We start from the raw sequence: 72,089 nt of genomic DNA on the forward strand, positions 1-72,089 counted from the left end.
GTCAGCAGACGCCCCCTGGGAGGAGTAGAGGGGTGGAGCTGAGGGTATTGCAGGAAAGGGAGGGGGAGGGGGGAAGGTATCACGAGGAACAGGAGGAGAGGGGGATGGGGCTGAAGTTTCGGGATGCTTAAGGGGATTTTGGGAAGAAGAAGACCAGGTTTGGGAAGATGCCACGTGGCATCCACCATCTTGTGGACCCCCTAGGGGCTGGGGGCCATTTTGGGCATCACTGCTCTCCGGAAAGCTGACACGTGCTGTGGGTTTCTGAGGATGGGACACAGGGGATTGGGAAAGGTTCCACGCAGCCTGGCCAGGGCCTTGTGGATAGGGCAACTCAGGCATTTCAACAGACTTTGGGCGTCGACTTCCCAATGAGTTTGATCTGTTTAAAATACTAAGTTTTGGGGAAAGAGGTTTAGGGGTTTTAGAATTAGGAGAGGGAGAAACAGGGAGAGCAGAGGTACATGGCTTTACATTTGGCTTTTTCTCCATTTCCTTTTGTTTGAGCAATGCTGTACGAATTTGTAAACTCCAAAACACAAATTTAGCTGAGGGTGCATTGCCAGATTGTCCTAAGGTTATCAATTCATTTCCAACTTTATCCCAGAATTGAATATTGTGGATTTCTTCAGGGGAGATTTGTGGGAAGTGGAGGAAAAGCCATCTTATAAACTGTTTCAATTTTCCTTTAGAGAACTTAACATTACCACTGTCCAAAATGCTTACAATATTATAATACACTCCTTTTTGTACAATGCTGAGTTTCAGACCCATGTTAGATGTAAAAAGCAAAGTACTAAATCCCGCCTGACCAAAAACAAAGCCAAAATCAGCTACCGATTTCTAAAAAAAAAAACACAGATAGGAAAGCGATAACGAGCCGACAAAAGCTTCACAATGCAGCTGTATATACTGCTTTTAAAATTCCCGGGCAGCAGCAGCAGGGCACGCCCTGCCGAGCAGAGGCAGAAACAAAGACTCCCCCGCTGTGGAATGCACCCCCCCTCGGAGCAGAGAGAGCAGCCACGCCACGTGGCAAGCCGAAACCGGGGCCCCCCGCGCCGCGTGTGCAGAGAACCCCCCCTTCCCCCACAGAGAGAGAGAGAGAGAGGGATCCCCCGCGGCAAGAGAGCCGAGAACCCCCCCTCCCCCGCACAGAGAGAGAGAGAAAGATCTCTCGGCCACGCGGAGAGAGCCGAGCTTGCAGAGCCAAGAGGAAGGGCAAAGATCTCCCGCGCAAATTCCAAAAGACAGCAAAACACGCGGCAGAAAGCTAATAGCTAGAAATCAATGAATTCCCGTCTGTGGGGCTGCGCAGCCAAAAATGCAAATGCAAAAAGGAACAGAACTCACGGCAGAGTCTGTTTTTGAGCTCCTGCCCTACCGAGAGCAGAGATACTCACCCGAAATGGCAGCTGTAGCTGGCTGGGTACAGGCAGGTCTCTTCACCGGAACAGGACCTCTCTTGGGCGAGAGAGGCTACCCTGTCCTCCGTCTGGAAAATCTGCTCACCAGAAAGGAGCTGGGCTTTCCAGAGGCGCCGAACAGTCCACGAAACTTCTTCTGGGAATATTCCCAAAGTCTCTAGCCGAGGGACTTGCAACCAAAGCCCCTTTCAGCTGGATGCACAGCTGCCAGAAGCTTCTCCAAGGTACTACAGGTCTGTCTCGGGCTGCAGAGTCGATTTGCCCACCCAGGGACGCCAAATATTGGAAAAAAAAGCTCCCAATATTACCAGTTAGATTGTGCCTGGGCCAGTCTGACCCTCGCTGCTGGGCCAAAGGCAGCAACTGCGGTGTATCACCGCAGAGATACCTCGGCTTGCTGGTGGTTGCAGCTGGGCACTGAACAAGTCCAGGCTTGTAAGGGACCCCGTTACCTCAGGAGGATAGCTTCAGGCGATGGTGAAGAGAAAAAGGAGAGGATTCTGCTGGAGGGTTTAATGTCCAGAGGTTTATTCCATGGTTACAGAGGTCTGAACGTGAGGAGCTGCTCCAACAGAACCATGACCGCATGGTCTGATCACCTTTTTAAGCTCAGGGACAGGGGGAGGGGAGGTACAGGTGAGCCACCAACCAGGTGAGAGGGGCAGGGTCTCAGGGGAAGATGACACCCAGAAAGGCCAATGACCTCTGGGCATAGGGGCATCCTTTAAACTTGACCAACCACACGACGCCTTGCTGGAACGTTTAGCCTGATTGACAGGACTCACTCAGCATGGGGGCAAGGGGGAAGGGATAGACGTATAGGCACACCTGGGAAAGTGACCTGGAAGGCCAAAATGGGACATCACAGCACACCACAACATTAACCCTCCAGCAGAATCCGTCTCCTTCCTCCTCATCACAGCCTGAAGCCTTCTCTCCTGAGGTAAACGGAGTTCCTTCAAGCCTGGACTTGTTCAGCTGCCCAGCTGCAACCTCCAGCAAGCTAAAGATGTCACTGGGGTGATACACCACAGTTGTTGCCTTTGGCCCAGCAGCAAGGGTTAGACTGGCCCAGGCACAATCTACCTGGTAATAAGGTACCATCACTTGCTGCCCATACAAATTGTCGTGGACCTCGGATTGTAATCCTGGTACACCCTATAATTACTGTATAATTCACTCTGCCTTGTTTATGTTTAATCCCTCTGCAAGCAGAACCAATTTGTAGGGATATTGCCCAGGGGTGGCATCTGTTTTATCTCTTCATCATCTAAAGTGCAGTCCTAAGTTTTATTACACGCCCACCAACTTACTTTGTCTGCCCTCGTTCTGCTGCTAGTGTCAGTGTTTGTTATTGCTGGATCTGTTTCATTCTCAGGGCCTTCCCACTTAATACACCAAGGGGTGTTTGCCATATATTGGAATCTGAAGAATACTCACAGACCACGCACTGTCCCAAGGTTCTATCTGATCTTTCTTATCCGTGGCCTCACATTTCCATACCACAGTGGTTTCTGTAACTTGCCTCGATTCGGGTACCTGTTTACATGTAATTGTTTTGTTCTTCTGTATTTCAGGTACTTTTGATGTTATAATTCCCCAATTTACTGGGTCTCCTGCTGCCTTTGGTATTGGCAGACAGGCAGTTATTCGACTGGTGTTTTGCATTTTGGCAAAATCTTTGACTAATCCAATCATTACATTCTCAGCACGAACTGCATTAGAAACCTTTATCACCTGTGTTTCCATTTGTACCTCTCTCTTCATTCTAGAAGAATGCATTCCACATCCCAAAGATATTAATAACCATAACGTCAGCACAATTACTGATAGCATTCTGAAAGCAATTAAACACGTCTTATGTGTCGCCTTTGTTCATTCCAGAGTTTATACAGTCTGTGATCCAGGATGAACTTTCTTCACTCAGGTAGAGTGAATCCAGGGGTCCACGCCGGCTACTTTGACTGCTGTAAAGGTGGTCAGTAATACCTGATGGGGTCCACTACACTTTTCTTTCAGCTGTTTTGCAGAGAAAAGAAGAAACCTCACAACTTTGTAAAAGTTGTAAAGCCCGGTATGCTTTTATTACGACGCGCGCCGGACGCAAGCCTCCCCAAAAAGACAAGCGTACCTCTGAAGACCTCAGGTCTTCTTTTATCCCCCTTCCAAATGCATATGCATACAGTTTCACAATAAGTTCATACATATTCATTCCACGTGACATTTAGCACCAGTTCTTCTTTATCAAAGGAATTTCTAAGTCGGGGGCAAATCGACCTTGTGGTCTTTTCTGTTTTTCTTTCTCTGCCTCCTTGCTGTCTCGGCATGCAAGTTTTCCTTCAGCTTTGGCCTCACAGACTTTTCACCTTTCTTAGACACTTCACCTAATTCAGAATGGATCTTTACTCTGTCTCATTCCCCCCTTTCCTAGGAAATAAGTAAATTCTTTTACTTAGGGAAAACCTCCACGACAATAAGTGTCTTTTAACGCTTCACCATGTACATTTGACAAAGAGGTTAGTACAGCTATTTGTTGTAGCATTCTACAGTTCCAAATTAACAATGTAATAGATAATCCTAAACTTATCCCAACTAATATTAGTAAAACTACAATGGGGTGGCACAACTTATTAAAGATTCCATTTGCAGTTGGTGACCACCCAAAGATCACATCTCACCAGTGATGATCCATATTTTGTTTTATTCTTTGTAGAACCCTGGTTATCTCCTTTGTATCGTGTTGGACAGTAATTAAGGTTTTCTTTCCACTTTCTTGGATTTCCTTCGGGATTTGCAATAGGTCTTGGTGCTCAATTAATTGTTTCACTAATGTAAGGTTCATCCCAATAGGGGTAGGTGGTAGTCTGTGATACATCGTGTAATTAGCTTTAATCAGCTGGTGGGATGTCACTGGGGCCAAGTACAAAAAATCACACCCGATAATCTTAACAAAATTACAAATACAGAAGTTAGAATGATTTCTACTAGACAGAATAACATCATTGCTATCAATTTTTACTGCAGCACAGGCAGTCCTCAGACACACACACCCTTTTCCAGTATATACGAGCACAGTTTTCTGGTCAGTGACTGGATGAACTTCAAAGTGACAAATACTCTGTTCAGTGTCCAAACACACATCCTGAGCATTAATAGTATTGCCTTCACAAATGAATCCCATCTGTTCTCTAGTAATGCAGGATACTAAGTTTACTGTCTGCCACTTTCCATTCATCTTTTGTGCCCACACTCTATGTTCTGAAGGATAGAGTATTGTTTTTTCATGGTTTAATCCTAGGGCAATGATGGGATGGATAACATAAACAGTGGAATTACGTATGGTAAGCACAAAGGCAGTTGCTACATTAGAAACAGGATCATAGGTGAAATTCACCATAGTCCATCAGGATTGAAATTTCCTTCCAAAATCAATTGCATTATCCCACACAATCTTCCAAATTTCAAAATTACCTTCACTCCCTTCCCGTATGATCAGAGCTGCTGTTGCCTGCACCCATAACTGTGCTTGTATACAACTGAAAGCTAAAGACACATTATCTTGAACTGTACTAAGTGCTTCTACTATCAGCTCGTGCTCTTGGTCCCCGGCCGTTTCCCACTTTGACAGAACCTTTGAAATCTGCCACTGGCTAGTTCCTAATGCCAACAGAGATCACTGTAAGGGTTGCTTCAATTTTGTTAGGCTACCTGCTGCGGTGGCCAGTTTATTCATCAATATTTCCGAATCAATTCCATTTAAAACTCCGAATCCTGTCCCTAATATGCCAGTTAGGTCCTTTCTTGTTCTGTTCCTGAGGTATTCCTGTTTTTGCAACCATGTTGTCCAGCCCTCAAAGGAAGTTTTTAGGAAGGAGGAGCAGGCTGGTTGGATTTTTGAGATGTTAATTTGCATTATCAACTCCACACGTTTGAGAGACCATTCTGGGTTGAATAATAGTTGTTGCTCACCCACATTCACAGCTTTCCTGGTGTTCATATGCACCAGGAGAGGTTGAGACACTAATTTCATTTGGTCTCTCATAAGCCGTCCCATTTATCATCTGGCACCCTACCTTGAGTTCTTCCCCTCTAATTCCCTTGAAGTGTCCACAGCTTCTGTTCCTTCCATTCCTGCTCCTCATATACCTGATCTCCATGAATTACCACAGTGGATAGATTTAAATCCTTTATCTCAGAAGGTTTTCCCATGGATCCAGTATACTGATTAAACGCCTGGGACCAAGGCCATTCAGCATTGCTCTGAATAAAGGTACTCTCAAGTTCTAAAACTTTAGTTATGATTACACACAAAACAATTCTACAAACTAAAATATGAGCTATTCCCGACCGCAATGTACTCATTTTGCCTGAGTAAGTTTTAATCTCAGTTCATTGTCTCCTGGCGTCACTCCTTAAGGGGTTTCTGGGCCTTCTTCACCCGAGAGTGATGAATCCAGGTATTCTGCTCCTTGATTCTGATTGCAGTGAAGGTGGTGAGAAGCACTTGGAACGGTCCCTCCCACTGTGGTTCCAAGGTCTTTTCTGCAAGAGACTTAACATATACATCATCCCCAGGCTATCTAACTCCCTGCTCCGAGTTCCAGCCACATGTACTCTGAGCTGGTTGCTTAATGCCACCATGTAGGTGGGCATTCTGGACATTCCCTTTGTATTCTATATGGTCTTCTATAAGGCATTCCAAAAGGACTCAGCATTCCTTTAGCTCAAGGTTTAGTTTGAATTTGCAATAGTGCTAGTGGAAGAGCTTGGGCTAGGGTAGATTAACTTCTTGCCCCAGTCTTATGATTTGCTGCTTAATCAAATGATTCATTCTCTCCACCTGGCCGCTTGATTGGGGGCGGTATGGGGTGTGAAGTTCCTAATCTATGCCCAGATGGCTACTAATCTGTTGCACTATTTTGGAAATGAAATGTGATTCTTTATCTGAGGATATCGTGGCTGGAACTCTGAAGCGTGGTATTATTTCTTGTAAAAATAATCTGGTCACCTCTTGAGCTTTGACAGTTCTGGTGGGGAATGTTTCTGGCCACCCTGAAAATGTATCTATTAATACCAGTAAATACTGATACCCCCCTTTCCTTGGGAGTTCTGAAAATTTGATTTGCCACTGCTGTACAGGCCCATGGCCTCTCCCAGTCTGACCGAGTTTTGGCCGGGGGGTATTTTGGGGTTAGTCGGGAGGCAAGGATCACACTGTCGGCTCACCTGAATGATAGTGGCATAAAAATTCCTGACAACGATACAATGATTCTTTCAATCAGATGTGTGTTCTAGAAAGCCTGTGGAAATTACTACTTCAAAGTCAACACTTCATTTCAATGCACTCTGTATCACTTGCAGCCTTGGCCATTTTGAGAAAGGAGCCACACTCTATAAAAGGCTTTTAAGTAGTTAGGCCCTAGTGTGTTTTCTAGTGCCCTTCCTTCACTAGTAACCACAAAAATGGGAAGGGATTGCTAGCTCTCTTTCAATGGTAGTCCAGCCCTTGCAGTTGTACGTCTCTTTTGATTAGTATTATTGTATTATGGCTTACCTTCAAGGAAAATCTGTACCTCACCCTTTGCTGCTTTCTTTGCCTCTCCATCCACCAGCTCATTTCTTTCCTCCAATTTTAAGCTCACTCTCTGGTGTGCCTTAATATGCTTTTTCAGGTAGCTGAACTGCTTCCAGCAGCTGGATTGTCTCTTCTTTCCCTGTGAGGTCAGCAGTCCCCTCTCCTTCCAGATGGCTTCATGTGCATGCTCAACTCTGAATGCCTTTTGCTGTTTCTAAGGCACGGGTCAATGCATTTATCTCAGCCTTCTGTGCAGAGGTACCTGTTGGTAAGGGTCCAGACTCTATTACCTCTCTGCAGGTAATCACTGTGAACTTTGCAATGTCTCTTTCCTGTCAGTGAACCAGGTCTCTGCATCATCCGGAGGAGTGTCCTTTAAGTCTGGGCCGCTGGAGTAGGTAGCTTCAATGGTCTCTAGGCAACTATGGTGTACTGCTTCTCCTTGATTCCACTGAGAAAAGAAGCTGGATTGACAATATTAGTCATCACTATCTCTACATCGTCTTGCTCTACCATGATGGCCTGGCATTTCAGAAACCTCTGTGGTGAAAGCCAGTGGCCACCCTTTACTTCCAGTACTGTGGACACTGTGTGGGACACTAGCACAGTCATTTTTGTCCCAGGGTAAACTTGCGTGCCTCATGAATATTCAGCACAACTGCTGCTACAGCTCTGAGGCAACTTGGCCAGCCCTTGGCTGTTGCATCTAGTTGCTTAGAGAAGTAAGCAACTGCCCTCTGGCATGGACCCAAGTCCTGAGCCAATATTCCCAGGGCAATTCCTTGCGTGGAAAAATAGAAAGAGTGCTTTACTTACATCTGGAAGTTTCAAAGCTGGAGCCGACATGAGGGCACTCTCTCTAGCTGACGAAAGGCCCTTGTGGCGTCTCTTGTCTACTGGAGATCTCAGTTTCCATTGGCAATAAGAGCATAGAGGGGTCTGGCGAACAGTCCATAATTATAAACCCACAGCGGGCACTACCCTGCCATGCCTAAGAAGGTTCGGAGTTCCTTCGTTCTCTGGGGTTTCAGGGTTTGGCATATGGCTTCCCTGCCTTAAAGTCTGCTGCTCTGCACTCACTTCTTACCCCAGGTAGATTACCTTCTGTTTCACTACCTGTGCCTTTTTCTTTGAGACTCTGCGTCCGTGGAGTCCTAGGAAATTCAAAAGGCTTACCGTCCAGGCTTCTCCTGCTTCCCTCATCCGAGTAGATACTAGAAGATTGTCCACGTACTGCAACAGCCTCCTTTCCTCTTGTGGAGCTTCCCGGGACTCTGGGTCTTTGCAAGCTGTTCTCCAATTGGAGTGGGGAATCTTGAAGCCTTCAGGCACACGGACTATGTGAGCTTGTGTTTGAATGCAAAAATTTTCTGGCTGGCTTCGTGGATAGGGAGGCAAAAGAAGGCATCTCTTAGGCCTAAAACAGTGAGCCAGGTTAGCTCAGGTGTTAAACAAGTTAGTAAGGTATATGGATTTGCTACCACAGGGTATAAATTCTGTGTTATCTTATTGACAGCCCTTAATCCAGTACTATCAGTTATTGGGCTGATTCCTTCCTTATCTTTCTTTTGAGGGTACTACTCAGTTCTCACTAGTTGTGTTCTTTCCTTAAGCTTGATGCTCATGGGGGAGCGTCTTTCACTCTCCCTGGTACAGCAGAGGCCCATACCCTTGAAAACACTTGTTTACTTATTCTAATATTTCCTTACTAATGTCTTTAATTTCAGTGTCTGTTAATGTTAAGCTTAACCTCTTTATATCATTTGCCTCCAGAGTAACCTTTCTCATTTGAGAATGTTTAGCAAATTGAGCGAATTGTACAAAAGCTTTTAGGTACACATAGTACACATGTTACTTTAAAGGTTTGCACAAGTATGCCTTCTCAGACTGGCCAGTTGTTCATTCCCCACACTACAACATAAACATTCTCCACAGGTACTAAAGCTTTATTAAAACTGAATATATGACCCTTGTGTCGACAAAAATTCTTCCCTTTTGGGGAGGTCATCTTTACCCTTCCTCCCTTACCTTGGGAGGAGCCTTTAGCAAATCATATGTACTCATTTTGCAAACTGTGATTGCTTTGCATTTCAGCACAATAATCCTTGCCTGATTTCATACATTGCTATCTTATGCTGCATGCTGAACAACAGCGTTTGATTTGCCCTCTCTTTGCCTTGTTATCTTTTTCAAGGGCCAAGACCAGTGGGTCTGAGGGTGATTTAATCCCACAGTCCTTTTGCCACTCTTGGTGATTTCTTAAAACAAAAAACATATCAGCATATGAGACCTCATCCCATTTACCTTCCTGTCTTAAAAACAACATTAACTGCAGTAAAGTATTATAGTCTAGGGTTCCAGTGGGTGGCCACCTTGCTCCGTCCTCTAACCTGTACAAGGGCCACCAGCGTGTGCAATACTGGATTAGATCCATTTTATTCTCAGAGCCCCCCCGGCTAGCGACTTCCTTCCAGTGGGCCAAGATGCACCCTAAGGGGCTGGCCCGTGGAACTTCCTTGCTCTGGTTAGTTCCCATTATTTCCTTCTTGCCCTATCTCGCTTCCACCCAAACCTCTTTTCACAGGACTTCACATTAGCTTCCCAGTCCTCTTCCCACACACTCCAAGTGGCAGGTATCAGATGCGATTTTCCACACAGAAGCTTTAAGATCTTAGACTCTGAATCAGCTTGATCAGAAACCTCTAATCTACACTTGGGGCACGTGCGCCGCCGCTTGCTAGAACAGCAATACCAGCGTTTCCCACAAACTATGCACTGTAATAATACCCACGCAGTGTGTCAGCCTCTTGATGCACCAAAGGCTACTCAAAATTGCCCGCAAAGGCAAGCTATTCTGTTTGTTACAGAGAACTTTAAATCCCTACAGATTGTTTCCAGTCCAGACTTACTGCAGTACCAGCTGAAGTCTCATAAATCTCATAAGTCTCATTAACTAATTCATCTCATTCATCTCTTCTATATAAACTCTGTTTTACAAAATATCAGTCTTTTCTAGTTCTCTTCTTGCACAATCTAATTAAGCACTGTGTCTACTTACACTTACTTTACTGCTTTGCAAAAAGGCTGTGCTAGTCACAGCCGAAACTCTGATATGCCCACAGACACAGACACATGCACCCACACCCCCCCTTTATCTCAAATTCGCTAGAGCCAAGGCTTGAATTGCTGTGAGGTGGAGAATTCTTGGAATTCCTTTAACTGGCTTTATCATAGTTAAGCATAAATCACCGTACTATAGTTCTCCCGTGTAAAATGCTACTCTTTTTGCAACAAAATCCTAAAATCTCCAGAAACACTACTACACAATCTGAGAATCAAATTACCACAATGCAGCAGAAGAAAATCACCACACAAAATCACTGGGAAAGGGCATATTTCTCAAAGTGCTCACTTTTCTCAACACAACACAGCATACCATAATTCGGCATTTACTCACATCAATTTTTCCTGGACACAATCAGAATAACAGCACACAGTCTAGAGAACAAGTCCAAACATCCAAGGCAAAGGAACTCTCTGAGCTCATACTCACGGTTAAAATGTACCAAATCTACACAAATCACTACATTTAAACACAATAAATACCATCACTGACATTCCTCCACTCGCTTCTCCACGGGGCACTTCTCTCCCTGCCCCCGCAGCCTGCTGCAGCCGGTGCCTCAGGCCTCACTCGGCTGCTTCAAACACGGGTAGTACTGACCCCCCCCCCCTGCACTGTAGGGCCCTGTAGATCTACTCTCTTTTATATACCGTACACTTATACACTTTCACGATTAGAAACACAGTGCACTGACCACACAATGCATTGACCATACAGCGACACAGTCTCCGGACATCACACACACGCACACACACAAACAAAACACGCACGGGCTCAGCAGCTCTGCTCTGTCAAAACAATGAACCCCCAATACACACATACACGGGTTCACCCGGCTCACCCCCAGAACTGCTTGCAGTCTGCTCTATCAGAACGATGAACCCCATCTCTAATACAGATGCTCTATCAGCTGAACCCAGACGTCTCTGGGTGGTTTACTCCCTTGCTCTCCTTTCCCTCCCCCAGGGGCTCCTCAGTACATACCGTATCTTCCTCCGCAGGCCAGCAGGTCCTTGTCTGTCCTCACAGGTGGCAAGTTGAGACAAGCAGAGCCCCACCAGGAAAAAAATCCTAGGGCGCGCCTTGAAGGTCCGTCTATCCCCCCCTGCCCCTGCGGGGACAGAGAACTCCTGGCTGGCTTGCCAAGAATGTTTTGCGGAGAAAAGAAGAAACCTCACAACTTTGTAAAAGTTGTAAAGCCCGGTATGCTTTTATTACGACGCGCGCCGGAGACGCAAGCCTCCCCAAAAAGACAAGCGTACCTCTGAAGACCTCAGGTCTTCTTTTATCCCCCTTCCAAATGCATATGCATACAGTTTCACAATAAGTTCATACATATTCATTCCGCGTGACATTTAGCACCAGTTCTTCTTTATCAAAGGAATTTCTAAGTCAGGGGCAAATCGACCTTGTGGTCTTTTCTGTTTTTCTTTCTCTGTCTCCTTGCTGTCTCAGCATGCGAGTTTTTTCTTCAGCTTTGGCCTCACAGACTTTTCACCTTTCTTAGACACTTCACCTAATTCAGAATGGATCTTTACTCTGTCTCACAGCGGTTCCTCGTTCCAGTTCTTGATGTACAACTTGTCTCCTGGATGTATGTTATGAACTGGGTTCTCGAGAGTCAGTGGTGTATTCCACACGAGGATACTCCGGAGCCCAGCTAAAGTTTTCCTAAGAGACAGAACATAATTATATACTTCCTGCTTTCCTGTGACGTGTACATTAGGGTTAGGCTCAGGAGACTCATATGGTTTCCCATACAATATCTCATAAGGACTGACTGACATCCCACTCCTAGGCTTTATCCGAATCCTCAACAGTGGTATTGGCAGAGCCTGGGGCCACTGCAATTTGACTTCTTGGCATATTTTACTGATTTGCCTTTTTAGTGTCTGATTCATCCTCTCTACCTGTCTACTTGACTGGGCTCTCCACGGTGTGTGGAGGTTCCAATTTATCCCCAGCAATCTACTTACCTCTCTTACTACTGTAGCTATGAAATGGGGTCCCCAATCTGATGATACCCCTAGGGGTACCCCGAATCTGGGAATAAACTCCTGTAGTAACCACTTAACTGTTTCCTTTGCTTGGTTCGTGTGACAGGGAAGGGCTTCTGGCCACCCAGAGAATGTGTCAACCCCCACTAACAGGTATTTGTATCCTCCAGTCCTTGGTAGTTCTACAAAATCTACCTGCCAATAGTCTCCTGGCTCTATTCCTATCCGAATTCTTCCTAACTGTGCCTGTCACCTGGCCATTGGGTTGTTTTTCAAGCAGATATCACATTTTGACATGACTGATTTTGCCATTGTTAACATCCGTACTGAAATTCAACTCTGCTTTAGTAATTTTACCAATGCCTCTGCTCCCCAGTGACATTCGTTATGTTTAATTTGTAGAACTTCTCTCATTATCAAGGGGGGTACCACTATTTGTCCTTGTGCGGTCACATACCATCCCTCTGAATTCTTTTGTGCATTTAGCAAACGTGCCAGTCTCTCATCTTCTACTGAATATTTTGGTTTTGGAGGCAAATTGAATTGGGATACATTAAGCTTCAAAGGTATCAACGCCATTGTTGTTTGTACCTCTCGAGCAACCTGTCGGGCTGCCCAGTCTGCCTTTCGATTTCCCTCACAGATTTTGGAGTTTCCTGATTGGTGTGCTTTGCAGTGTATGATTGCCACTTGTTCAGGTTTTTGTACTGCCTTTATCAATTGCAGGACTGCATCCTGATGTTTAATGTGCGTACCCTGAGAAGATAACAGTCCTCCTTCTTTCCACAGTGCTCCGTGTACATGCACCACTCCAAAGGCATATTTTAAGTCAGTCCAGATATTTACCCTTTTCCCTTCACTTAATTCTAGTGCCCTGGTTAAAGCAACCTGTTCTGCCTTCTGGGCAGATGTATTTGGTGGTAATGCCTTTGCCTCCACTACTGTATTGACTGTTGTTACCGCATATCCAGCGTATCTGGTTCCGTTTTCCATGAAGCTGCTCCCATCTGTAAACAGCTCCCACTCCGGCTGCTCTAGTGGGACGTCTTTCAGGTCTTCTCTTGCCAAATAGATGTACTCTATTACTTCTACACAGTTGTGTTCTAATGGGCCTTCTTCAGTTGTGGTACCTAGGAACAAAGCTGGATTCAAAAGGTTAGTTGTTTTTAATGTGACATCATCCTGCTCAGTCAGGACTACCTGGAATTTCATCATCCTGCTGGGAGATAGTCAATGGCTCCCCTTTTGTTCTAAGACAGTGGTTACCATGTGTGGTACATAGACATCTATGTGCCTTCCCATAGTAAGTTTCCTGGCTTCTTGTATCAGGGTCACAGTAGCTGCGACTGCCTGCAGACATGGGGACCAACCGGCACTTTTGTTGTCAAGTTGTTTGGAAAAGTAGCCCACTGGCCTTTTCCAGCTTCCCAGACGTTGAGTCAGGACTCCTAGTGCTAGGCGCAGCCTTTCATGCACAAACAGCTGAAAATCTTTAGACAGATCAGGTAACCCTAATGCTGGAGCAGTTGTCAGTGCTTCCTTTAATTTTAGGAAGGCTTCTTTCTGTGGTTTGCCCCAGGTGAATGGCTGCGTCTTCTGAGCTTCATACAGGGGTTTCACAATCAGTCCATAGTCCATGATCCACAAGCGACACCATCCTGCCATCCCGAAGAAGACTCGCAGCTCATGTAAATTCTGGGGCTCTGGAATAGCACAAATAGCTTGGATATGGTTAGTACCTAGTATACGTTGCCCTTGGGAAATTTCACATCCCAGGTAAATCCCAGTCTGTTGTGCGATTTGTGCCTTTCCTCTGGATACTTTATAGCCTCCCATTCCTAGTGAATTTAAAATCTCAATGGTTACCTTTATACAGGCTGCACTTTCTTCTGTAGCTATTAGAATATCATCAACATACTGCAACAATAAGTATTGGTCTCTTGGTACTTGCCCATTTTCCGTCCAAATCTCCAGTTCCTTTGCCAGTTGGTTTCCGAATAGGGTGGGACTGCTCTTGTAGCCTTGTGGGAGTTGTGTCCAGGTGAGCTGGGTCTTTCTTCCGTTCCCTGGGTTTTCCCACTCAAAGGCAAACAGTTTCCTACTTTCTTTGTCAAGGGGGATGCAGAAAAAGGCATCTTTTAAATCAATTACGGTAAACCATTATATATCTCCTTTACGGATGTTAGCAATGTATAAGGACTTGTTACCACTGGATAAATGTCCTTTGTTATTTTATTTATTGCTCTCAAATCCTGCACTAATCTACATTCACCATTTGGCTTCTTTACTGGAAATATTGGTGTATTAAATTCTGATTCACATTCTTCTAAAATTTGGTATTTCAAGAATTTCTCAATAATCTTTACTGTTCCTTGCCGTGCTTCTGGTTTTATGGGATATTGTTTGACTTGTACAGCCCTTGCCCCTTCTTTTAACTCTACATGCACTGGTTGTGCCAATTGAGATTTCCCTGGTATATCAGTCTCCCATACAGAGGGAATCACTGCATCTTCCACCTCCCTAGGGATAGAGGGAACAGGTTTTTCTTTGATCATTAATATCTGTCCCGTCTTTGATTCAGGTATTTTCATTATAAGCTCTCCATTTTCAAAGGTTATTACCGCATCAAGTTTTGCTAGCAAATCTCTCCCTAAAAGCGGAATTGGACACTCGGGTACATATAAAAATTCGTGTGTTATAACCTTGTTTCCAAAACACAAATCTAGGGGTTGCAGGAAAGGCCGTTTTTCCTCTTTCCCTGTAGCGCCGACTATTGTTGTTTCCTTGTCCCCAATTTGTCCTTGCAAATCATTCAATACAGAAAAAGTAGCTCCCGTATCTATTAGAAATCTGACCTCTTTATGCCCTAACTGTATGTTTACAACAGGTTCCTTAATTTGTTCTACCGGTCTAGTCAGCTGGTATACTCCCCCAGGACCATCTCCTTGTTAGCCTGCTGGAACTGATTGCCCTGGTCAAACTGGTTATTCAAACGTGGGCAATTTCACTTCTAATGTCCCACCCCCTTGCAATATGCACATTGATTCAGGCTTAACCCCTGGGTAACTGGTCTCCTATCCCGACCCTTCCTGTTATGCCCCCTGAAATTTGGGTTCCCTCTCCCCTGTATTACTGCCAAAAGATTCTGCTGCTGCCTTTTACTAGCTTCTTTTTCCCGATTGTTATATACCTTCCAAGCAACCTCAAGTAACTTATCCAAATTCCTTAATTCTTCCCCTTCTATTTTTGCAGTTTTCTACAAATGTCATCCTGTGATTGGCCCAAGAATATGAGAGCGAGCTGAACCTTTGCTTGCTCTGTATCCATATGGAGGTCTGTATATTTCCTTGCTACCTCCTTAAGCCTCTCCAAAAACGCAGTGGGAGATTCCTTCTTTTCCTGTTGAACTTCATATAGTTTGGTCCAATTTATAGTTTTGGGCACAGTGTTCTGAACTCCTATTTGGATTCACTCATGATATTTCCGTAATCTCCTCATATCGCACAATAAATTAGGGTCCCAATTTGGATCCTCAATTCACATCTAAATTCCCTGTTACCAGCCCATTTCTAATATATTCTCTTGCCCTCTCTTTGGCTGCCTTAAGTACCATTTCTTTTTCAGTAGAATACATCACAGTATCTAATATTACTTGTATGTCATCCCAGTCAGGATTTTGAGTTTCCATAACCATTTTTACTACGCGTGCCATTTTATCAGGATTTTCTCTTTAAGTTCCGGCTGACTGTTTCCAAATAACTAGGTCTGCCAGGGAAAAAGGCACTTTTACAAATACTGGCCCTTCCATTCCGACACCTTGTCACAAGGGGGCAATCACGGTCTGTTTTTGTTTCCTTATGCCTTTTCTATGCAAAACTGGAGCAAGCTTTGCCCAACTCCGGGTTCTATGGGCTATTGGGGTCACTGATTCATTACCATTGCTATCTTTTTCACTCACATACCTCTTTCTCCTTTCTATCACAATTAGGTTTTGCTCATCTTCCGAGGAAGAGGGATCAGGTGATGATGGGAGAGGACGATAAAGAGGGAAAGGTGTACTATACGAGACAGATTCAGGAGTAGGTGAGTTAGGAGCAGGTAGTGGGATAGGGACAGATGAAACAGGTGGAGAAGAGTTAGGTTCTCTTGTTCCTATTGGAGCTACTTGTAAATCAATATCTGTATAATTTTCTCTACTCAAGCTTTCTCTTAACGCCAAGTGTTCTAAACAACGTTCCTCACAAACCCCATACTTTGCAGATGTTTTAACCACTAATAATCCACATTCATCCTGCCATTCTGGCTTTCCCTGTAAGTAGAAAAACAGATCTACATATGGGACTTCATCCCATTTTCCTTCTTGTTTACAAAAGGACATTAACCGCAAAATAGTGTTATATTGCAGAGTACCGTATTTTGGCCATTTTTCGCCATTCTCTAAGGCATATTCTGGCCACCATGAATTACAATAATCAAGCAACTTAGTTTTACATAATTCTTCCCCAAAGTTACCTTGTTTCCAATGTGCTAATAAGCACCCCAAAGGAGAATTTTGTGGGATGGGGTGTTACTGCCCAAAATCCCTTTAAGTTTCCCCATTTCAAATACACCACAAATGCCGATCCCGCAACACTTCTGCGATTGTCTTACGGAACGGCGCCTAGGCTTGTACCAACAGGAATTCCTTTAGCCCAACCAAGTGTAGCTTTCGCTGCGTCTTATTTGGCAGGCATCCAAAACCAAACCAAAGTAAAAAGCACCTTACCTTTCTCCCGGGGACGTTGTGAGTGGCAGGAGCAGTCGCGGCCGATGGGCTCCCCGAGAATCCCTCGGTGCTGGCTGGAGCGTGATCGAGTCGTGAACTCGCTCAGCAGCACTCACAAGGGACCCATCTGGGTGGCCAAAATGTAGGCGTTCAAAAACACATAATCACGGGCGATTATAAGCGGTGCTTTTTATTAAGAGCTCTGGTAATCGGGGTATATTCAGCCCAAATCTGATTCCGACCATACATCCAAAATGATCATGTTTTATACTCTATCGCTACATAACTTTCACGTTAATTATTAAACTTATATTGTTCTATTGTATACATAAATTTAGCCCCTCTCTGAATTTCCAACATAGTTTCTCATTATTCTTCTTATGGTTATATAATAATTACATTTAATTATTAAACAATCATCACATCGAACAATTATATAATTTATCATACTGCTTACGCAGGTGCAATTGATCTGGGAAAGCACAAAGCCTAACATTTTAGATTCTATCTCTAAATTTTTCCAGGGCTCCACTATCACTGGCAGTCTGTGTATCATAACACATTCTAGAATTTATTTATTTACAAGAATCTATAATATATAATAATAGGTAGAATTTGATATATGCTATAATTTATTTATTTACAATAGAGATAAAAAATGGAAAAGAAGAAAAGAAAAATCTTAAAGAAACAGAAGATTCCACTGGCTCAGGTGGCCACAGCAGACAGAGCCTCTGGCATCAGCTCTCTGCACAGCTCTAGCAGCGCAGCCAGCTGAGCCCCCACACACGAGGCCGAGTCCTCCATGCCCTGTGCAGCTGATCTTGCAGCCTTTAAAAGGTGGAATATCGCCCATGCTGTATTGCTCAGGGGACATGCAGTGTTTCAAGTGCCAGCTGTGACACGTGTGAAATAGAAAGCTGTGTTTCCTGTCAGGTACAAACAGGCAATGTGTGTATTTGTGATTGCGATACGTGTGGAGACTGACAAGGGGAGGGTTGTGAATTCTAATAATAACAGAGGAAAATAAAGCATGGAAGAAGGCCTTTGAACCTATCTTTTGTTTGCAATTACTATTGGTTGATTGAGGAGCATTTGAAGTAAAGCGTTAAGGATGTTGCTCTTAGCTTGTAGTTAATTGATAAAGAGTTCTGCAATAATAACCTGTTGAAATGTAATTTTAGAATATTGCTTGTATACTTGAAACTATAGCTTTGGAATATATATAAAGGAAACATGCTTATCTCATACCTTAACAAAACAAAGAAAAGCAGCTTGAGAAAGGAAGATGAACATGAACTTGAAGATTTACATTTTTGGCCAAGGGAAGTTGGACATCACTGTTAGATTTATAGTCTCTGTAATCAAAAGGTGGAGCCACATCTGGGGAACTGGACTCCACCAGATGGGATCCGTCTTTCTTCTTTCAGAAACTGGACCACCACCGTCTGGGCATACTCCTTTTTGGGATACATCCTGAGAAAAACTTAATCACAATAGTGTATAGAATTGCAACAGAAAAATTGGGAATAGAAAGCACTGATGAGTAAAAATTGGAATAGAAACTGCTGAGAAAGCTGATGAGTAGCCCTATAAATACCTGTAAGCTTCAACTGTTGGTGTGCAGTTGGAGGGAAAATTTCCCCCATTGTACCCAGTGCTGTATTGCTCATATTTACCATATTAAAGATTAAATTGATTGCTGCTTGAATATTGGCCTAGTCAAGCTTCTCATTTATAACAGGTGTAGGGCAGAGACACTGTAGCACAGCCTGGGCTGCACAGGGCACAGGCATGTGCAGCAGCTGCAAGACAGCCCTGCCAGAGCCAACTTGGGCAGCATTTTGGCCATGGCTGCTGGGACTGAGGCAGGAGCAGGAGACAAGTGACCCTTGCAGGCCTGGGGCCTCATTGCCTCCTTGTCCCTGCTCAGCAGCCTGGCAGGGGCCGCTCCATGCTCCTGCCCTTGCCATTGCACATCCCCACATGCCAGTGCCCATCCCGGCAAGAGCCCTGAGCAAGGAGGGAGGGACAGGATCTGCCTGGCCAGGGGCTGGGGCTCAGGCCTTGGCCCTTGGCATTCCTCAAACACATCCAGCTTTGCTCAGCACCAGAGACACCTTGGCCTTGTTTGTCCCCAGCTGTCATCACTGCCTCCAGTGTTCTGCTCTAACTGGAACCTGGGGACACTTTCTCAGTGGGACCCATTAAAACTTCAAGAAACTTCAGAGTTTCAATTTAATTTTGAGTTCTTGAGAAGTTTTTGAAGACACTCTCAGGGGCTGGGTCTGATGTAAACAACACCAAATCCCCTAGAGGCTCATTAAATTCCTTGTGCTGTGTCTGTTCTGCTGAGCTTTTTAGGAACAGCTCTTCCCAGCACCAGCTCCTCTCCCAGCCCAGCAGGGCTGAGGGCTCTGCCTGCAGGCACTGAGGGGACAGGAGCCAGGCAGAGACAGGCTAAAGGCAATCAGGATTGGGAAGACATTGAGCTGAGACTTCACTTGGGGAAAGAGCTTCACAGCCCTGTGCATGGTGAGTGTGTGGGTGCAGGGCAATGTCCCCTGTGCTCCTGGAGGGATCTCCTGAAGCCAGCACTACCCACAGCCTGGGGGATGTGTCAGGAGGACTCTCCCACTTTCTCTGGGGCAAAGGAACAGAGGAGGAGGATGTGCTGCAGATTGGGGCTGCCCTGGGCACCGTCAGAGGGACAGGGCAGGATGGCTCCTGCTGCCAGGGATGGCTGCAGGGGCTGCAGCCAGGGCTGCCCAGGGCTGTCCTGCAGAGCAGCTCCTGCAGCCCTCAGGGCTCTTGGCCAGCCCAGGGCATGGACCACCTGACAGGGGCAGCTCCCAGCCTGCCTGGCAGCTACCCATAGATGCTGCAGGGGAGAAGTTGGGGGTGGAAGGAGCCACCCCCATCAGGGCAGATTCCTCCTGCTCTGGAGATGGTGCTGCATGGCCAGGGCTGCTCTCAGCTTTCTCCTCAAGGGAAGAGAAAAGGGGCTGTCAGCTTTGGTTGTTCACTGAGACTCCTGCACTGTCACCCTGGGCATCAGCAGATGGGCCTCAGATCTCCCTCAGAAAGTGCCTCCTCAGCCTCCTCTCCCTACAGACAGCAGCAGCAGCACCTTGGCTTGCAGCATCTCTGTTTGTCTGGCCTGCTCTTTAGGCCCTGCTGCCACGGAGATGCCCCTGGGCATTGCCCTGTGCTGGGAGGGGTCTGCAGGACAGAGCTGAGCCCCCAGGCCTGGTCTGGGCTCTAGCAGCACTGGCAGGCACAAGGCTTGGATAGAGAGAAACAGCTCCCCCGTAGGCACAGCTCCAGGCTGCAGAGAGCCGGAACAACCCTTGGTATCCCATCTTATCCAGCTGCACAGGGAGAGGGAGAAGGGCTTAGAGAAATTTACTTTTAAACTGGAGTCTTTAAAAACTCGACTTAATTTTTCAGGCTTGATCACCCTGAAATACAGGTAGGTGGAATGTGCAAAGGGTACCTGTGTGGGGACCAGCAGGTCTGACTGCAATGGGGCAGACGGAGCCCTGTTTTCCCTGTGGGCTTCCCTGGGGTTCAGGCTGAGACCAGTGCTTAAGATGAATCAGTAACTGAGGAGCATAAATCCAAGATCTAGAATAAAATATTGACAGAAGCTTCCCCACAGGAAGAGAAGTAGTTTTGAGGAAATTTCTAAAATAACCCCATAGGATTGCTTCCAAGAGCTTGGTCTCTGGTTGTCAATATCTTGTTTCAACAGTCCACCATGCCCAGAGTGAAGGAATGTCCAACAGCAGCTCCATCAGGAACTTCCTCCTGCTGGCACTGGCAGACACGCGGCAGCTGCAGCTCCTGCACTTCTGCCTCTTGCTGGGCATCTCCCTGGCTGCCCTCCTGGGCAACGGCCTCATCATCAGCGCCGTAGCCTGCGGCCACCACATGCACACACCCATGTTCTTCTTCCTGCTCAACCTGGCCCTCAGCGACCTGGGCTCCATCTGCACCACTGTCCCCAAAGCCATGCACAATTCCCTCTGGGACACCAGGAACATCTCCTACTCAGGATGTGCTGCTCAGCTATTTATGCTTGTCTTCTTGATTGGAACAGAGTTTTCTCTCCTGACTGTCATGTGCTATGACCGCTACGTGTCCATCTGCAAACCCCTGCACTACGGGACCCTCCTGGGCAGCAGAGCTTGTGTCCACATGGCAGCAGCTGCCTGGACCAGTGGCTTTCTCAATGCCCTGTTGCACACAGCCAATACGTTTTCCCTGCCCCTGTGCCATGGCAATGCCCTGGGCCAGTTCTTCTGTGAGGTTCCCCAGATCCTCAAGCTCTCCTGCTCACACTCACATTACCTCAGGGAACTTGGATTTATTGTGGTTAGTGCTTTTCTGTTGTTTGGCTGTTTTGTGTTCATGGTTTTCTCCTATGTGCAGATCTTCAGGGCTGTGCAGAAGATTCCCTCTGAGCAGGGACGGCACAAAGCCTTTTCCACCTGCCTCCCTCACCTGGCTGTGGTCTCGATGTTTGTCAGCACCTCATTTTTTGCCTACCTGAAACCCCCCTCCATCTCTTTCCGATCCCTGGATCTGGCAGTGTCAGTTCTGTACTCGGCGGTGACTCCAGCCCTGAGCCCCCTCATCTACAGCCTGAGGAACCAGGAGCTCAAGGCTGCAGTGTGGACACTGATGACTGGATGGTTTCAGAAGCATTATATTGCTGGCCAGTTTCTGCAAATGACTTGTAAAAAAAGTCATCTTTAATAGCTCTTTTTTTTTTTGGTTGTGGCATTTTTTTACTTTTGTTTTAGTCTATTAATCTTGTCCACAAAATAATTGTTGACACCACTTCTGATTTTTGGTTTCTCTCCATCATTGCTGTAGCCCTAGACAGTGTCAATAAGGAGCTGTGCTCTCAGTGGCTTTAAATGAACTAAAGGATCTCCCAGCAGTTTTCCTTGGAAATCCCTCTTTTCTTCCTTTCTCTGTACCTGCAGCAGCAATCTCTGGAGCAGAGCTGGGGGCAGGTAAGGGGCGGTACCGCAGCTCTGCTCCTGCTGGCCACACCATTCCTGATCCAGGCCAGCAGCCATTGACCTTCTTGCCCACCTGGGCACACTGCTGCCTCAGGTCCAGCCTGCTGTCCATCAGTGCCCCCAGGTCCCTTTCTGCCTGGCCGCTGTCCAGCCACTCTGTCCCCAGCCTGTAGCACTGCAGGGGTTGTTGTGGCCAAAGTGCAGGACCCAGCACTTGGTCTTGTTCAACCTCACCTTGTTGGATTTGGGCCCGGGATCCAGCCTGTCCAGGGCCCTCTGCAGAGCCCTCCTACCCTCCAGCACATCCACACTCACACCCAGCTTTGTGTCATCTGCAAATTTGCTGATGCTGGACTCAGTCCCCTCATGCAGATCATCAATGCAGATATTGAAATCCACGCTGGCTGGCTCTGATCCCTTGGCCATCCTGTGGGTGCCCTGTGATGGCACTCAAGGTGATCTGTTCCATAACCTTGCCGGGCACCCAGGTCAGGCTGACAAGCCTGGAGTTGCCCATCTCCTCCTTCCAGCCCTTCTTGGGGTGGGCTCACATTGGCACCTCCAGTCCTCTGGGACCTCCCTGCTGAGCCAGGACGGATGGTAAATGATGGGTAACAATATCCCCCCAACAAGGAATGGAGGTTTCCTTACCCCTCCTTTCGTCGTTAATGTATTTATAAAATCATTTTTATTAACCTTCACAGAAGTGGCCACGTTAAGTCCTAATTGAGCTTTCACCTCTCCAGTTTTCTTTCTGCATTACCTAGGAAACCCCTCAAACATTTCCTGAGTTGCCTGCCTGTCCTGCATTTGGCTACACAATGATTTTATCATTTAAGGGGTATAATTTAATTTGCTCCCTGCCCAGCCAGACCATTCATTTTCCTTAGTATATCACTTTTGGGCTGTTGCTGTTCCTTCAAAATTTCTTTATTGAAAGCTGTCCATCCTTCCTGGACATGTTTGTTTTTAAGGGCTGCTTTGTTTTTAAGGGCTGATTTTAAAAATCAGTACTCCCCAAATCAGTCCTGAATAGGCCAAAGTCTGCTCTCTGTAACTCCAATGTACAAGATTCTTTGATACCCCTCCTTTCTCAGAATGTTTAAAAAATCAATAATTTCATGGTCACTGTGCCCCAAACAGCGTCTGACAACCACATCTCCCACCAGCCCTTCTCTGTTTGTTACCAGCAAGAGACAGAGCTTTCTTTGGCAGTGGGAATTGCAGGAAACCTCCCCCAAGTGCACCTTGGAAGATTCAGCCTGGAGCTGAGAAGAAAGCAAAGTCCCTTGCAGGGCAGAATGTTGGTGCTGGTGGTGTGGCAGCGTGAGGCTGGGCCATGGCTGGGCTCTGTGTGCCAGGAGCTGGCAGCACTGGGTGCAGGGAGCCCCGGGGGGCTGAGAAACGCTGGGTGAGAAATGCTGGGGCACAGCGAGATGGGCGAGTGCAGCCGGCCAGGGCAGAGGAGCAGCACGCCCAGGGGGCACAGCCTGCAGGACAGATGGCCAAGGGCTGGGCAGGGCTGGCAGGGCCACAGGCACCCAGGCCTTTGTGCCAAGGGCTCGGGCAGCGCCTCTGGAGGCCCCACAGGAGGAACTTTCCTTGCAGGGGCTGCACTTTGCTTCTCCCTCGGCCTCCCTGGGGAGGCTGGCAGGGGCTGCAGGTTGATGCCATTTGTCCTTGCTGCCCCTCACATCCCCCTGGCCCACCAAGAGCCCCGAGGCAGCCGTGAGGGACAGGCCCTGCTGGCCCAGGCTGGGCTCAGGGCTTGGCCTTTCTGCTTCCTGCAGCCAAGCCAGACCTTGCTCAGCATTGCAGTTCCCTGCTCAGAGCCTTGGCCTCCCTGCAATCCTGCCCTCAAGGATCTGTTCTCACCAGGCCCTGGGCAGCCTTGGGCACTCCCTGCCCTCCCTGGGGCCCAGCCATGCTCCAAGACACTTGGAGTTTTGCTGCTGACTCCTTGAGCAGCTTCTTCATCCTTCTCTGCGTGCCTGAGGCTCCTGGACCCAGCCCCAAATTCAGCGTGGGGCTGATTAAAATACAGAAAGGCCTCAGGCGCGCTTTGTCTCCCTTCCATTGTCTTCAAGGCTTTAGGGTGTGTGCAGTGATTGGAGCCAGTTTGGAGTTCTCTTCAGGAGGAAGATAACAAAATGCACCTTCTGATTTTTTTTAATCAAGGGTGCATTTTTTTATTTTTGATTTCATTGAAGAGGTGGCAGAAGCATTCCGCAAGTCCTCTTGACCCTGAATGTCTCTTCAGGAGGTCTGGGCAGAGAGAAGAATGAGCACTTAGAGGCTGAGCCTGTTTGCACAACCTGCTTCTCATCCCTAACCTCACCATCGCCCCCTTGGACTGAGATCCCAAAACATCCAAAAATGTTCATGCAATGATTTTTTTAAATTTTGATTCTGTAACACATTATTTAGTGTTAATATTTTATTATTTCTATATTTGTTGTATTTATTTATATTTATAACAACAGGGTTAGTTTTTCTTACCTAGTTTTTATATTTATATAGAAAAAATCAAGACATTTTGAGTAGACAAGAATTTTAATGCTGAGTGTTTCTAAGTAAGACAATTCCCTTTGTGAAAAGTGCATATTATATGGTTCCACGCAGATATTTACCATATGTATTTTGATGCATTGATTAGTAGTGCTGTATTAAAATTTTAATAATAGTCTTGTAATTAAAATATACCTTTTTTAGTTAAAATAAGAACTATGTTAGTGGGGTTTTTAAGAATGGAATGAGGCACTCGCAGCAGATAGCAGCCCCAGGACACCTAAATCTTTAAGAGAAAAATAATTTATTGCCCTCTTATGAGAAGAAACAAACTTCTTCCCACCTCGAAGGCGCTGTTAGGATTAGAAGGAAGAAGTTGCTGATGACCAGAGAGAATCCTGTATTTGAATGGAATTTATGTATCATATATGAAGCGTGTAAATATGCAACAGGCTATTGCTCTTAAGGGTTAATTCTTTGTTAACAGAGGTCCTTTATTGGGCTCATGCTGCCCAGAAAAAGGTACCTGGACGACCGTAACTCTTTCTCTTTATTGCCTCATACTGTCATAATTCAATTTGTCCAAATTACTATTATTCCAATTGCATTACTATTTTTATAACCATTTTATTACTAATAAAATTTTAAAATTTTAAAAACAGGTGATTGGTGTTTTTCACACCTTTGTTAATTAATTAAGCTCTAGTAGCTATTTATTTCTTCCTCTTTCTGGAAATTAGATATATTTGTAGTCTTTTTGTCAGCTTTTTTTATAATATTTTTAGAGTACAGGCTCGGGGGAGGGCATGCTGGGGTGACTGGAGACATTTCAGGGGCCCTTTTGGGGCAGTTTTGGGTCTGGGGAGGGAATTCAGAGAGAACTTGAGGGTCTGGAACACACTTGGGGTAGCCAGGTGGGCACTTGGAGGGGCACTCAGGGATTCTGAGGGACAGTTCGGGGTCTGGGGCAGCACTTGGGGGTCCAGGGGGGCCCTTGGAGGTCGTGGAGGGGAATTTGGGGCCCTTCGGGATTCGGGCAGGCCCTTGGGGGACTCGAATGGGACTCTCTGGGGCTAGGGGGGTGATGAGACTTGTAGGCGAGGGTATCGTACAGTTTAAGAGGGCCGCGGAGCATCACGGGAGCTCTGGGCACAGCTGCAATGGCTCTCGGTGAAGCGCGGAGCATGACGGGGGATGAAGTCCCGGCTGCACGAGCGCCGCGGAGTAATGGGAGCCGTAGTCCCGGAAGTGGCTCAAACGGGGTGTTTGGTGGTCCTGGAAGGCACTTAGGGGACATTTTTACGTCTGGGCCGCGACTGGAGGTCCTCGGGGAAACTTAAACGGCTCGGGAGACCCTTCAGGGCAGCTCGGGAAGCTCTAACGGGCCCCTTACCGCGCAGGGCACGGCAGGACTTTTAGCCGCAGGACTGTGTTCTGAGGGGCTCTGGGGATGCAGGGAATGAGAGGAGATGAATTCCCAGAAGTAGCTTTACCGGGCATCTGTGGGGTTGGGAGCACTCAGGGTGTCCGGGGAATTTTTGGGGAGTCCAGAATGGGCACTGAGGGAGCACGGACGGATCCTGGAGGGTCTGGGGAACACTTATGGGACAGATGGTGGCGGAAGCCGCGCGTTCCGTGGAGCGCAGGGCATGACGGGCGTTGTATTCCCGGCTCCAATGGTGCTATATGGGGCCGCAGGGCATGATGGGAGATGTAGGCAAAAAACATGGTGCAAATCTAGGCACCGCCCTCAGACCCAGATCCCTGGTGCTGTTTGGCTGCGGGCAGTGATGGGCGGGAGCCTCGGTAAATGGATGTTGTGTAGGCGAGAACAGCCTATTCACCTTCCTCCAGTTCCTCCCACTACAGCCCAGTTCATTCCCAGTACAGACCAGTATAACCTTAATCCCAAATTAATCCCAAGTAGAATCCAGTAGAACCTCAGTGCCCATCCAATTCCTCCCAGTACTGCCCAGTCCATCGCAATACACCTGAGTTAATTCCCAGTCGTTCCCAGTTCCTCCCAATGACATCCACAGGTCCCCAATCTTCTCTGCAATAACCCTAGTATCCCCATTATGTCCCAGTCCTCCCCAGTGTCACTCCCAGTATGTCCCAGTGTCTCCCACAGCGTTCCCAGTGTTCCCCAGTATGTCCCCGTCCTCCTCAGTGTTTCCAAGGACAGTTTAATTTCTCTTGGTGGCCGTGGCAGCCAAACCCAGCAGTGGGGTCAGTGCAGTGCCCATGGCCACAGCCCCTTGCAATGGCCCCGTAAAGGTTGGCCTGATGATCCACCCTCACAGCTGGCCCAGGGCAGCTCTGCAGTGGCTTTGGTGGCACCTGGGGCTGGCACACACCTGAGCAGTGTGTCTGTTTGCAGTGGGGAAACTCAGGAGTTTCAGATTGCTTGAAAAACCCCCAAAAGTGAAAACCCCTCTTAGGCTGAGTGCAGCCAGCTCTACAAGCACAGCAGGTCCCAGGGGAGTGAGGACAGACAGGGTGGGGCTGGGCAATGTGGAGCAAGGTAGTCCACACTGGATCAGAGCTCCAGGCACAGATTCTGTGAGAAGGCCAGAGCTGCTGAGGAGCGACCCTGGGCCAATGTCAATCAAAGAATGCATCGATGACCTCTGCTCCAAGGAGAAATTTAAAAAAATACATCCTTTAAAATTGGAATGTGTATTTCTGACAAGTTCTTTGAAATCTTTCTCCATAACTGCACTAGGAAAAGTTTTATGATTCTCACATGGCTTTGATGATGTTTGCAACAGACTCAGTGCCTGAGAGTGTCTTCAAAAAACTTCTCAAGAACTCAAAATTTAATTGAAACTGAACTTCTAGTAGTTTTAATGAGTCCCACTGAGGGACACAACTGAGAATGTGTCCCCAGGTTCCAGGGACAGCAGAGCACTGGAGGCAGTGATGACAGCTGGGGACAAACAAGGCCAAGGTGTCTCTGGTGCTGAGCAAAGCTGGATGTGTTTGAGGAATGCCAAGGGCCAAGGCCTGAGCCCCAGCCCCTGGCCAGGCAGATGCTGTCCCTCCCTCCTTGCTCAGGGCTCTTGCCGGGATGGGCACTGGCATGTGGGGATGTGCAATGGCAAGGGCAGGAGCATGGAGCGGCCCCTGCCAGGCTGCTGAGCAGGGACAAGGAGGCAATGAGGCCCCAGGCCTGCAAGGGTCACTTGTCTCCTGCTCCTGCCTCAGGCCCAGGCCCAGCAGCCATGGCCAAAGTGCTGCCCAAGTTGGCTCTGGCAGGGCTGTCTTGCAGCTGCTGCACATGCCTGTGCCCTGTGCAGCTCAGGCTGTCCCACGGTGTCCCTGCCCTGCGCCTCTGTCCCTGCAGGCTGTCGGCATCCCCTGGCTGCCCCACCTGGCTGGCCCCTTCCTTTGCTGACAGCTCTGCCTCCTGCCTGCCTCTGCCTGCCCACACAAAGCCTGGGGCTGATACCCAAAGGCTTCATTCCATGTTTACCCTGCCTGTGAACTTTCAGCACAGGAACAAGACATGCAGGGGCTGCTTTCCCAGCGAGGGTGGAAGAGAAGAAGAAGACATCTGGCTCAAGGGTGCAGGGATAGAGAAAACAAGGAGTGAATCTGGGAATTTGGGGTGGGTTTTATGGAAATGAGTAAATTGTAATTCACATTTAGTGACTGTATATAAGCAACAGAGTGGTAGAATCACATGCCCATGTAAGGTTAGCAGTTATCCCTCACCAGACCTCAGGCCTGAATAAATGACAGCCTATGAAATAGCAAATTAGTGTTCAGGAGCCTTATTCTGATGTTTCAGAGATTTGTGACAGTGGGGCTTCACAGACCCAAGGAGTCAGCTGTGACACTGTGCAAGCTCATGGAACTAAGGGTCCATTGTGACACAGCAGAACCCCACGGAACCAAAATCCATTTGGGCACATTGGGGCCACATTGAACCAATGGTCCATTGTGATAGTGCAGATCCAATGAGACCATTGTGACCCTGAGAAACCTCTTGGAACCAAGGGGCCATTGTGACACAGCAAGGCCTGGTGGGACCAATAGCCAGGAACAGGAGACAAGTGACCCTTGCAGGCCTGGGGCCTCATTGCCTCCTTGTCCCTGCTCAGCAGCCTGGCAGGAGCCGCCCCATGCTCCTGCCCTTGCCATTGCACATCCCCACATGCCAGTGCCCATCCCAGGAAGAGCCCTGAGCAAGGAGGGAGGGACAGCATCTGCCTGGCCAGGGGCTGGGGCTCAGGCCTTGGCCCTTGGCATTTCTCAAACACATCCAGCTTTGCTCAGCACCAGAGACACCTTGGCCTTGTTTGTCCCCAGCTGTCATCACTGCCTCCAGTGTTCTGCTCTAACTGGAACCTGGGGACACTTTCCCAGTTGTGTCCATTTGTGGGACTCATTAAAACTTCAAGAAACTTTGGAGAGGGATATTGACTTTGAATTCTTAAGTGATTTCTAGTCCTTGTACTCTGTCTGTGCTGCTGGGCTGGGCCGGCTCCTGGCACAGAGGCAGCTCCTGGCAAGGGCAGCAGAGCTGCAGAGAGACAGCTCTGGCCAGGAGCAGCTCCTCTGCCAGCCCAGCAGGGCTGGGGCTCTGCCTGCAGCCACCCAGGCACAGCACAGAGGAACAGAGAGAGCAGAAGCAGCCTAGGCTGGGAGGGTGATTGAGCTCTCGCTAGGGGATGAATCTTCACAGGATTTGAATGAATAATTCTCTGCCTCTAGGAAAGTTAAACTTCCATTCCTAGAGGCTTCTCCTAAGGCTGGCACATCCCACAGTTTCCATGATCTTTTGCAAGCCCTCACCCAGTTCCTCCTCTGCAGAGGCGGTGGCCATAGGGGAGAAAGGGCAGTATCTGCAGGCAGCAAGGGCAGGCAGCACAAGTGACAAAGAGGTTAAAGGGGTGGGGTGGGAGGACAGGAGAGACCCCATCAGGGGAGAAATCTGCACAGCCCCTGGACACGGTGAGTCTCTGGCTGCAAGGCAATGCAGGTGAGTTCCTGGAAGTGTCTCTGACAATGCCAGCACTGACAGGACCTGTCAGGGTGGCTCTCCTGGATGTCCTGGTGTGGAGCAGAACAAGCTCCAGAGCAGGGCTTCCCTGCTGCCCCCTCGGAGGCACAGGACAGGTCCCTGCAGGGACAGGCAGAGCTGCCGTGGGGCCGTGGGGTGGAGATGGGCTCTGTGAGCCCTGGCAGGGAGCGGAGCTGGGCAAAGGGAGACGCTGCTGGCAGCAACAGCCCCACTCAGCAGAGACACGGGCAGGGAGGGACAGGGAGCTGCTGCCACAAATGCTGGCCAGGGGGATGTGGCACCTCCCTGCTGTCCCTGTGGCTCAGGCACCTTCCCCCAGCAGCTCCTCCCTGGGCTCCTTTCCCATCCTAAGCAGAGCCCCTGCCCTCATCCCACGGGGGCTCGGCTGTGCAGAGCCCCTGCAGCAGCCAGAGCCTAGGGAAGGAAGGACAAGGCCCTGATTTCCATCAGTCTCTGTGTCCCTGCTGTCCCCTGGCAGGAGCATTGTGACATTTCTCTGCCATCTCCAGGTGCCTGTGCTGACCTTGTTGCCACCATTGGGTTTCTGAGGCAGAGCAAGGCTTTGGGGCTGGCAGGTGTCCGTCCAGGCCGGGACCCTTTGGATCCTGCTGTGGAGATGTGTCTGTGGGAGCAGAGTGCCCAGGTGCCCTCAGGGCTGTTCAGCTCATTCCCTGGGTGTCCTGCAGGGCTGCAGGGTGCTCTCCAGAAGGGCACAGCTCTCCTGTGCTGTCTCTGGGCTGCCTGGGATCCCCATGGAAGAGACAACTCAGTGGCAGGGCCAGGGAAATGCTGCTGGCAGCTGAACCTGGGCACTGCAATGATCCCTCTGTGCACCAGCCTGGCAGGAGAGAGCTGAGATCCTCATGAGGCCCTCTGGGAGAAGCCGAGGGCTCTGTCCATCTGCTCTCTGCCCAGAGCCCTCTGCCCTCAGCACTGCCCTGTTTCTCTCTAGGGGAACTCCTCTGGGTGTCTCTCCTTCAGCTCCAAGCTGCCAGCAAGGGGCAGCTGAGAACAGCCCTGATGGGCAGAGCTGCTCTCTTGTCCCTGCACTGAGAGTCCATCCCTGTGCCTCTCACACCCACGCGATTTCATCTGCAGTGCTTTAGAAATGTCAGGGATTTCAGACACCCACAAGCACTCCTAACTGTAGCAGGTGCAGCTGGATGAAAAAAGACAAGGAACTTCTTCAGCTGAGTTCTTCAGATGGGCAAATTGCAAACAGCAGGACTGAAAAGCTTTCTGGTGTTTGACAAGTCCATTTAATTGCTGATCATCCAGCATTCTCAGTTGCCTCTCACTGGACAGGGCTAAGGAATCCTTTGGAGCCCATTTGTAAGTCCCTGCTCTCAATGCCTGCAAAACCCAGGGCCCAGGAAAGGGGAATGCAGAGAAGTGTTCCTAAAAAGAGAGACTCTGAATGTTGAATTGCTATGAGATATGTAATAGATTTTGCTCTGCATCTGGCCCAGCTCTCTCCTGCCTTTTCCTCCTCAGCAGAAAACCATTTCCTGAGGCAGCAAATGTCCAACAGCAGCTCCATCAGGCACGTCCTCCTGCTGGCATTGGCAGTCACGCGGCAGCTGCAGCTCCTGCACTTCTGCCTCTTGCTGGGCATCTCCCTGGCTGCCCTCCAGGGCAACGGCCTCATCATCAGCGCCGTAGCCTGTGGCCACCACCTGCACACGCCCATGTTCTTCTTCCTGCTCAACCTGGCCCTCAGTGACTTGGGCTCCATCTGCACCACTGTTCCCAAAGCCATGCACAATTCCCTCTGGGACACCTGGGACATCTCCTACTCAGGATGCGCTCTTCAGCTATTTCTGTTTGTCTTCTTCATTTCAGCAGAGGTTTCCCTTCTCACAGTCATGAGCTATGACCGCAACGTGTCCATCTGCAAACCCCGGCACTACGGGACCCTCCTGGGCAGCAGAGCTTGTGCCCACATGGCAGCAGCTGCCTGGGCCAGTGCCTTTCTCAATGCTCTACTGCACACAGCCAATACATTTTCCCTGCCCCTGTGCCACGGCAATGCCCTGGGGCAGCTCTTCTGTGATGTTGCCCAGATTCTACAACTCTCCTTCTCACACTCCTACCTCAGGGAACTTGGGCTTCTTGCTGTTAGTGCCTTTTTATCGTTTGCCTGTTTTGGGTTCATTATTTTCTCCTATGTGCAGATCTTCAGGGCTGTCCTAAGGATCCTCTCTGAGCAGGGACGGCACAAAGCCTTTTCCACCTGCCTCCCTCACCTGGCCGTGGTCTCCCTGTTCTTCAGCACTGCAGCCTTTGCCTACTTGAAGCCCCATCCCTCCATGTCTTCCCCCTCCCTGGATCTGGGATTGTCAGTTCTGTACTCGTTGGTGCCTCCAGCCCTGAACCCCCTCATCTACAGCCTGAGGAACCAGGAGGTCAAGGATGCTCTGAGGAAAATGATGACTGGATGGTTTCAGAATCATTAAACTGTCTCTTTTCTGTTGCAGAGCCTTTAGAATGTAACTCTTTACAATCTCAGACTTTTACCCTATTTGACCATTTTTTTTTCAGTAACTTCTTTGAATACTGTTGTTTTTTCTGCAAAATATTGTAGTAGCATTGTTTGCATTTCTGCATTAATATCTATATTATTTGAAGCACAAAGACTTACAAGCGGTCTGTTCCCAGTGCATTTAAATAAAAACAAGTGCCTGCCCCAATCTGGTTATCCAGGATTCTTCCTCAGCCCTTCTCTGTCCCTGCAGGAGCAGTGCCTGTGAGCAGAGGTGGCAGGAAGAGAGTCCCAGCACAGCAGCACAGCCAGGGACAATGGCCCTGCCTCTTCCCCGATCTGCTCTGCCCAACTCCACCCTGTCCTTGCCAGCCCTGCTGTGGCTGTAAGGCCGGAGTGCTCTGGCATCTTGGTCACTGTCCTGCTGCGTGTCCCTGCTGTGGCCACAGGCAGGGCCAGGCCATGGGCACTGCTGGGACACAGCTGGGCTCCAGCACAGCAGCTCCAGCAGCAAAGGGCATCTCCTGAGGGCAGGGCAGGGAGGCTTCGCTCCCCTCCAGAGCTGCTGTCAGCAATGTGCTCCAGGAATGCCCTGGCACAGCAAAGCCCAGGGCCTGGGGCTGGGGGGAGTGTGCAGGGGGGGCTCACAGCAGTGTCCTGGCACAGCCAGAGCTCCTGGCATGGACCTGAGGCAGCAGAAGAGCAGGGCCTGGGCTGTGTCTCTGTTCTGGGACAGCCTGGGAAGGTGCCCCAGGGCAATTGTCCCACACCAGCCCCTGCAACCACCATTGCCAGCACTGGCCTCTCCCCACCTGCAGGAGGTTGTTTGTCCCTGCAGGGAGGGACACCAAGTGACCAGGCCAGCAGGCCATGTTTGCTCTGTGCTGAGGAGATCTCAGCAGTGCATCCTGTGTGTGTGTGGGGAGATGAACCCCAGTGAGCACAAACACCATCAGCAGCACCCGGGGATGGCACAATTCCATGGAACAAACAGGGCCTTGAGGCCACTTCACTCTGAGAGTAACGTCCTCTGGGAAAACACCTGAATTCTTTGCTGGGTTGTGGTTAGGACTGCATGGAGAGAAATATCCCAGGCAGGGAGGCTCCAGGGAAAAATGCTCAGGGCAGCCATGGACTGCACAGAGAGACATTGGATAGAGTGAGGGTCTGTGGGGAGAAATCAGAGCTGCCTCCCTTCTGAACCAGTCTGAGGACCTGGACAGGGCTGTGCTGTGTTCTGGGCACTGACCTGGCACTGAGGGATGTGGAAAAGGCCTTTGGTGTCAGGGCTGTTGAGAAGGCTGGGCAGCGTCACTGTGGGACCTCTCTCCAAGCCCTTGGAAAGGCCAGAGCCATCCCAGAGGGTCCTGGGCACTTGGGAAGGGCAGACATGGAACCAGTCTGCACACAGGGCAGGGAGGGGCACTGGGAGAGTCACAGCCTGCTCAGGCTCAGCAGGGAAGGGGATGTGGCAAATCTTCCTGCAGCCATTCCAGGCACTGGCAGGACAGGGCAGGGACTGCAGAACCCACGTGGGAGGGAAAAGAAGGTGATGTTGTGTGCCCAGACTTCAGCCAGGCCTGGGACAGGGTCTGCTGTGGCCTCCTCAGAGCCAGACTGGAGAGAGCTGGGCTGAAGGAGTGGAACATGGGCTGGGTGGGAATTTGGCTGAACAATGAGGGTCAAATGTAATCCATGGTACAGAGTCCTCTTGGCAGCCACGCCCTGGTGACACCCCTCAGTGACCAGCCCTTGGCCACCACTGTGGAACATTTCTATCGTCTCTAAAATGGCATGAGATGTACTTTCAATTCCTTTATGGATGCTGCCAGATTGCAGGGAGTCTGTGACTGAACTCATCTAGTTAATGGTGACTGCAAAATATATCTGGGCAAGATGACTGAGTTGTGTAAATTTGTCTTGCCATCAGGCGCCAAGCAAGGCACAAGAAAGGGCAGAAAAAACTAATGCATCAGAAGAAAGGCAGTTCAATAGGCAAAAACCCAAATCCAACCAAAAAAATCCCAAACCAAATCAAAAAAACCAAAGCAAGATCCACCCACAACAACAGAAAAAACTCCTCAAACAAATCAACCACAAAAAGAAAAAGCCACAGAAGAAAAGCAAATCCTCAGGAAATCTCCTACCAGAAGAAAATGTTTGACCACCTTGTGGCAGGAGAGGATTCTGTATGTGTAGGTGCTGTTTTGAAAGAATAATGTCATAAAAAAATAATTAATCTCCTACCCTCCTTCTCCCCCCGCTTCTCTCAGATGATTGCTTATCATGGTGTGACACAGAATGGAACATCCCTTGGGTCAGTCCAGCCCAGCTGTCCCAGCCCTGTTCCCCAGGAACACTTGCCCACCCCAGGCCCATAGGCTGGGGGGTCGCAGACGCCTCATGCGGGGCGAGCACTGAGAAAGGGACAGGAGAACAGAACAACACAGCCTTGGAGAAACTGATTGAGGATGTACCAATCGCAAACAGAAGTCACACTAAATGCAAGCAGGATGCCAGCTCAGCTCTGCAAGGCTGACAAAGCAGAAGTTATGCAGAACAATAATATTGCCCTTTCTCAAAAGGAGGGTTCAAGGAACAGCCACCTAAAAAGGGCACTGGATGTTGAAGACAAAACCAAAGAACCATAAAAGGATTTGTGATAAGGTGTGCAACTGTGTCAAATAAACTCAAAGGAAGTGGGGATAGCTAATGGATACATAATCTGCGTGTGTGATAAAAACTCTGTTCATTCATAGCTTAATGCACTCCAATGGAGGGAGGATGGCCCAAGTGACCACCATGCTGTAATGAAGAATGCCTGCTTTCAAATACTCCAAACTCTGTTCAGAAGTTTCTATCCAGTGGGTTTCACTATCAGTGGTTTCCTTGACTCCCTTATGCCCCACAATTTCACAATGGCCCCTTGGTTCCATGAGGCCCTGCTGTAGAACAATGGACCCTTGGTTCCATTGGGTTCCGTACTGTCAAAATGGCCTCCTTGGTTCTGCACTGCCACAATTCTTTCCTTGGTTCCACGAGGCCTTGGTGTGTCACAACAGCCCCTTGGTTCCATCAACTGCCAGAGTGTCACCCTGGTCTCTTGGATCTGTAGTGTCAAAATGGACAATTGGTGACAAGCAGCCCCGCTGTGTCACCATGAATATTTAGTTCCATGGGGTCCCACAGTGTCACAATGGCCCCTTGGTTCCACGAGGTTCCACAGCATCACCACAGTCTCCTTGGATCTGCAGTATCTCCATGGACCATTGGTTCCATGTGGCCCTGCTGTGTCACAGTGGTTCCTTGGTTCCATGAAGCCCCACAGCATAACATTTGAATCTTGTTCCTGTGAGGTTCTGTACTGTCACCATGTTCTCCTTGGATCTGGACTGTAACAATGGACCGCTGGTTCCATGAGGTTCCATGATATCACAATGGTCTCCTTGGTTCCACAAAGTTCCATGATGTCTCAATGGTCTCCTCATGGTTCCACGAGGCCTTTCTTTGTCACAATGGACCCATGGTTCCATGAGCTTCCATGGTGTCACCATGGTCTCCTCAGATCCAGATTGTCACAATGGACAATTGGCTCCATGGGCCCTCCTGTGTCACAAAAAACCCTCAGTGCCATGAGGTTCTGTGGTGTCACAATGGTCTGCCTGGTTCAGCGAGGCCCTGGATTGTCACAATGGCTGCTTGGTTCCATGAGTTCCACAGCATCAACAATGGTCTCCTTGTTTCTACAGTGTCACAAAGGATCCTGGTTCCATGAGGTCCCTAAATGTCACTGGTCTCCTGGGTTCCATGTGGCCCTGCTGTGTCGACACAGCCCCTTGGTTCCATGAGTTTCTGTACTGTCAGCAATGGTTCCTTTGTTCCAATGAGGCCCTGATGTGTCACAATGGACCCTGGGTTCCATGAAGTTCTTCAGTATCACAATGGTCCCTTGGATCCATGAGGTCCCAGACTGTCACCATGATGTCATTGGACACACACTGCCAAAATGGGCCATTGTTGCAGCTGGAATAGCTGCTAATAAAGCCCAGGGTAGGGAAGCAAAAAGGGCATTTGCATGGTACCCACAGATGTTTAATTCAGCCGTGCGGTGAGATTTTCAAGGTCACAAGACAGGATTCCTGAGAGGAGTCCAGGTTTCTGTATCTCCAGAGGAAGGGGTTGATCAGTGCCATGGGGGCAGTACAAAGATGGGGCCAATGGGGGAATAGGGAGGGAGTGGCTGAGGGACACAGAACAAGGGGAAGGAGCCAATGGGGTCGCACAGCTTTTGAGGGAAGCTTCTTGTGTCTCCCTAACCCAGGGAATGCCTCTCAGGGTCTCCACAGCAGCAGAATGTCAAAACGGCCCCTTGGTTCTTTTGGAGTCCTCAGAATCCCAGTGACACCATGGCTGCATGAGGCCCAGCTGTGTCACACTGGCCCCTTGCTTCTATTGGGCCCCACAGTGTCACAATTCCCCCTCCCCTTAGTTCCATGAGGCCTCGCAAAGACACAATGGACCTCTGGTTCCATGAGACCCACATTGTTCCATGAATCCTTAGTTCCATGGGGATGTCCCATCCTTAGATCCTGTAGTGTCACAATGGGCCCTTGGTTCCATGGTGCCACACAGAGCCACAATTGCCCAACAGGGCCTCCTAGTGTTACAATGGACTCCTTGGTTCCATGGAGACACAAAATGCCACAATGGCCCTTTGGTTTCACAAGGCCTCAAGGTGTAGAAATGGCCCCCATGGTTTCCTGCAGCCATGCTGTGTCACAATGGACCAGTGGTTCCATGATGCCCCAGAGTGTCACAATGGTCTCCTTGATTCTGCACTTTAAGAATCTCCCTTGGTCCAATGGAGCCCCACAGTGTCACTATTGTGCCCTTGGTTGAATGAGGCTTTGCTGTTTCACAATGCTCCTTTGGTTCCATGAGGCCTCATGCGTCATAATGGTCTCCATGGTTCCATGAGGCATTCCTGTGTCACACTGGCCTCTTGGAGGAGGAATCATGTTTTGGTCATGGATGCTTGAATGAGAAGGCCAGTTCTTTTCCATTTGAAGAAAAGCCCAGAGCCCCAGGGTTTCAGGTGAACATGAGCAGAGTCTCAACATGCCAAGGGCAGTTGGACCAGTCAGGCCAAGCCAACCAGATCTGTTCCCTGTTACCTTGTTTCCATGGGGCCCTGCAGTGTCACAGTGGTGGTTTCATATTGGATCCTTGCTTCCATGAGGCCCAGATGTGTCACACTGGCCTCTTGTTTCCATGAGGCTCCAGTGTCACAATGGTCCCTGCCTTCAATGAGGATTTACAGTGTCACAGGGGTCTCCTTGGTGCTGCAGTGTCACAATGGACCCTTGGTTCCATGGGGACTCACAATGTCAGAGGAGTCTTCTCTTTGGTTCCATGTGGCCCTGCAGAGCCCCTTGATTCAACGAGGCCTCCAAGTGTCATCATGGCCTCCAGGATTCCATGAGGCCCCACAATGTCCCAATGGACATTGGTTCCATGGGGTCCTGCACAGTTCCATGAATCCTTAGTTCCATGGGGCCCGGCAGTGTCACAATGGACCCCTTGGTTCCATGGTGCCACATGGCGTGACAACTGCCCCTTGGCCTGCCAAGACTCCATAGTGTCACAATGGTTCCTTGCTTGCATGAGATCTTGTAGAGTCACAATGGTCTCCATGATCCCATAAGGCCTTGCAGTGTCAAAACAGATCATTAGTTTCATGGAGCCCCACAGTGTCACTATGGTCCCCTTGGCTCCACAAGGCTCTCAAGTGCCACAATGGCCCTTTAGTTCCACAAGGCCTCCAAGTGATAAAATGGCCTCCATGGTTCCATGAGGCCTTGCTATGTCACAATGGACCTTTGGTTCCATGAGCCCACACAGTTTAACAAGGGACCCTTGGTTCCATCAGGCCTTGCTGTGTCACAATGGACTTGAGCTCTCACACTTCCAGCAGCAGTCTCCTTGGTTCTGCAGTGTCACCATCGACCCTTTGTTCCATGAGGTTCCGCAGGAGAACATGGTCGCCTTGGTTCTGTGAGGTTCTGCAGTGTCAAAATGGACCCATGGTTCCACGAGGCCTTGCTGTGTCACAATGGCCCCTTGGTTCCAAGAGGTTTCTCAGGGTCACAATGGTCTCCTTGGATCCGCAGTATCACAATGGATTATTGGTTCAATGTGGCCCCAGTATGCCAAAATGGATTTTGGTTTAATGGGGTTCTGCTCTGTCACAATGGACCCTTTGTTCCATGGGGTTCCACAGTGTCACAGCAGACTCCTTGGGTCTGTCAGCCTCTGCTGTCACCAAATGTCCAAAATATCAGAATAAGGCTCCTTAACACTAAGTTGGTCTTTATTAGGGCATCATTTATTCAGGTCTTAGGTGCAACATGGGATAACTTCTAAACTTACATGGACATGAGATTCTCCCAGGATGTTGCTTATATACAGTCCCTGAATGTGAATTACAATTTACCCATTTCCAGAAAACCCACCCCAAGTTCATAGATTCACTCCTTGTTTTCTCTATCCCTGCACCCTTGAGCCAGATGTCTTCTTCTTCTCTTCCAACCATCCTCGCTGGGAAAGCAGTCCCTGCATGTCTTGTTCCTCTGCTGAGAGTTCACAGGCAGGGTAAAAATGGAATGAACCCTTTTGGTATCAGCCCCAGGCTTTGTGTGGGCAGGCAGAGGCAGGCAGGAGGCAGAGCTGTCAGCAAAGGAAGGGGCCAGCCAGGTGGGGCAGCCGGGGGTTGCCGACAGCCTGCAGGGACAGAGGCGCAGGGCAGGGACACCGTAGCACAGCCTGGGCTGCACAGGGCACAGGCATGTGCAGCAGCTGCAAGACAGCTCGGCCAGAGCCAACTTGGGCAGCACTTTGGCCATGGCTGCTGGGCCTGGGCCTGAGGCAGGAGCAGGAGACAAGTGACCCTTGCAGGCCTGGGGCCTCATTGCCTCCTTGTCCCTGCTCAGCAGCCCTGCAGGGGCCGCCCCATGCTCCTGCCCTTGCCATTGCACATCCCCACATGCCAGTGCCCATCCCGGCAAGAGCCCTGAGCAAGGAGGGAGGGACAGCATCTGCCTGGCCAGGGGCTGGGGTTCAGCCCTTAGCCCTTTGCATTCCTCAAACACATCCAGCTTTGCTCAGCACCAGAGACACCTTGGCCTTATTTGTCCCCAGCAGTCATCACTGCCTCCAGTGTTCTGCTCTAATTGGAACCTGGGGACACTCTCTCAGTCGTCTCCCTCAGTGGAACCCGTTAAAACTTCAGGAAAGTTAGAAGTTTCAATTTAAAGTTTGAGTTCTTGAGAAATTTTCTGAACACCCTCTTAGGGACTGAGTCTGATGTAAACACTAGAGCCACAAGAGGCTCATTAAAATCCTTGTGCTTTTTCTGTGCTACTGAGCTTTAAAGGTACAGCTCTTCCAGGACCAGCTCCTCTCCCAGCCCAGTAGGGCAGAGGGCTCTGCCTGCAGGCACTGAGGGGACAGGAGCCAGGCAGAGACAGGCTAAATGCAATCAGGATTGCGAAGACATTGAGCTGAGACTTCACTTGCGGAAACATCTTTCACAGCCCTGTGCATGGTGAGTGTGTGGGTGCAGGGCAATGTCCCCTGTGCTCCTGGAGGGATCTCCTGAAGCCAGCACAACTCACAGCCTGGGGGATGTGTCAGGAGGACGCTCCCAATTTCTCTGTGGCACAGGAGCAGGAAGAGGAGGATGTGCTGCAGAGCAGGGCTGCCCTGGGCACCGTCAGAGGGAGAGGGCAGGATGGCTCCTGCTGCCAGGGACGGCTGCAGGGGGTGAAGCGGGGGCTGCAGCCAGGGCTGCCCAGGACTGTCCTGCAGAGCAGCTCCTGCAGCCCTCAGGGCTCTTGGCCAGCCCAGGGCATGTGCCACCTGCCAGGGGCAGCTCTCAGCCTGCCTGGCAGCTCCCCATGGACCCTGCAGGGGAAAAGTTGGAGGTGGAAGGAGCCACCCCCATCAGGGCAGATTCCTCCTGCTCTGGAGATGGTGCTGCATGGCCAGGGCTGCTCTCAGCTTTCTCCTCAAGTAAAGGGAAAGGGGCTGTCAGCTTTGGCTGTGTCACTGACACTCCTGCACTGTCACCCTGGGCATCAGCAGATGGGCCTCAGCTCTCCCTCAGAAATGGCCTCCTCAGCCTCCTCTCCCTACAGACAGCAGCAGCAGCAGCACCTTGACTTGCAGCATCTCTGTTTGTCTGGCCTGCCCTTAAGGCCCTGCTGCCAGGGAGATGCCCCTGGGCAGTGCCCTGTGCTGGGAGGGGTCTGCAGGGCAGAGCTGAGCCCCCAGGGCTGGGCTGGGCTGGGGCAGCAATGGCAGGGACAAGGCTTGGATAGAGAGAAACAGCTCCCAGCAGGCACAACTCCAGGAGGCAGAGAACCAGAGCAACCTTTTGTATTCCTTCCTGTCCAGCTGCACAGGGAAAGACACAAGGGTTTGAAGAAAATTATTTTTAAACTGGAGTGTTCAAAAAGTCCACTTTATTTTTCAAGACATTTTTAAGTGCAGGCACCCTGAAACAGAGGAGTTGTAATTATCAAAGGACTCTTGTGTGAGGTCTAGTACTGTGTGCACTGGGGCACAGAGAGCGCTGTTTTCTTGGGGTCTCCCCAGTTTTCAGCCTGAGAGCAATGGTAAAGATGAGGCAGGAGCTCAGCAGCACAAACTCCAAATCAAAAAAATGTTTGGCAAAATTCCCTCATGGGAAGAGAAGTGATTGTGCACTGATTCCAAATAAAATACATAGGATTGACTCAAAGAAATGCATTGCATTTCTCTATGTCTTCTTTCAACAGTCGACTACGACCAGAGTGAAGGAATGTCCAACAGCAGCTGCATCAGGCACTTCCTCCTGCTGGCACTGGCAGACACGCGGCAGCTGCAGCTCCTGCACTTCTGCCTCTTGCTGGCCATCTCCCTGGCTGCCCTCCTGGGCAACGGCCTCATCATCAGCGCCATAGCCTGCAGCCACCACCTGCACACGCCCATGTTCTTCTTCCTGCTCAACCTGGCCCTCAGTGACCTGGGCTCCATCTGCACCACTGTCCCCAAAGCCATGCACAATTCCCTCTGGGACACCAGGGACATCTCCTATAAAGGATGTGCTGCCCAGGTTTTCTGCTTCCTTTTCTTTATCATAGCAGAATTTTCCCTTCTGACTGTCATGTGCTACGACCGCTACGTGTCCATCTGCAAACCCCTGCACTACGGGACCCTCCTGAGCAGCAGAGCTTGTGCCCACATGGCAGCAGCTGCCTGGGCCAGTGCCCTTCTCAATGCTCTGCTGCAAACAGCCAATACATTTTCCCTGCCCCTGTGCCATGGCAATGCCCTGGACCAGTTCTTCTGTGAGGTGCCCCAGATCTTCAAGCTGTCCTGCTCACAGTCCACATTCAGAAAAATTTGGATTTCATTGTTTGTTACCTGTTTAGCTTTTGGTTGTTTTGTGTTTTCTCCTATGTGCAGATGGTTTTCTCCTATGTGCAGATCTTCAGGGCTGTGCTGACGATCCCCTCTGAGCAGGGACGGCACAAAGCCTTTTCCACCTGCCTCCCTCACCTGGCCGTGCTCTCCCTGTTCCTCAGCACTGGCATATTTGCCTACCTGAAACCCTCCTCCATCTCCTCCCCATCCCTGGATCTGGCCCTGTCAGTTCTGTACTCGGTGGTGCCTCCAGCCCTGAACCCCCTCATCTACAGCCTGAGGAACCACGAGCTCAAGGTGGCAGTTTGGAAACTGATGACTAGATGGTTACAGAAGCATACAACTGCTGGCCAGTTTCTGCCAATCACTTGTAATAAAAGTAATCTTCAATACTTCTTTTTAGTTTCATTTTGGAGATCCTTTATCTTTGTTTTATATTTTAAATATTTTCTACAAAGTGATGTCACTGTTTGTGCCAACTTGTTGTTGCCAGAGCTGTTTCCGTGGCCCTGCCCCGCTGCCCTGGTGGCCCTGGTGTTGCTGCAGGGCCTGAGTGCTCTCGGGGCCGGGCACAGCCCTGGGGGTGGCAGTGCCGGTGCTGCAGCAGGGACAGGCCATGGGCACTGCTGGGGCAGCGCTGACGCCTCAGGCCAGGGCCTGGGGGCTCCAGGCTCCTTGCCCAGGCTCTCTCAAGAACACGCCCAGGCCAATGCTCAGCACAGAAAAGCCCCGTGAGCAGCCCCAGGCTGGCCGTGGGCAGGCTGGGGGCAAACAGCATGGCTGGGGCTCTGCAAGGGCCCTGGGGCAGACGGGAAGGAGCAGCAGAGCAGGGGCTGATCCATCCCCAGTGTGCTGCACAGCCCAGGGCAGCGTCCCAGAGCGTCCTGATGGAGCTGCCAACAACATCCCCCCTTTGCAGCCCTGGCCTCTCCCCCAGCTCACACAGGTGCCCCATCCTTGCAGGCACAGACACGGCAGCACTGGCTCAGCAGCCCCTGTTTGCACTGCACAGAGCAGGGGGAGCACCCCCATGCTGTTGCTGGGGGGACATGAACCTGAGGGAGCACAAATGCCATCAGCCCCTGAGGCCAGCAAGGGCTGGGGGACACCAGGGAAACCACTCAGCTTTGTCCTGGCCTCTGCAGTCAGCCAGAAAGTTTGTTCCCATCAGCTGGGAGTTTCCTGTCCCACTGCAGACGCTGTTGCTCAGAGTCAGGGCTGCCTGGCAGCCACCCCCAAACTGCCCTGAGCATTTCCTTGGCTTCACCTGTACTTTCTTTCCTATTTTCTGATCCAGATTACTTCCCATTGCCCATCCCTGTTTGCCTCTTCTGCAAACAGCCCATCCCTGTTTGCACTCCACATTGCAGTTCCTGAACTGGCACCATGGGAACGTCCCTTGGGCAGCAGGATCATCCTGCAAGTGCTGCAGGAATTGTCTGCAGGCTCCTGCAGTGCCTCCTGCTGCTCCCTTGCCAGAGGCACCCCAGGCCAGGGGGGCACATCTGGGCTGCTGTGTCTGGCTCTGGGGCTCCCTGTTCTGGGAAATGAGGAGGGGCTGCAGGGGCTCTGCAGGACTGACAGGATGGGCTTTGGGGCTGGCAGGAGAAGCTGAGGGACCTGGGCTGCTGGAGCTGCTGAAGAGGAGGCCCAGGGCTCTTCCTGAAACTGCTCCAAGGGTGGTTCCAGAGAGTCACAGAATGAGCCAGGTTGAAAAAGACCTTGGAGATCATCAAGCCCAACCTGTGCCCTGACTCTGCCTTGTCTCCCTGAACCTCTTCTTCTCCAGCATAAACAACCCCAACTCCCTCAGCCTCTTTTCACAGGACTTGTGTTCCAGACCCCTCCCCAGCCCTGTTGCCCTTCGCCCTTCTCTGGAAACGCTCCAGCCCCTCCATGGCCTTCCTAAATTGGGGGCCCAGAACTGGACACAGCACTCGAGGTGTGGCCTCACCAGTGCCGAGTGCAGGGGAAGAATTGCTGCCCTGCTCCTGCTGGCCACACCATTCCTGATCAGGGCCAGTAGCCATTGGCCTTCTTGCCCACCTGGGCACACTGCTGCCTCATGTCCAGCCTGCTGTCCATCAGTGCCCCCAGATCCCTTTCTGCCTGGCCGCTGTCCAGCCACTCTGTCCCCAGCCTGTAGCACGGCAGAGGTTGTTGTGGCCACAGTGAAGGACCGGCACTTGGACTTATTAAACTTCTTCTTCTGGACTCTGTCCATCCATCCAACTGTTCCTGGTCTCTCTGCAGAGGCCTCCTACCTTCCAGCAGATGGACACACGCTCCCAGCTTAGTTTTGTCTGCAGATTTACTACTGAAAGTTTCAACACTCTCGTCCATGTTGTCAGTAACAATATTGAACAGAACTGGCTCCAGCAGAGACCCCTGAGGGACACCACAGGTGACTGCTTGCCAGCTGGATGCGGCAGCATTCACCACCACTCCCTGGTGTAACATTCACCGCCACTCAACTGGCCATCCAGCCAGTTGAAGTTGTGTAGTTGATGCCCCTTGTTCTTTCAGAGAATATTAAAAAACTTAATAATTTCATGGTCAGTAGTGGTGTTCACAGAGGTCCCAGAAGAGGGAAGAGAAAAGGATCTGACTCCATGTTTCAAAAGACTAATTTATTATTTTATGATAGATATTATATTAAAACTATACAAAAAGAATAGAAGAAAGGATTTCATCCGAAGGCTTGCAAGCAAAGGAGAAAGAATGGAATGATAACAAAATCCTGTGTCTGACCAGAGAGAGACAGAGCTGGACTGTGATTGGCCATTAATTAGAAACAATGACATGAAGCCAATCACAGATCCACCTGTTGCATTCCACAGCAGCAGATAATGATTGTTTATATTTTGTACCTGAAGCCTCAGCTTCTCAGGAGCTAAATCCTGGCAAAGGGATTTTTCAGAAAATATCATGGCTACAATGGTCGCTGTGCCCCAAACAGCCTCTGACCACCTCTGATCTGCCACCAGCCCTTCTCTGTTTGTGACCAGCAGGAGACAGAGCTTTCTTTGGCAGTGGGAATTGCAGGAAACCTCCCCCAAGTGCACCTTGGAAGGTTCAGGCTGGAGCTGAGGAGAAAGCAAAGTCCCTCGCAGGGCAGAATGTTGGTGCTGGAGGTGTGGCAGCGTGAGGCTGGGCCATTGCCGGGCTCTGTGTGCCAGGAGCCGGCAGCGCTGGATGCAGGGAGCCCAGGGAGGGCACAGCAACGCTGGGTGAGAAATGCTGGGGCACAGCGAGATGGGCGAGTGCAGCCGGCCAGGGCAGAGGAGCAGCACGCCCAGGGGGCACAGCCTGCAGGACAGATGGCCAAGGGCTGGGCAGGGCTGGCAGGGCCACAGGCACCCAGGCCTTTGTGCCCTGGGCTCGGGCAGCGCCTCTGGAGGCCCCACAGGAGGAACTTTCCTGGCAGGGGCTGCACTTTGCTTCTCCCTCGGCCTCCCTGGGGAGGCTGGCAGGGGCTGCAGGTTGATGCCATTTGTCCTTGCTGCCCCTCACATCCCCCTGGCCCACCAAGAGCCCCGAGGCAGCCGTGAGGGACAGGCCCTGCTGGCCCAGGCTGGGCTCAGGGCTTGGCCTTTCTGCTTCCTGCAGCCAAGCCAGACCTTGCTCAGCATTGCAGTTCCCTGCTCAGAGCCTTGGCCTCCCTGCAATCCTGCCCTCAAGGATCTGTTCTCACCAGGCCCTGGGCAGCCATGGGCACTCCCTGCCCTCACTGGGGCCCAGCCATGCTCCAAGGCACATGGAGTTTTGCTGCTGACTCCTTGAGCAGCTTCTTCATCCTTCTCTGCGTGCCTGAGGCTCCTGGAGCCAGCCCCAAATTCAGCGTGGGGCTGATTAAAATACAGAAAGGCCTCAGGAGCTCTTTGTGTCCCTTCCATTGTCTTTGAGTCTCCAGGGCTTGTGCAGTGATTGGAGTCAGTTTGGAGTTGTCTTCAGGAGGAAGATGTCAAAATGCACCTCATGATTTTTGGTTTTTTAATCATATCAGTATTTTTTCATTTTTTAGTTATGAGAAGAGGGGATAAAAGCATTCCTCAAGTGATCTGGATGCTGAATGTCTCCTTAGGAGGTCTGGGCATGGATAAGAATGAGCCCCTTGCAGGCTGAGCCTGTTTGGAAGAGCTGCTCCTCACCCCCAGCCTCACGATGTTTGACAACGCCCACCTGGGACTGACATCCCAAACAAAAAAGAAAAATTTTAGCATTTTTCTGTATAAATGAAATTTATTAATAACAAAATTATGATTATATTATTTTAATTTAGTATTGTCCTATACAATATTTTTATTACCTAATTTGTATATTTATCTTGAAATTTGATACATTTCTAGCAACCAAGAAAATTATTCATCACTGGTTCTCAGTAACACAATTCCTTCATGAATTAATTAATGAATTTCTATTGGCTATTTATTTCTTTCTCTTTATGTTAATTAGTTATATTAGTAGTCTTTTTGTCATCTTTTTTATCATGTTTTTCTCAGACTGGGTGGGGGGGCGTGCACTTCGGTGTCTTTGGAGACATTTCTGGGGCACATTTGGGGCAGTTTTGGGTCTGGGGAGGGAATTCAGAGGGAACTTGAGGGTCTGGGGCACACTTGGGGGAGCCGGGTGGGCACTTGGAGGGGTACTCAGGGATTCTGAGGGACAGTTCAGGGTCCGGGGCAGCACTTGGGCGTCCAGGGGGGCCCTTGGAGGTCAGGGAGGGGAATTTGGGGTCCTTCGGTGTCCGGGCGGGCACTTGGAGGGACTCGAACGGGGCTCTCCGGGGCGCGGGGGGTGATGGGAGTTGTAGGCGCGGGTATCATACGGTTTAACGGGGCCGTGGAGCATCACGGGAGTTCGAGACGCAGATACAATGGCTCTCGGTTGGGCGCGGGGCATGATGGGAGATAAAGTCCCGGTGGAAATAGCGCTGGTTGTGCGCCGTGGAGCATGATGGGAGCTGTACTCCCGAAAGTGGTTGGAACGAAATATTTGGGAGTCCGGGACGGGTCTTGGGGAACACCTTTGCGTCCGAGCCCCGACTTGAGATCCTCTGGGGGAACGTAAACGGCACGGGAGCCCTTGGGAGGAGCTCGGAGAGCTCCAACCGGGCTCTTCAGGGCGCAGGTGGCGGCCGGAGTTTTAGGCGCGGGACTGTGTTCTGAGGGGCTCTGGGGCCACGGGGGACGAGAGCAGATGAATTCCCAGAAGTGACGGTACCAGGCATCTGTGGGGGTGGGAGCACTCAGGGGTTCGGGGGTGCTTATGGGAGTCCCGAATGGGCGCTGAGGGGACACTGAGGTATCCTGGAGTGTTTGGGGGACAGTTGTGGGACAGATGGAGACGGATCCCGGAGTTCAGTGGAGCGCAGGGCATGACGGGAGTTGTTCTCCCGGCTGCAATGGGCTCAGTTTTGCCGCGGGGCATGACGGGAGTTGTAGGCAAAAAGAAAATTTGCTGCCCGTGTAAGCACCGCCCCCAGGCACGGATCCCTGGTGCTGATTGGCTGCGGCTGGAGATGGGCGCGAGCTTCGGCAAATGGGATGCAGTGGAGGTGGGAACAGCCAATTCCCCCTCCTCCAGTCCCTCCGAGTAAAGCCCAGTTCATTCCCAGTACAGACCAGTATAACATCAGTGAAGCCCAATTAGTCCCCAGTAGAACCCATTACATTCCAGTACCCCTCCAATCCCTCCCAGTACAGCCCAGTCTGTCCCAATATACCCGAGTTCATTCCCAGTCGTTCCCAGTTCCTCACAGTGTCATCCACAGGTACCCCAGTGTCCCCAGTCTTCTCTGCAATATCCCCAGTGTCCCCAGTTTCTCCGAGTATCTCCCAGTGTCACTCCCAGTATGTCCCAGTGTCTCCCACAGCGCTTCCAGTGTTCCCCAGTATGTCCCAGTCCTCCCCAGTGTTTCCAAGGACAGTTTAATTTCTCTCAGTGGCCATGGCAGCCAAACCCAGCAGTGGGGTCAGTGCAGTGCCCATGGCCACAGCCCCTTGCAGTGCCCAGTGCAGCTTGGGCTGATGATCCACCCTCAGAGCTGGCCCAGGGCAGCTCTGCAGTGGCTTTGGTGGCACCTGGGGCTGGCACACACCTGAGCAGTGTGTCTGTTTGCAGTGGGGAAACTCAGGAGTTTGAGACTGCTTCAAAAAAAACCAAAAAGTGAAAACCCCTCTTAGGCTGAGTGCAGCCAGCTCTGCAAGCACAGCAGGGCCCAGGGGAGTGAGGACAGACAGGATGGGGCTGGACAATGTGGAGCAAGGTTGTCCACACTGGGTCAGAGCTCCAGGCACAGCTTCTGTGAGCAGGCTGGAGCTGATGAGGAGAGACCCTGGGTCAATATCAATCACAGAATGCTGCAATCAACTCTGATGTAAAGAGAAATAAAATAAAATACATCCTTTAAAATAGGAATGTGTATTTTTTGCAAGTTCTTTGAAATCTTTCTCCATAACTGGACTAGGAAAAGTTTTATGACCCTCTCAGGGTTTTTGTGTTGTTTACATCAGACTCAGTGCCTGAGAGTGTCTTCAAAAAACTTCTCAGCAACTCAACTTTAAATTTAGACGCCAAATTTTCTTAAAGTTTTAATGGGTCCCACTGAGGGACAGGACTGAGAAAGTGTCCCCAGGTTCCATTTAGAGCAGAACACTGGAGGCAGTGATGACAGCTGGGGACAAACAAGGCCAAGGTGTCTCTGGGGCTGAGCAAAGCTGGATGTGTTTGAGGAATGCCAAGGGCCAAGGCCTGAGCCCCAGCCCCTGGCCAGGCAGATGCTGTCCCTCCCTCCTTGCTCAGGGCTCTTGCCGGGATGGGCACTGGCATGTGGGGATGTGCAATGGCAAGGGCAGGAGCATGGGGCAGCCCCTGCCAGGCTGCTGAGCAGGGACAAGGAGGCAATGAGGCCCCAGGCCTGCAAGGGTCACTTGTCTCCTGCTCCTGGCTCAGTGCTTTCCTTTTTATGGAAAAGAATCCTCCCTCCTTCCCAGGCAAACAGGGCTCCCATACTACTAACCAGTATGATTAAGCAGAAGCCATTTATTGTTTACATTATGCACCTATTTATACATTCTAACCCTACTGCATACACTGATCACGCTCTTCTTCATTGGAGCCTCTCTCTTGTCCTTGTGTTCTGCACGCACTTCTCGGAGTATGTGACTGGTTTCAGTTCATGTGGTTCACAGCACTCTGTTATCGAGTTCTTGTGGTCTTTGTATTCTGTTTCTCAGTCTTTTCTTTCTTCATTTAGCACAGTTTATGTCTTAGTAACCTTGATGAATTCCAGAGGGCTCTGATAAGAATGACTACAAGCAATATGGCTGGTGCATAGTGTGGCCCAAGTTGTTCAGATGCATTGCTACAATTCCCCCTTCTTCTTCTTCTTCTTGCACCAGCCAAACCCTTTTTACAGTATTTTCTACCAACTGGGTCACCAATTTCACTATGTGTGGAATAATACAAAGTAATATAATAATAACTACTAGTAATAACAAAGGTCCCTTAAGGTATCTTCCAATCATCCAGTTATTCCCCATCCCTCAAAGCATTCATCCAAGCCCAAATCATTCACAGTCAATTTCTTCATGTTGTCTTCTAGTTCTTTGAGTTTCCTGTGAATCGAAGAGAGTAGGTTCATAAAACACATTCCTTCAAAATTTTCACACCTGTGCCCATGTGCTAACAGCAAAAAATCTATAGCAGCTCTATTTTGCAGTGTGCCATGTCTAATATTATCTAAATCAGTGAGCATTTGATTTAAAATAGCTGAACTTGTGTTCAGTGTGGGAATCCACAAAATCAAAGGGCTTTGGGGAAGCTGCAAAAGGCAGGCCTCAGAGACAGCAGAACTGTGATTAGAGCTAAGCAGTAGCCATGAGATAGGTCAGCAGAAAAATTATTTAAAAAGTAGAAAAGCAAGGAGAAATAAAACAATGGTCTGTGTCTTAACGCTTGTCTAGAATAACTCCCTAAGATACAGAAAAGTTTTTCTGGCAAGATATTAGGAACTTTGAAGCTTAATAATGGAGCTCTGTGCATTGTGTTTTAAAGCTTACAAGCAGATATTGTATTCAAAATAAGCAAGTGTTGGTTTTACCAAAGGTACATGTGCTTATAGTGGTTGGATAGAACTGCTGTCAATATGCTTTTGCTTTGTGGGATTGGTTAAAATACTTATAAATTAAGTTGTACTATTAAGTTCTTGGTCAGCTGCTTGGGATGTGAGCTGCTGGCATCTTCGCATTGTCACAACCGTGTAATGAGACTGATGCTGAAAAATAAAACAGCTCAAGGCACGTTCCACAGCAGTGCCTTTCCCGTTTGTGATTTGTACATAGCCCCTGGCTCTCTCTATACAGGATAGACTGTGCAAAGTACTTTACGTTATTTGAATTTCATTAATTCTAATGTCATATACCTTTCACGAATTGCTCTCAAAAAGAACCAAACCCCCCGTCTTAAGGCACTCTCATAACAACATGTACACACACCTCAAAGAAAGACCTCCAGTACTTGACCAGAATCATGAATCTAAAATTGTTGAAGGGCCATAGCCTCTCATTATGTGGGTGACAGAAAATGATTGTGTTTCTTCAGATACAGGACCCTGGTGGATTCCCAGGAGATTTATCAGTCCCTATGTAGACCACAGATCTGAAGATGACCCCTTGAATGAACACAAAGTCAGCTCCCTCTCCCACCATGCCACAGAAGCAGCTTTCTCTTGGAGATGAAGAAAAAAATAAATTCACATATCCAAACATTGTGGCAAGGACACTCATCACACGTAGATATATCCCATTGATAATGTCCATGTCAACCTCAAATGCAGACACACCCCTCCCTTTTCCATCCCTCTACCAGTGACCCTTTATCCCTACCCCTCCCTCTTTCCCCTCTTGAAACTACTCCTTTTTCCCTGCCTCAAATTTCCCTTAAAAAAAAAAAGGGAGTGATTGGGAGGAGTTGGTAAGAGCTATAGGGAGAACTTAAGAATATTTAAGGATGTCTTAAAATAAGTCAACTAATGTGTGCTTTTACCATCCACAAGTGAAAACTACCCAGTGGGAAAGAAGAAGAATGATTCTTCCTGCGTTACCCTCCAGGGCACCCTGCAGCAGTACCAGTGCCACCATTGCCATTGTCTTTATCAGCACCCTCATCCGTATCCAAGTGACCACCAGCTGGATCATCCCTCAGCCAAAACAAAACATCTGGGTCACTTTGGCAAATTCATTAAAGCCAGACAATCTTTGCATGGCCATGGAAAGCACAGACGATACGCTCTTAACATTCTAGGTGGGAGTTCCCCTGTCACCAAATGACTGCCTGTACGTAGGTAAGAAACCCAACCCCATGGACACCTGGGACAAATGGACAAAGATCCTCCCACACCATGTCTCCACAGGATTTGCTTTTCAAGGCCCAGGATGGTGTTAGGGGCAGTGGTGTGAGGCACAGGGTAGGTCTCCAGCCATCCAGTGGTGGCTTCCACCATGGTCAGCACATAGCGCTTGACTTGGAGTGTCTGGGGCAGTGTGATGGAGTCAATCTGCCAGGCTTCCCCATACTTGTACTTGGACCACCACCCACCATACCAGAGGGGCTTCACTCTCTTGGCCTGCTTGATTGCAGCACACGTCTCACAGTCATGGATAACCTGAGAAATACTGTCCATGGTTAGACCCACCCCTCTGTCTCATGCCCATTTATGGGTGGCATCTCTGCCCTGATGGCCTGAGGCATCATGGGCCCATCGAGCTAGGAACAACTCTCCTTTATGTTGCCAATCTAAGTCTATCTTTGACACCTCTATCTTTGCAGCCTGACCTACCTGCTCATTATTTCAGTGTTCTGCATTAGCCTGACTCTTGGGGACATGGGCATCTACACGGTGGACATTCACAGATAGATTTTCTACCCAAGAGGCAATGTCTTTCCACTCACCAGCAGCCCAGATTGATTTTTCTGTGCGCTGCCAGTTGGCCTCTTTTCACCTTTCCAGCCAACCTGACAGAGCATTGACAACCATCCAGAAATCAGTGTAAAGGTAGAGCTTTGGCCACTTTTCTCTTTCAGCAATGTCCAGGGACAGCTGAACAGCCTTGATTTCCTCAAGTTGACTTGATCCACCTTCTCCTTCAGTAGCTTGTGCAACCTGTCATTTGGGGCTCCATATGGCTGCTTTCCACCTCCAGTTCATCCCTACGATGTGACAAGAACCATCAGTGAAAAGAGCATGGTGTGCTTCCTCTGCTGATTGCTAATTGTATGGTGGAGCTTCTTTAGCCTTGTCACTTACTCCTGGTTCTCTTCATCAGTGAGACCAAAGTTTTCACCTTCCAGCCAGTTTGTAATTATCTCCAAAATTCCAGGGTGATTCAGCTTTCCAATACGGGTGCGCTGTGTGATCAGAGCAATCCATTTGCTCCATGTGGGGTCAGTGGCGTGGTGGGTGGTGGGAACCTTTCCTTTAAACATCTGCCCCAGCACCAGCAGTTGCGGTGCCAGGAGGAGTTGTGCTTCTGTGCACATCACTTCTGAGGCCCCGTGGACTCCTTCATAGGCAGCCAAGACTTCCTTCTCTGTGGGAGTGTAGTTGGCTTCGGATCCTCTGTAGAATCCCAGTAGTTGGCCTTGAGCATCCCCAGCCACCTTCTGCCAAAGGCTCCAGGACAGACCATGGCTCCCGGCTGCAGAGTAGAGCACATTCTTCACCTCTTGGTCCTCTGACTGGACCAAGGGCTACTGCATGAGCGATCTCCTGCTTGATCTGGGCCAAGGCTTGTTGCTGCTCAGGGCGCCAACAACAGTGGAAACTGTTCTTCTTGCAGGTGGAGAGGGCTCACAATCTGGCTGTACGCACGAATGTGCATTCTCCAAAAACCTATGGCATGCAGGAAAACTTGTGTTTCCTTCTTGTTTGTTGGTGGAGACTTTGCGGTGTTCATGTTGATGACCTCAGTGGGAATATGATGCTATCTGTCTTGCCACTTTACACCCAGGAACTGGATTTTCAGGAAGGTCCTTTGATTTTGCTCTTCTTGATGGTGAAGCTGGTTTCCAGTAGAATCTGGATGATTTTCTCTCCTTTCTCAAAGACTTCCATTGCTGTGTTCCCTCACACAATGATGTCCTCAATGCACTGCAGGTGTTCTGGAGCCTCACCCTTTTCCAGTGCAGCCTGGGTCAGTCCATGGCAGATGGTGGGGCTGTGCTTCCACCCCTGGGGCAGTTGGTTCCAGGTGTACTGTACGCCCCTCCAGGTGAAGGCAAACTGAGGCCTGCATTCTGCTGCCAGAGGAATGGAGAAAAACACGTTGGCTATGTCAACAGTGGCAAATCATGTTGCTGCCTTGGACTCCAGCTTGTACTGGAGTTCCAGTATGTCCAGCACAGCAGTACTCAGCTGTGGAGTCACTTCATTCAATGCACGATAGCCCACAGTCAATCTACATTCTCTGTCAGATTTGTGCACAGGCCAGATGGGGCTGTTGAAGGGTGAGTGGGTTTTGCTGACCATCCCTTGGCTCTCCAGCTCATGGATCATTCTGTGGATGGGGATCATGGCATCTCAATTTGTTCAATACTACTGGTGATGCACAGTCAAGGTGGCAATTGGCACTCATTGCTCTTCCACCCTCAAGAGTCGTACTGCAGATGGGCTTTCTGACAGTCCAGGCAAGGTGTTCAACCACTTTATGTTCTCTGCCTCTACAACAGCTATTCCAAACGCCCACCTGAGTCCCTTTGGGTCTTTGTAAAGCTGTTCCAGAGGAAGTCTATGCCCAGAATCCACGGGGCCTCTGGGCCAGTCACAATAGGATGTTTCTGCCACTCCTTCCCAGTCAGGCTCCCCTCAGCTCCCAACAGGGTCAATTGCTGTGATCCCCCATCACCCCAGCAACGGAAACAGGTTCTGCCCCCACATGTCCCGATGGTATCAGGGTACACTGCACACCTGTATCAACAAAGGCGTTGTGTTTTTGTGGCTCTGATGTGCCAGGCCATTGGATCCACACCATCCAGAAAATCCAGTTTTCCTGTGCCTCTTCCTGACTAGATGTCGCTGCCGAGGCAGTCATGACACAAAGCAGAGACCACAAGCAGTCTCAGGTGGCAACTCTTCATTATTGAACAGGGCTGACCTTTTATACATTTTCCAAATGTTTATGCTTCTTCTATCCTAACTATTGGCCACAATAAGTCAACATAACACTATTGGTGAAAAGTTACAGTGATTTCAACTAACTTTCTAAAAATTCTTTGTCCAGCTGCAAAGTTCTCTTATCTTTCTTCAGTTCCTCACTTCTCTCAGTCTCCTTGGTTACAGCCTTGGAGAGAGCTCCTTATCAGCTTCTTCTTGCTTCTCAGCTTTTTCTCGCTCCTTTAGCTAACAGGCCTGCTGTTCTACAGCTAGAGGCAGGACATCCTCAGCCCTTGTTATTATTTCTTTCCTGGGCATACATGGTAGAGGTTCCTTCAAGGGGATCTGACAGATCACACCTGGCAGCTCGGTCACGGGAGGTTGAGGCTACTTTCACTTTAGAGGAATTCCCTCAGTTAGTGTTTGCCTCCTTGAGTTGATGCACCCATGCTGCCAGGACAGAAGTGGGTTTCCCACCCCACCTTCCCATGTCTTCCCCATGGTCATGCAAGAAGAACCACAGGTCAGCTCGTGGGGTGTACGTACCCTCTCTCTCTAGCTGGGGGACATTGGGCGCTGACTTTGGGGCCTGTGACTTGCACTGGTGCCATATGGGAACTGTTCTTCCTCCCTCCACCCTCATCTCTTCTTGTAGGCTCTTAATCACAGCAGAGACATGAGCCTGCATTGGGCCATTGATCACACTCTCACAATTTCTAAGCCTGTTGGTGACAGAACCCACTGTCTCTTGGTTGGTATCAGCAGTAATCGTTGCAATGAAGGTGGTATATTGGGATGGCCCCAGATTTGTCAGACTCCGCAGCATTTGCCCTGTGCACCTGACCTTGTCGGGGTCATTATCATGCTGTCCATCCCTCCCAAAGAGTACCTCCTGTGGTAGATAGGGACAGGCGATCGGAAGATCACGTGATGTGACGGAAAGGGGCAGGATTCCTTTTCCCCTAATCCCCTGAGATAAGAGATCACCCTAGGAATGTAACTAGGAATGTAGCTCCCCTAACGATAGTAATGCTGGTAACTTTCCACTCCTTACTAACCATAGAAAGTACTGCAGACCCCCTCTGACGTAGAGAAGCCCCTTAAACTATAAAACCCCACGAGATGAGACAATAAAGGCCTTTGACTGTCTGCCACATTGGTATCTGCGTGCTCTTTGGCCCGAGCGACCCTGGTGAGTTTTGGTCGCCGTGCTGCTCCTCGAAACCAGGTCGCTTTGCCTTATATCAGAAGGCAACAACTGGTGCCGACACCCGTGAGGGAGCTCGGTAATGGGATTCGCCTGGAAAGAGGACCGGCGGCTGCACAGCTGGCCTAGTGAAGCCGGGGGCCGCCCCCGGACCCGCGTAGACCATGGAAGCCATAGCGAAGATCGTAACTCAGATGCATGCGCAATGGGGCATTGAGTGTAAGCTTAAAGATCTATGTCTTGCATTACCGAGACTGATTAAGCTTGGGGCCATAGAAAGCCCAATAGAAATCCTCCATTCAGGGGTTTGGGATATTGTACAAAGGCTCTGGCCGAGGAAACCATGTGCTCAGGCTCAGGGTAAGCCCTAAAATCGTGGGGCAGAGTTATCCAGGCTCTGCAAAAAGCTCGACAAGAGCAAGAAACCTGGAGAGCCGTGCGAACTTGTTTATTAGCCATGCCGCAGCTGGGGGTGGGCGCGGCAACGCAGACCGCAGAGGATTTTGATCAGATCGGCGGCGCGGAACCACGAATGCTGGATTCCCCCGAGCAGACCAACTTAGCATCAGAGAGGGGGGAACATGCGCGGGCGTTTTGGCAGGGGCTCGCAGAGGAGGCGCAGGAAGCGGCTGGATTGTCGGACCCTGTAGGGATCGATAAAAACGTCCCCCCACCCTATGCGTTTGAAAATGGCATCGAACCGCGTGCTCAGGGCGGAAAGGAAGACGCGGAGGGCGGAAATGCAGTCAGCCCGCTTAACAACGCATGCGCGGGTGAGAGGGGAGGAGGGGCGGCCCCCGCGGAGGAGCGTAAAACCAATCAGAGCGCTCAGTTCACATTAGGTCCTTATAGGGCAAGGACCTCCTCCAGCAGGAGGCGGGGGGAGCCCAGGGGGAGGGAACGGCCCGACCCCCACAAGAAGGGGCAGGGTCAGAGCCCGAAAAAACAGCAGAGCAGCCCAGAAACGTCCGGCCAGTCGACTTCCGGCTCGGACTCATACTGGAGCTCCGAGCTCTAGAGGGGACCGGGGGGTTCCAACTCTGATTCTAGTTTTAACAGAAAGAGAGCAGCGGCATGTAAGGTCACTCGTCACAGCGCTCCCGCATGGGTGAAGGGGTTATCAGAGAAAGATTGAACCCCGCTTACAGACTGGTGGAAAATAAAAATAGCGTGTGCAGAATGGGCTCCGTCGGCGTCACTGGTGTTTCCGGTCCGGGTGGGGGGAGCAGGCGGAAATCAAAGAACCTACTTCCCAGTAAACCCGAAAGACGTGAAGGCAATTATTAAAGCGATTGAAGACAGCGAATTAATTCTGCCATGGTTTCCACACTCACTGACAGTGTTTTTGGAGGGGTGACCCTACCTTTTGATATTAAGCAGACTTGCAGGATGATTTTTGATGGGCAGGGATGATAGTTTTTAAACAGGGAGGACAACAGTATAAAGCAGCTAGCTTTGGTAACGGGAGCTGACCATCCACTGCACGGCTCCAGCATACAGAGGCTAATGGGCACAGACCCCACTATGATCACCCCCCAGGCGCAGCCTGAGGGCTTGCAGGCCCATGAGGTTATGACAACAACCTGTGCTGCCCGAGAAGCCATCTGTGTTGCTTCCAAAGTAATAGCCAAACCCTCCCCATGGTCTGCTATAAAACAGAGTGAGAGTGAGAGCTTCACTCAATTCGTGGACAGGCTTCAGGCAGCATTAGATTCCTCCTCATTACCCTCAGAGGCGAAGGGTCCCGTGCTGGCAGACTGCCTACGCCAGCAATGCAACTCAGCCACCAAGGACTGAGGAACTCAGTCACCAAGGATTTTAAGATCACTGCCATCTGGGTCCAATGTTGCTGCCATGATCAGACATGTTGCAAAGGAAGAACACCTAGCCCCCATCCAAGCAGCAGTTCACACTGCAATAACCAGTGTGATGGCATGCCTTAAGTGCGGCCAGGCAGGCCACTTGGCAGTGAACTGCTTCCAGCCAAGACACCCACCAGCAGCTGCTCCACCACGCCAGGGGAGACTAAGGGGACCATTCTGGGCATGTGAAAAGAAGGGGCATTTAAATAAGGAATGCAGATCCAGACCTCAGGGAAATGGGAGAGGGAGGGGGCACCCGGGCCGTATCCAGCCTCCTCCCACCTGGAACATGCAGCAGCCCAGCTACAGCAACCCCCAGTGGGGCAGGGGACCCTCATACCCCATGCCCCCACAGGGAGCAGTCAATTTCGCACCCCTGCCAGCAGCACAATGGCAGAGTTGCGCAGCACCGCCAGCAGTACTTTCGCATCCTCCACCGCCACAAGCCGGGCCGGTGCCACAGGGCCAGCAGGGGACGCCCCAGAGCGGGATCCCTGGGTGGCCCTGGCCATGAAAATAAGGAAGGAGCCCCTGATGGTGTGGGGGACATGCCGCCTTTATGGCAGTCAGGATCCCCACGTCATAGGGTTTCAGTTTTGGGCGGACACAGGATCAGACTGCACGATTTTTCCCCAAGTGCATTGGCCCAGACATTGGCAATTCAAAGAAGTCCCTCCAGTGAACGGAGTGGGAGGGCAGTCCCGGGCGTGGAAAAGCACCCAGCTGGTGGCTACAACACTTCACATGAAAAAGGGACCAGAACAGACAGGGGCAATCTACCCCTACATTTTGTAAAATTCGCCCCCCCGATAGGAAAAGATGTCCTTGCTATGTTAGGAGTCAGGATCACAAATTTATCATGAGGGCCACTGCCGTACACCCTCCGCTGCCAATCAAATTGACTTGGAAATCATCAGACCCCGTATGGGTCGAGCAGTGGCCCCTGTCAGAGCCTCGAGCGGCAGCCTTGCTGGAACTGGTCGACGGCGAACTGCAAAAGGGCCACATAGAACCCTCCATCAGCCCATGGAACACTCCTGTATTTGTGATCCCCAAAAGGTCTGGAGAAGGTTATCGTCTCATCCACGACCTGAGAGAAGTGAACAAGAAGATCCGACCCATGGGTCCAGTCCAGACACTGCTACCCACCAACTCAGCCATCCCCGCAGGGCAGCCGTACGCAGTGCTGGACATCAAGAGCTGTTTCTTTTCAATACCTCTGCACCCTGAGGACAGAGAACGATTCGCCTTTTCCGTGGCGTTTCGAAACAGCGAGCAGCCCAACCTCTGCTTCCAATGGAGAGTATTACCACAAGGTTTGGTAGACAGCCCAACCATATGCCAAATCACCGTGGACAGAGCACTGACGCCAGTCCGACACTCCTACCCCACCGCGACCATCATTCAATTAATGGACGACATCCTAGTCGCTGCGCCATCGGCAAGCCAAGTAGATCACCTGGTGTCCACAATCACGGAAACCCTTCAGGCCAACGGCTTTGAGATCGCGAGTGCAAAGATCAAGAGAGGACCCTGCATGACCTTCCTGGGAGTGGGGGTCACAAGCTCTTACGTGACCCCCCCCAAGGTGAAGGTCTGTCGAGACATCAAGACGCTCCACGACATACAACGCCTGGTGGGATCGCTGCAGTGGCTTCGCAACATCGTCCTAATTCCTCCCGAGGTCATGGACCCTTTACATGACCTCCTGAAAGGAGAGCACCCCTGGGATCCCAAGGAGCTGACACCACAAGCAACGAGCCCCCTCAACTTCATCAAAAGCCAGATGTCCACTGGCACACTTGCCAAGTGGAACCCAGCCATGTCACTGGACCTGTACGTCCACTTTACACCAAAGGGGGGAGTGGGAGCACTGGCCCAAGGACCTTTCGAAAAGTCCCGACCAATCAAATGGGTTATCCTCGGAAGACCTGCTCACGCATTTTCCCCGGGAATTGAATGCATTGCTAACCTCATAATGAAAATCGCCTTGAAACACCTAGGAACCGAGCCGACAAGCATCCACCTTCCTTTCCGCAAGCAGCCGACCTTGGAGTCAACCACAATATCGGAGCACCTAGCCCTCGCTCTCACCGGCTTCAGAGGAGAAATCTCCTACTCCGCCAGACCACCCTGGACTCAGCTGCTGACCATTGTCCCCATGGACATGCCGCCAAAGGTCATGGACCGACCTAAACCATGACCAACGGTCTTCACAGACGCTTCCTCCACAACTTCAACCGCAGCAGCAGTGTGGCAGGCAGGAGAAAAATGGCATTGCATCAAAGTGTGTGACCCCACACTGTCATTGCAACAACTGGAGGCAGCAGCAGTGGTCTTGGCATGCGGACTCTTCCAAGATGAACATCTCAACATTGTAACGGACTCTATATTCGTGGCAAGGCTCTGCCTAGCCATGGCAGGACCAGATGTGTCAACATCTGCAGCAGCCCTAATGCTGGAAGAAGCGCTCTCCTCGTGACAGGGCACCGTGTCAGTCATGCACATCAACAGCCACGACCCAGTCAAAGGTTACTTCCAGATCAGCAACGACAAAGCGGACACTGCAGCAAAAGGCGTATGGACATTGCAGGAAGCTCGTCAACTGCACGAGTCGCTCCAAATCGGAGCCAAAGCACTGGCGAAGAGATGCGGAATCTCAACAGCGGATGCAAAACATGTGGTAGCCACCTGCCCTCATTGCCAGAAGTCACCCCTTTGGACCTGTGGGGTCAACCTGAGAGGTCTCAAGCCTTCAGAGATCTGGCAGTCGGACTTCACTTTGTGTCAACTGCTGAAGCCCCGAGCATGGCTTGCAGCGACAGTGGACACTTATAGCGGAACGATCATAGCCACACAGCACCACAAAACTAACTCCAAGGCCACAATCAGCACTGGCTGACAGTCATGGCTTGGCTTGGTATCCCCAAGCAGATCAAAACTGACAACAGCTCCAATTTCACATCCAAACCAGTGCAAGAATTCGCCTCAAAATGGGGCATCACATTAGTTCAAGGTATCCCGTATAACAGTACCGGGCAGGCCATAGTTGAGTGGGCAAATCACACCCTGAAAACCAAGCTAGAAGTGTTGGCGAAAGCAGAGGGCTTTGCCAATTCCATTCCCCAGGAGATCAGGCGCGTATACTGGCAACCGCTTTGCTAGCACTGAACCAATTCCCTAGGGGAGATGAAACAAACAGTCCCGTTCAAAAACACTGGGCCAACCGAACGCTGGAGGAGGGCCCGCAGGTTGTAATTAGAAATGAGCTGGGTGAGTGGGAATGGGGCTGGAGGCTGATGCTCACGGGCTGAGGGTACGCAGCTGTCAAAAAGGACGGCAAAATCAGGTGGTGTCCACTTAAGTCAATCAAGCCCGACCTTCACAACGAGCAGAATGAGTCTGATGAGAGTTGCAAGTTTCTGTTTACAGGATATGCTCATGGGGCGTCCTCGTGACGTGTACATCCCCGTTCCAGAGGAAACTGACAGACCACCAAGCCACCAGGCAGCGCCGGAGAGACCCGCACAGGTGAGACCCAAGCATCAAGGGTGTTTCTGTGTGATTTTGCTGTTGGGGCTTGTCACCAGAGGGCAAGCCAGCCCAGACCACCTCCCCCATCGGCCATTCAGGTGGGTCATGCGACACCTTAGTAGTGACAAGGTGCTCAAAGAAATCACCACACCAAACGCCCCATCCTTCGTGCTCCGCATTACTGACCTGTTTCCAGGACAACCAAAGGTAGACCCCTATTCCCCACACGCCACACACATGTACCTATCCTACTGGTGCCCAGCTTCAAACCCTGGGAAAAGCTACTGCAATCACCCAGGGTGGGGATATTGTGGGCACCGGGGCTGCGAAACCATTGTTACAGATGCCAGACGATCGGGGCCTGGGTGGGAGCCACAAGAGCCCGACAAATTCTTACAGTTCACCTGGGCACCCACCGGCTGCCAAACACCCATCTTCCTCCAGGGAAGTTTCTAACGAAACCATCATAAAATCCCTAAATTTCAGAAATGCACTGACTACAACATGACGGTTTTGCCAAATCACCCTAGTTGGGCCATAGGCAGAATGTGGACAGTAGTCCTTCAAGGGTCGAATGAGAGGGTGAATGTGCGAATTATCAGGCTCCAACCATTGGCACCCCGAGCGGTCAGACCCAACAAAGTGATTAAAAGTGCACAGAAAAAGAAAAACACGACCTACCCCAAAACCTTGCCCACAAAGGTCACCAGTATCCCGACCGGCCATGCGGAAGCCTTTCAGACAGGCCATTCAACCGGGTTGGACTCAGACCCAATCCTTCGCATGCTAGAAGCTACCTTTCTATCCCTGAACGAATCCAACCCTAACCTAACCGACTCCTGCTGGCTTTGTTACGATGTCAAACCCCCCTTTTACGAAGGATTCACTTTAAACACTCCCTTCAGTTACTCCACAGCCGATGCCCCTCACCAGTGCAGATGGGATACCCCCCACAAAGGAATCACCCTGAGTCAAGTCACAGGCCAGGGCAGATGCTTTGGCAATGCAACCCTAGCTAGGCGGAAAGGCAACATCTGCACCGAAGTTGTGAAGCCCGACAGGAAAAACAATTAGTGGGTAGTCCCATCCGCATCTGGGATGTGGGTTTGCCAGGGATCTGGAGTGAGTCCCTGTGTGTTCCTTCCCAAATTCAATGACTCTAACGACTTTTTTGTCCAAGTTCTGATTGTTCCTAGGGTCCTGTACCACTCAGATGAAGAAGTGTATCACCTTTATGAGGAACCCAGCCGTCTCCACAAAAGAGAAGTAATAACAGGCATAACTATCGCAGTGCTGCTGGGCCTAGGAGCAGCCGGAAATGCAACGGGTGTCTCAGCCCTAGCGACCCAACACCAAGGACTGTCCCAGCTGCAAATGACCATCGATGAGGACCTGCAAAGGATCGAGAAATCCATTTCCTTACTAGAGAAGTCAGTCTCCTTATTCTCAGAAGTGGTCTTGCAGAACAGGCGAGGCCTGGACCTCCTGTTCATGCAGCAAGGAGGCCTGTGTGCTACCTTGAAAGAGGAGTGCTGCTTCTACGTGGACCACACGGGAGTCTTTAGAGACTCCATGGCGGAACTCCAAAACAGACTGGCTCAGAGACAGAAAGACAGGGAAGCCCAACAGGGTTGGTTCGAGTCCTGGTTCAATCAATCACCATGGCTGACCACCCTGATTTCTACCCTAATAGGTCCATTGGCAATGCTACTTTTAGCTGTCAGCTTCGGACCATGCCTGCTGAACAAGCTAGTCTCATTCGTTCAGACCCGCCTGGAACAAACCAACATCCTGTTCATAGTCCGGCAACAAATGCTGTGAGTTCAACCAGGGAACACTGCCAGTCACAAGATTTTCTAAACTTGCCTGGCAAAAACTTACTCAGGTTTACCAAACCCCTTTCCCTTGTCAAGTTACAACCCTATACCTCATTTCATTTCCTATGTATATGACTTCCTCGTTCATTTGTGAAAAAGGTGGGGGGAGATGTGGTAGATAGGGACAGGTGATCGGAAGATCACGCGATGTGACGGAAAGGCAGGATTCCATTTCCCCTAATCCCCTGAGATAAGAGATCACCCTAGGAATGTAACTAGGAATGTATTCCCCCTAACGATAGTAATGCTGGTAACTTTCCACTCCTTACTAACCGTAGATAGTACTGCAGACCCCCTCTGACGTAGAGAGACCCCTTAGACTATAAAACCCCACGAGATGAGACAATAAAGGCCTTTGAGCATCTACCACATTGGTATCTGCGTGCTCTTTGGCCCGAGCGACCCTGGTGAGTTTGGGTTGCCGTGCTGCTCCTCGAAACCAGGTCGCTTTACCTTATATCAGAAGGCAACACCCATCTACCCCGTGTGCTCCATAGACCCTCGTTATACGGGCGCATACAACTCCCACCATCCCCCGCGCCCCGTTGAGCCCCATTATATCCGCGCCTACACCTCCCATCATGCCCTGCGCCCCATAGAGCCCCGTTATACCCGCGCATCCAACTCCCATCATCTCTCACGCCTTATAGATCCCTATTATATCCACACCTACATCGCCCATCGTCCTCCACGCCACATTGAGTCCCGTTATATCCGTGCATACAACTCCCATCATCCCTCGCGCCCCATAGAGTCCCGTTATATCTGCGCCCCATAGATCCCTATTATATCCGTGCATACAACTCCCATCATCCCCCGCGCACCATAGATCCCTATTATATCCGTGCATACGACTCCCATCATCCCCCACGCACCATAGATCCCTATTATATTTGCGCCTCCAACTCCCATCCTCCCCCACTCTCCATAGAACCCCGTTATACCAGCGCATATATCTCCCATCATCCCCTGCGCTCCATAGACTCCCGTTACATCGGCACTCCATTGAAGCCCCAAAACAGATAGCCTTCAAGAAATAATGAGTTAAAACATAGAATGTGAGGCATTTGAAGAAAGCATAGCATTTAGGAAACACATAGAGCAATAAATCGACTAAAGCATGGAACACAATGACAGGAAAGAGAGGGACAGGGGAACTGATGGGCTAAGCATGTTCAGAGCCAACAATGTCAAACTGACCCTAAGAGCCTTGCCAAGCCATGGGGACCAAGCCAAGTACACCGGGAATTGGCCAAATTAGGAAAGGGGTTCAAAGGTTCAAGGAGGAAGACTCATCAGGAGACCCCAGCCCATGGTGAATGCAACCGGAACGACCACCAAGATGATCCTCAAAAGAGGTGTCCCTGCCCATGCTCCGCCTACACCACATATGAATATTCATGCAAAGATGTGATTATGTATATGATCTGATGTAATCCTATATGCAAAACTGTATAAAAGGCTTGCCTTTGTTACGGGAAACTTAGAAATCCATTTTGTGATTTCTCCGACGTGTCGCAATAAAATACCTCCTGCTTATCTGACTTAATCTGAGTCTCTTAGGCAGTTATTCTCGCCTTTTGGGGCAAAATTCGGCATCACCATAGATCCCTATTGTACCCATGCATACAACTCCCATCAACCCCTGCGGCCCATTGATCCCATTATACCCGCGCATACAACTCCCATCATCCCCCGCGCTCCATAGACTCCCGTTATACCCATGCCTCCAACTCCCATCGTACCCCGCACCCCACAGATCGCCATTAATTCCCTCCCACACCCCAAAACCCCCCCAAAACCAGGAAAGAAACCCAAATTTATTTGACCACCAACACTCAGACACCTCCGAGCTCCCAAATCCTTTAATATTCACAATTTTCTCCTGTTTAACCCTTTCCTCCCACGCCGTTCAGCTCAGCGGGTTTGACTGAGCTCCATCTGCTCCATGGGGGTTTTTGGGGGGATTTTGGGTTTTTGGGGTCCCTCAGAGCAGAGCCCGGCCCCGCTGGGTGAGCAGGACCCCGAATCTCCGTTTCAGGGCCAGGCGGTGCCGTGAGAATTTGTCATCAGGGGAGAAGCGGGCGGGGTGGGCCGAGCGTGTGGGGAGCCTGGCCGGGGACACTTTCTGAGGGGAAAATTACACAAAATGCTGTAAAACACAGCAAAATCCTACAAATTACCCGAAATCCACCCCAAATCCCCCATCAGGACAAGCAAACTCCCCCCAAATCCCCCTAAAACCCTTAGAATTCCCCCCAGATTCCTCCCTCGGGACACTCAAAATTTCCCGCCAAATTCCCCCCTCAGGATACCCCAAAATTCCTCCAAAATCCCAAAACTGTCACCTCAGGACACTCAAAATCCCACAAATTCCCCCAAAATGCCCCAAATTCCCCCTCAGGACACCCGAAATCCCTCAAATTTCCCCAAAATGTCCCAAATTCCCCCCAAATTCTCCAAATTCCCCCAAATTCCCACTCAGAACACTCTGGGCACTCAAATTCCCATTTTTGGACCCAAATTCGCCCTTTTTGGTGCTAAATTCTCCTTTTCTGGTACACATTTCCCTTTTTTGGACCCAAATTCTTCTTTGTTAGTCCTAAATTCCCCCTTTTTTAGTCCCAAATTTCCCTTTTTTTAGTTCCAAATATTCCTTTTCTGGTACAAATTTCTCATTTTTGCCCCAAATTCTCCATTTTTAAACCCAAATTTCCCTTTTTAGCCCCAAATTCCCCATTTATGGACCCAAATCCCCCCTGTTTAGTCCCAAATTCCGCTTTTTTAGTCCCAAATTTCCTTATTTTATTCCCAAATTTCCCTTTTTTAGTCCCAAATTCTCCCTTTTTAGTCCCTATTTCCCCATTTCCAGTCCCAAATTCCCATTTCTTATTCCCAAATTCCCCCTTTTTCTAACAAATTTCCCCTTTTCACCTCACAACTCCAGTCCCAATTCCCCCCTCAGCCCACCCAACCTCTCCCTCATCGCTCCCAAACTGCTCCCAAGGCACCCAAACCCCGCGGATCCCCTCAGAACCCTCCCCAAAATCCCCCAAATCGCCCAAAATTGCCCAAAATTTGCAAAAATCGCCCCAAAATCCCCTCGGTACCTTGAGGGTCTAAACGCGCTCCCTGCGCTCGTTCTCGTAGCACTGCAGGAACATGGCGGCGGTGGCGGGAAACAGAACCGGAAGTCGCCTCAGGATTGAAGGAGATGTGGGCAGGGTTTATAACGGAAGTTGGTGAAGGGAGTGATGGGAAATGTAGTCCCAAAAAGGGAGCAGGAGTACAGAAGGGAAGTGCGCGGGGTTTAAAGTGGAAGCTGAAAAAGGGGATGATGGGAAATGTAGTCCCGGAATGGAGCGGAGTACAGAGGGGAAGTGGGTGGGGTTTAAAGCGGAAATTGGCAAAGGGCGTGATGGGAAATGTAGTATCGAAAGGAGCGGGAGTACCGAGGGGAAGTGGGCGGGGTTTGTAGCAGAAGTGAGCGAAGGGGATGATGGGAAATATAGTCCCGGACGGGAGTGGAAGTACCGGGCAGGAAAAAAGAGGAATTTGGGACCAGAAAGGGAATTTGGGCACTAAGGGGAGGTTTGGAGCCAAAAATAGGAATTTGGGTCAAGGAAAAAAGAATTTGGACCAAAAAAGAGGAAATTTGGGTCCAAAGAGGAGAATTTTGGATTAAAAAATGGAAATTTGTGCACAAAAAAGGGAATTTGCGCAACAACAAGGGGAAATTGGGTTAAAAAAATGGAGATTTGGGCTGAAAAAAGGGAAAATTTAGGTCCAAAAAGGAGAATTTGGGACTAAAAAAGGGAATTTGGGTCCAGGAAGGGAAAGTTTGGGACAAGAAGAAGAATTTGTGTCCAAAAATGGAGAATTTCGACCAAAAAAGTGGAATTTAGACGAAGAAAATGGAAATTTGTGCCCAAAAAGGGAAAATTTGGGTCCAAAAATGGGAATTTTTGTCCTAAAAGGGAAATTTGGGTCCAAAAATGGGAATTTTTTTCCTAAAAGAGAAATTTGGGTGCTAAAAGGAGAATTTTGGTTGAAAAAAGGAGAATTTGCTTCAAAAAAGGGAATTTGAGCAACAAAAAGGAGAAATTTGGACCTAAAAAGGGAATTTGGGTGAAAAGAGGAAAAATTGTGGCCAAAACTGGGAATTTGGGTGCTCAGATAGGAAGTTTGGACCGAAAAATGGAATTTGGGACTAAAAAATTGAAATTTGTGCCCAAAAAAGGGAAATTGAGCAACAAAAAGGGGAATTTGGGCTGAAAAAAGAGAAAATTTGGGTCCAAGAAAAGAGAATTTGGGACTCAAAAAGGGATATTTGTGCCCCACAAATGGGAAATTTGGGTCCAGGCAAAAAGAATTTGGACCAAAAAAAGGAAATTTGGGGAGAAAAAAGGGGAATTTGGGGCCAAAAATGGAAAGTTTGGGCTCAAAAAGGGGAATTTGAGCAACAAAAAAGGTAAATTGGGTTAAAAAAAAAGGGAATTTGTGCTGAAAAAAGGGAAAATTTGGGTCCAAAAAAATGGAATTTTTTTCTGGGAAAAAAGGGAATTTCGACACAAAAAAGGGGAAATTGGGCTGATAAATGAAGAATTGTCGCAGAATGAGACCTTTGTCGGGGATGAGCCATTTGTCGGGTGCAGGGAAAACTTGGACACTCAATATGAGTCAGCAGCAAGTTCCGTTTATTGAAGAGAGCATCAGACACTTATCCAGCAACTAATGAGCTCATGAATATTCTGTGAGCCAAGCGATCTATTGGTTAAACTAAACATCAATTCTCCCTCATTCCTTTGGGCCTACGTTCTCTATTTCCCACGTCTCTCTGTCCACTCGTTATCATACCCAGCTAGGCCCAAGGACGCGCTGTCTTGCAGGTTCAGGACTCGGAATTAGCAACAGCCTTGTGCTTTTCCAGTCTCTAGTCAGCGAAATTCCCAACAGGTGGGGACTGAGGACAGCAGAGGAGAACCTTGGGAGGGACTGAAGGGTGGTGTAAGAGAGGGTGAAGCCTTTTGACATAGTAGAGAAAAGCGAGAAAAAGCCCAAATTAATGCCAAGGGCACCTGGGGAGGCCCAGATTCAGAACAAATGTTTTGCGGAGAAAAGTAGAAACCTCACAACTTTGTAAAAGTTGTAAAGCCCGGTATGCTTTTATTACGACGCGCGCCAGACGCAAGCTCCCAAAAAGGCAAGCGTGCCTCTGAAGACCTCGGGTCTTCTTTTATCCCCCTTCCAAATGCATATGCATACAGTTTCACAATAAGTTCATACATATTCATTCCTTGTGACATTTAGCACCAGTTCTTCTTTATCAAAAGAATTTCTATGTCTGGGGCAGATTGACCTTGTGGTCATTTCTGTCTTTCTTTCTCTGCCTCCTTGTTGTCTCTAAAATGCGGCTTTTCCTTCAGCTTTGGCTCCACAGACCCCTCACCTCTTCCAGACACTTCACCTAATTAAGAATAAATCTTTACTCTGTCTCACAAAGACAATGGAGTTTCTCTCCCAGGGCAGGGCTGTGGTGCAGCACATCACCCAGAAGGAGCCTGGGCCAGCCCCAGGCTTTGTGTGGGCAGGCAGAGGCAGGCAGGAGGCAGAGCTGTCAGCAAAGGAAGGGGCCAGCCAGGTGGGGCAGCCGGGGGATGCCGACAGCCTGCAGGGACAGAGGCGCAGGGCAGGGACACCGTGGGACAGCCTGGGCTGCACAGGGCACAGGCATGGGCAGCAGCTGCAAGACAGCCCTGCCAGAGCCAACTTGGGCAGCACTTTGGCCATGGCTGCTGGGCCTGGGCCTGAGGCAGGAGCAGGAGACAAGTGACCCTTGCAGGCCTGGGGCCTCATTGCCTCCTTGTCCCTGCTCAGCAGCCTGGCAGGGGCCGTCCCATGCTCCTGCCCTTGCCATTGCACATCCCCACATGCCAGTGCCCATCCCGGCAAGAGCCCTGAGCAAGGAGGGAGGGACAGCATCTGCCTGGCCAGGGGCTGGGGCTCAGGCCTTGGCCCTTGGCATTCCTCAAACACATCCAGCTTTGCTCAGCCCCAGAGACACCTTGGCCTTGTTTGTCCCCAGCTGTCATCACTGCCTCCAGTGTTCTGCTCTAACTGGAACCTGGGGACACTTTCTCAGTTGTGTCCATCGGTGGGACTCATTTAAACTTCAAGAAACTTCAGAGCTTCATTTTAAATTTGAGTTCTTGAGAAGTTTTTTGAGCACTCTCTCAGGGACTGAGTCTGATGTAAACAACACCAGATCCCCTAGAGGCTCATTAAATTCCTTGTGCTGTTTCTGTGCTGCTGAGCTTTAAAGGAACAGCTCTTCCCAGGGCCAGCTCCTCTCCCAGCCCAGCAGGGCTGAGGGCTCTGCCTGCAGGCACTGAGGGGACAGGAGCCAGGCCGAGACAGGCTGAAGGCAATCAGGATTGGGAAGACATTGAGCTGAGACTTCACTTGGGGGAAGATCTTCAGAGCCCTGTGCATGGTAAGTGTGTGGCTGCAGGGCAACGTCCCCTGTGCTCCTGGAGGGATCTCCTGCAGCTGACCCAGGACAGGACTGATGTGACTGTAAGGATGCTCTGCTGCTCTTTCTGCTTTGGGGGAGGCTGTGCTGCAGAGCAGGGCTGTCCTGGGCAACGTCAGAGGGACAGGACAGGACGGCTCCTGCTGCCAGGGACGGCTGCAGGGGGTGAAGCTGGGGCTGCAGCCAGGGCTGCTCAGAGCTCCAGCTCATGCCCAGGGTGATTTTCATGAGCTCATTCATGGCTGGATTTTCCTGCTCGTGATCCCTCTGCCCTCAGCAGTCTCTCCTGGCTGCCCAGGGTAACACAGGAGTGGATTTCAGAAAGGTGCAAGTGCAGGGCAGCTGGAACAGGAGAGAGGGCAGAGAAGCTCCCCTCAGTCTGCACTAAGCTTCAGACAACCCTCCTGCCTCCCTCGACTCTTTGTTCTCCCCAGGTGCAGCAGAATCCCTCGCTCTGCCTTCTGTTATCCCCATCCCTTCACCCAGGCAGTTCTGCAGCCTTACAGGAAGATTCTTTATCCAAGCCTGAACACCAGGACTGGGCCCTGCCCTCACTGTTCCCCTGCATTGACTGGGGGTCCGGGCTGACGCCCAGGTGTCCTGTAGGCCAAGGTCCAGCTCCTCACACAGCATTGGCCAGCAGCAATCAGGGCTCCAGCAACACTGGTGAAGGAAGATTCCTAGACATACACAAGGGGGAGGTGCTTAGTGGAAAGAAAGAGGCTACGACAAAGAGTTGTGATTTTTCTGTGAGAAATTTCCCCTCCATTGCCCTGTCTTTCCTCCTTCTGTACGTTGAAATGTGCAGACACAGCAAATGTCCAACAGCAGCTCCATCAGGAACTTCCTCCTGCTGGCACTGGCAGACACGCGGCAGCTGCAGCTCCTGCACTTCTGCCTCTTGCTGGCCATCTCCCTGGCTGCCCTCCTGGGCAACGGCCTCATCATCAGCGCCATAGCCTGCGGCCACCACCTGCACACGCCCATGTTCTTCTTCCTGCTCAACCTGGCCCTCAGTGACCTGGGCATGATCTGCACCACTGTCCCCAAAGCCATGCACAATTCCCTCTGGGACACCAGGGACATCTCCTACTCAGGATGTGCTGCTCAGCTATTTCTGTTTGTATTTTTCATCTCAGCAGAGTTTTCCCTCCTGACCGTCATGTGCTACGACCGCTACGTGTCCATCTGCAAACCCCTGCACTACGGGACCCTCCTGGGCAGCAGAGCTTGTGCCCACATGGCAGCAGCTGCCTGGGCCAGTGCCTTTCTCACTGCTCTGCTGCACACAGCCAATACATTTTCCCTGCCCCTGTGCCATGGCAGTGCCCTGGGCCAGTTCTTCTGTGAGGTGCCCCAGATCTTCAAGCTCTCCTGCTCACACTCCACCTTCAGAAAAATCTGGATTTCATTGGTTGCTGCCTCTTTAGCTTTTGGCTGTTTTGTGTTCATTGTTTTCTCCTATGTGCAGATCTTCAGGGCTGTGCTGAGGATCCCCTCTGAGCAGGGACGGCACAAAGCCTTTTCCACCTGCCTCCCTCACCTTGCCGTGCTCTCCCTGTTTGTCAGCACTGCCACATTTGCCTACCTGAAGCCCCCCTCCATGTCCTCCCCATCCCTGGATCTGGCCCTGTCAGTTCTGTACTCGGTGGTGCCTCCAGCCCTGAACCCCCTCATCTACAGCCTGAGGAACCAGGAGCTCAAGGCTGCGGTGTGGACACTGATTAACAGACGGTTGCAGAAACGTTAAGCTTCTGACCAGTTTCTGCAAATCTCATGTAATAAAAGTCATCTTTGATACCACTTGGGTTTGTTTGTTGATATGTCCTTGTCTTTCGGTTTAGCGTTTTATTATTTACAACAAAGGAATGTCGGTGTTTGTGCCATTTCTCATTTTGTTTCTCTCAACGTTCATGGTGGCCTCAGACTGTGTCAATGAGGTGCTGCACTCTCAATGGCTTCAGACAGAATAAAGGCTCTCCGAGCAGAGTTTTCACCAGAGTTCCCCCTTCTGTTCCCTTCTCTCTGCAGCAGCAATGTCTATGTGCAGTGCAGGGGGCAGATCAGGGCTGGCCCAGCAGCTGTGCCCAGCAGCAGCAGCACTTGGTGTTGTCAGTGCTGCTGCCGTGGCCCTGCCCCGCTGCCCTGGTGGCCCTGGTGTTGCTGCAGGGCCCGAGTGCTCTCAGGGCCGGGCACAGCCCTGGGGGTGGCAGTGCCGGGGCTGCAGCAGGGACAGGCCATGGGCACTGCTGGGGCAGCGCTGACGCCTCAGCCCAGGGCCTGGGGGCTCCAGGCTCCTTGCCCAGGCTCTCTCAAGAACACGCCCAGGCCAATGCTCAGCACAGAAAAGCCCCGTGAGCAGCCTCAGGCTGGCCGTGGGCAGGCTGGGGGCAAACAGCATGGCTGGGGCTCTGCAAGGGCCCTGGGGCAGACGGGAAGGAGCAGCAGAGCAGGGGCTGATCCATCCCCAGTGCGCTGCACAGCCCAGGGCAGCGTCCCAGAGCGTCCTCATGGAGCTGCCAACAACATCGCCCCTCTGCAGCCCTGGCCTCTCCCCCAGCTCACACAGGTGCCCCATCCTTGCAGGCACAGACACGGCAGCACTGGCTCAGCAGCCCCTGTTTGCATTGCACAGAGCAGGGGGAGCACCTCCATGCTGTTTGTGTGGGGACATGAACCTGAGGGAGCACAAATGCCATCAGTCCCAGGGGCCCGCGAGGGCTGGGGGACACCAGGGAAACCACTCAGCTTTGCCCTGGCCTCTGCAGTCACCCAGAAAGTTTGTTCCCATCGGCTGGGAGTTTCCTGTCCCACTGCAGACGCTGTTGCTCAGAGCCAGGGCTGCCTGGCAGCCACCCCCATACTGCCCTGAGCATTTCCTTGGCTTCACCTGTGCTTTCTTTCCCCTTTGCTGATCTAGATTACTTCTTCTTCCACCCCTGTACCCTCCCTTCAACCAGCCCATCCCTGTTTGCCCTGTCCACTCTGGCCCCACTCCCCAATGCAGTTCCTGACTTGGCACCATGGGAATGTCCCTTGGGCAGCAGGATCATCCTACAAGTGCTGCAGGACTTGTCTGCAGGCTCCTGCAGTGCCTGGTGCTGCTCCCTTGCCAGACGCAACCCAGGCCAAGGGAGCACATCTGGGCTGCTGTGTCTGGCTCTGGGGCTCCCTGTTCTGAGCACTGAGGAGGGGCTGCAGAGGCTCTGCAGGACTGACAGGATGGGCTTTGGGGCTGGCAGGAGAAGCTGAGGGACCTGGGCTGCTGGAGCTTCTGAAGAGGAGGCCCAGGGCTCCTCCTGCAACTGCTCCAAGGGTGGTTCCAGAGAGTCACAGATACAGCAAGGGTGGAAAAGACTTTGGAGATCATCAAGTCCAACCTCTGCCCTGACACTGCCTTGTCTCCCTGGGCCTCCTCTTCTCCAAGATAAACCACCCCAGCTCCCTCAGCCTCTCCTCACAGGACTTGTGTTCCAGACCCCTCCCCAGCCTTGTTGCCCTTCTCTGGACACGCTCCA

The sequence above is a fragment of the Melospiza melodia genome, unplaced genomic scaffold (genome assembly GCF_035770615.1).
Source record: "Melospiza melodia melodia isolate bMelMel2 unplaced genomic scaffold, bMelMel2.pri scaffold_34, whole genome shotgun sequence".
NCBI classification, from domain to species: Eukaryota; Metazoa; Chordata; class Aves; order Passeriformes; family Passerellidae; genus Melospiza; species Melospiza melodia.